At 46.7% G+C, this 72,089-nt stretch overlaps 3 protein-coding genes across 4 annotated transcripts in view; 2 read left to right on the top strand and 1 right to left on the bottom strand.

Annotated features, from left to right (window-relative positions):
- Positions 1-14,152, bottom strand: part of LOC106741013 (retinal homeobox protein Rx1-like) — a 47,690-nt gene extending 33,538 nt beyond the window's left edge. Inside the window, exon 1 of the mRNA XM_014612570.1 lies at positions 13,781-14,152. Within this exon, the coding sequence (XP_014468056.1) occupies positions 13,781-13,955 (175 nt within the window). The 5' untranslated portion in view covers positions 13,956-14,152. The remainder of the gene's footprint in view (positions 1-13,780) is intronic.
- Positions 14,153-38,820: 24,668 nt separating this feature from the next.
- Positions 38,821-45,461, top strand: LOC106741108 (kynurenine/alpha-aminoadipate aminotransferase, mitochondrial-like). Of its 2 annotated transcripts, none has more exons than XM_014612769.1 (8): positions 38,821-39,277; positions 39,819-40,006; positions 40,441-40,611; positions 41,130-41,390; positions 42,561-42,740; positions 43,325-43,451; positions 43,952-44,160; positions 44,561-45,461. In XM_014612769.1, exons 1-8 carry the CDS (start codon positions 39,211-39,213, stop codon positions 44,636-44,638), a joined length of 1,281 nt encoding a protein of 426 aa, XP_014468255.1. In that variant the 5' UTR covers positions 38,821-39,210; the 3' UTR covers positions 44,639-45,461. The 2 variants fall into 2 exon arrangements, with proteins under 2 accessions (XP_014468255.1, XP_014468256.1); XM_014612770.1 differs by lacking the exon at positions 38,821-39,277 and adding an exon at positions 39,284-39,560 and having other exon boundaries at positions 44,561-44,648.
- A 25,535-nt stretch (positions 45,462-70,996) lies between these two features.
- The window catches only part of LOC106741023 (homeobox protein orthopedia-like), a 34,904-nt gene continuing 33,811 nt past the window's right edge, over positions 70,997-72,089 (top strand). Inside the window, exon 1 of the mRNA XM_014612580.1 lies at positions 70,997-71,042. Within this exon, the coding sequence (XP_014468066.1) occupies positions 70,997-71,042 (46 nt within the window). The remainder of the gene's footprint in view (positions 71,043-72,089) is intronic.

Genomic DNA, 72,089 nt, shown 5'->3' with positions numbered 1-72,089 from the left:
GATATCAAATTTCCGTTGTTGACAAGTTTTATCCTTCAGAAGAACATTTGTCGAACGTAGGCTTACTATCACTCGTATTCCCAATTCATTCGCGATCTCCATTTATTTCCAAACCTGAAAAAGTGGCTCGGCAAAAAGAAATCTTGGCCGTTGCAACAGTCAAAGTGCGAGCTCATCACTGACAATGTCTACGCTTCGGCGAGCTGTCGTACAAGCACTACGAGTGAGCCTATATTTGGCACATATTGTTCTGAAGAACCAAACCCGTCAACAATAGCAATTTGATACTATCGTCGCCATCTGCGCGTCACTTCGGATGCTTCACAATCGACCCACCTAAATATAAAGAGAGTTATTCACAACATTCCGAGAGACAAGAACAACTTCCAAGTATTTCTGCTGCATCCCAGTTTTTTACGCGTCGATATAATGAAAAATATTTTAATACTCGACGTACGAATTTATGCTCGTTATAGCTGCATCGCCGCGGCGTTCAATCCGTGGAGTACTAATTTATTTTTTTCGTCACGTCGATTGGTACACGCGATAGCATGCTCTACTCTGGTTAACACGATCCAGCTTCCAGGCAAAATCTGCTAACACATCCTTCCCGCGAGATATTATCGCGGCGCGCAAATAGAAACGTTTTCCCGATGAAAAATTTTATGACACACACACACTCACCGGGACACGGAGGGGGACGAACGGGAGACGACGCGGTCACGCGTTGCAGCGGTATTTCGCGTTCACGAGAGCGACGGAGGAGATGGTATCGCGCGGATGCAAAGCGGTCCTAGTCGCTTCTAGCTACTTAAGAGATTGACACGACGAGATAGTATAATGGACGGCGCGGTCGGAGGGAGAAAGAGAGAGAAAGAGAGAGAGGATTCGTGGCTGCTCTCGCCGAACCGGCCACTGACTCTAATGGGCCAACACTGATCGCTGATAAATTTCAAAACGCCGTGGGGGCCTTTTGATTCTTCGCGGCGGCGGCTTAATCGAGTTAAGGAGTCGATTAAGGAGCGCGTTAATGCGCTCTTCGAGAATGACGCGCGCGCGCGCGCCGCTCGGCGCGATTGTGGGACGAGCGATATATGTTAGGTGAGCGAATCGGAGATCACCCGAAGGCCCGTTCGAATGCAAATTCGGCCTATTCTGAGCGCGACTCTGCGCCGTACACACAAGTCACGTGCAAGACGTTGCTCTAATTTGAGAATCGAGCTCGGTTGCTCCTTTAACGACGAATGCGCGCGGTCGGAATAACGGAGCAATTTACTGTATTTATTACTCGCCTTACCCGAAATAGCGATTCGTAATTTAGCGAAGCGTTATTTTCAGAGTTCGCACGAGCGCATTGTAAACATATCTTTCGGTCGTGCGAACGATTGTAGTTGTAATTTAAAATCGAAGAACGATGGATCTGGAGGATTTCTCATTTTGAATGCTACAACTACTTTATTCTATTCTCGACCAAATACTTGTCTTTCCGCGACAATGACAATGAACAAGGAAGGGTTTTAGAATTTCATTAGATGACTGTAGAATAAGCGAACGCGGTCCTGAAATTCGAAAATTGCAAGTATCGTACGTATGCCCATCCTGAACCAGGTTAATATCACTGCATGATCATCGTAGACACAATTAACCACGTCGGATGCATCGCTTCTCGTACACCATTTTTCCCCGCGGATTTCTCACTCCGCGCGTTGACGGAACGAAAGTACGACAAAGATGAATTATCAGACGCGCGTAGCAAGGTGTCCTAACACACCGACGGAGACGATTCTTCGCGGGAATCCTCGCGGGAGCCATATATTATATCGTTGTTGCCATCGATGTATCGAAGATCGATGGCTGACCGTGTCCACGGGTCGTCACGTTAATAGCCGCGCGGCGAGAATTAAAATTTCTCGCGTTTAGCGACGACGACGGGTGGAGAAGCCGGCCGGGGGGGGTTGAAAATTTAAAAGAAATCGCGTCCAGCCGCGTCAAAAGTTGTGCGCATTGTTGTGAGCGCTTGAAAACGTGGCCTGCCAGTCGAGTTCGTTTCCCTGTTTGTAATGTAAACCGCATATATCCCAAAGCGCGCGCTTAATATATTTGTGAGCAAATGTCGCGAATGCGGTGAATTAGAGGTAAACGAATTGATTCCAACAAATATACGCGGCTCGCGTAACAGCGGACGGACGATGATATCCGACAGCCGGTCAAATTAATTAACGTCCCGTTTGGCGCGTTTGCGTTTGAGAGAAAGAAAGAGTCGTTCTCGGCCCCTCATAAAAAAACGGGAAGCCGGTCAACCGTCAGTCAAGTGTTAAGATGGCTGCGCGAAAAAAAAACCGATGAACCTTCGTGCATTTTTAGACATCTGTGATCCGACGTGATTTCGCAATGACGAACATTTCGAGAGAGCGCGCTCTCGCGGAATCGCGCGTTCCGGCAGCTCGCGAGGGCTGGCGGGAAAGGGGGAAGGATGATTTTGCGGCAGCTCGAGATTCTTCCCCGATGCCATTTACCGTTTTCTCCTCGTTACGCCGGTGAAACGCGTTTCGACGCCGGTCGTTTCCATCGCGCGTCATTAGTGTCGTCGCGCGGAACCGCAATTTGCCCGGCGTAATCGTGGAAGAACAGGCTGATAATTCGGGCTGATAATGCGGAGCGAAGAAATGAAAATTGATAGATCGCGATATCGGGGATATGAAGAAAGACGGGGCGCGATCCGCGCTTCTCGCGGATTTTCGGCGTTGCGCGCGCGGGACGTGGCATATTGAAATCACGTGTTAATTGAATTTCCTGTCCGATATTGACGCACCCGACCGGTATCCGTGATCGAGATCTGAGCTAACTGCGACGTGATCGGTATACAATATCACGATCCGCGCATAATTCCGCCGCCTATTCTCCCGGATGAACGGACGACGCGGTCGCAAAATCGCGTTAAACGAGCGCCACCTCGTTCTTTCCTCGCGCGGATCGCGACCATTTCTCGTCGCCGTGAGAGTGTGTCCCCTTCGGTCATTGAAAGCATCGATGAGCACGCGAAATCTCTCCACCACGAGAAAAAACAGCTATTTCATCGCGCGGATACTCGCTCGATATTCGATGCAGGATATACACCGTGCCGCGTCGTTTGTACTTAAGCACGGCTGTCGATTCGGAATCTAATTTCCTTGATCGGCGTGGGAGGAGGCGGGAGAAGGTGAAACAAGGAGAGGGAAAGAGAAAGAGAGAGGGGGGGGGGTGCAACGGGAGAGGAAATAAGAGAAAGAGGACCGACCGGTATGCCGTCACACAGAGGGCTTAGCTCGCCGACCAAAGAGGATTACAGAATTTGTCTTCTCGTGGACCGTCATCGGTGTCGTTCCTTCTCCCCCTCTCTCTCTCTCCCTCTCCTCGCTTCTGTCCTCTCTTCCTCCCTCTCTTTTCGTCTTCAATCCTCCTCCTCCCCTTCGCCTTGCCGTTCTCTCGTCCCGACTCTTTTCGTTTTTATCTCCGGAACGAAACGCAATGGCCACTTTGCGCGGCACAAAGTTTCGACGGAAATTTCTTCGTAAAAGCCACTGTCACCTGTCGCGCTCTTTAATCCGATGCACGTATCGATCCTCGAGATGCGTCTCCACCCGCGAGAGACGACTCTCTCTCTCTTTCTCTCCCTCTCTCTCGCTCGCTCGCTTCGTTCCCTTTCATTCTCTCGTTTCATTTCCCTCCTTCTTCTGTCTCTTTCTCTCTCTTTCTCTTTTTTCTCTCTCGCCCGGTCGTGAAACAGTGGACAAATGTTTTTATTACTGCGTTAGAATGGTAGTATATAATGCTGCGGTCAATATATGTACATATATATATATATATATATATATATATACTTGATCCAGCAAATTTAATTTATTTAAAGTATACGGATCATCGGGAGCTGTTAGTCAAGTTAAATGACGGGGGATTAATAAAGCGCGCGAGAGGAAGAATGGGGGAAGGGGAGTGAGATGGTAAATTAGCGAACTGGTTTCCACCCAGATCTCCCCACGACTGGGTTTTTCTTCATCGAGCGAACAGAATAAACGTGGTTATCTCTGCTCCTCTTCGAGAAAGAGAGAGAGAGAGAGAGAGCGCAGCGTTGAATTCACCGGTTCACAACGAATTAAATTTCCAGACGCAAGACTGATACCGCCGATCTAGCGCGGCGTGTTTGGAGATACCTGCGAATTAATCGATAAGACAGAATTAATAAAATGGTGTACGAGCAAATTAGCTTCCGTAAGTGGCGCGAGAGTGACCGCCGTGCTGTAAACTTTTCCTCTCTTCTTTAAAATAACGCGCACAATAGGCTTCTCGTCGCGACGGAAGGAAGATCGGCAAAACGTGGGCGCGTTTAATCTCTCGCTCGGTGAAGATGAATATTATATCGATTATTCGCGTATCGGTATCGAATTATTAAACCGTCAGGGGGAACGATGAGCCGGTACGCACACTGTGTGTGTGTGTATGTACGTGTGTGCGCGCGCGTCCGCGTCTCAACAACGCCCGACAGGTAAGGTTCTTAAACTGTCATCGGGTTCTCGTCGTCGGGGATAGAGTTTCCATCTCGACCGGTCAATGTACGCGGCGTGTCGCAGTCTAGAGCCCCTCAAGTTAGACTCTGCACATGTAAAGCAGGGCTTGCAATGAGAATTTAAGGCGTTAAGATTGAAGAAATTTTAACAAGGACCGATTTTCACGCAGGTGGAAAATATGTTTTACCGTGTAGGAAGGATGTCTACTGAATAACGATTTGTTCTCTCACTCCAGATTGTGTCCTTTCACGTGATAATCCTCAGTTCCGCTATCAAAAAGTCTGATCAAAAAAGGAACTAGACCGATCAGTAAAAGAACCGAGATGTTCCAGACTCCAGCTTGAGGGACTCTGCTCGCGCCCGTTAATTGGACACTCGTCACTCGTCCGCCGGCTTCGGGACGTAGTAGAAAAATGTCGCAAAATGTCGTTGCGAAACCGGATGCACGATTAACGTAGCCGTTTTGCGAAGGAGGAAAAATTCCCGACGAACGAAAATGAGAATCGAAGACTCGCCGATTTCGACTTGCTTCGTTCCCTCCTCCTGCATCCCCCCGCGCCGACGAGGGATTATTCCGAAGACACACTCGGCGCGTATCCGCGAACTTCGTTCGCTCCAATGAATTTCCTCGCGTACATCCTCGCATGCTTCCTAAATCCGCCGGCCGGATTAATAATCCTCAATTCCGGACAATCTCACCGCGTCGACGTTCGCCTGATCGAGCGGCCGCGACGTCGCTGACCACCTAACTGCTTGCTCGTCCACTCGCCCCTGCCTAACGGACTAAGCGCTGGTTTTTCGATATTTCACGGCATGCACGTCGGCTGCCCGCCCGCCCGGAGTAATTCCCGGCGGAGCTGAAATTTCGCAATTACGCGTGCACGGCGGCGCGCGCAATTTTCCCCGTGTGGAATTACCGCGCGGGTGAAATTCGTGCGGCCGCGTCTGACTTTCGGGCGGACACACGTCCTCCCTCGCCTCCCGAATGCATGTGCATGCGCCACGAAAGGGGAGGCGGGCGAAGAGACCGTGTCGCAAAGGGGCCGCGGGGGGAATGGTTTATTTTGTTTACGTTCCTTTCGCGTGGTTTATGGCTCGCGACGGCGCGCCGGGCCTTCGTTATAATAGTAATCAACCGGGCGGGCGCCCCCCCTCTCGTTATCGTTACTAGTTAATAATTTAATTGTTCGGTGGCGTGCGGGCTTTATTGGGATATCTCTGCCGACATCGCGCGCGTGTTGCCGCGTAGGTGCGCCGCTTATACGTGTGCGTGTGCCCGCCTGCGTGCCGCTTTCCCAGCCGGCCGAAAGGCCGCGTGGCTCGCGAGAGAGCGGCTGGTTCCGTTCGCCGTGTTGTTGCCGCGACGTACGCGCACGTGCACGAGCGAGCGAGCGGCCGAGTGAGTGACGGCGCGCACACACGCGCATCCTGAATTATCCAGGCGTCAATATTAATCGTGGTAATGACGTACCGATTGCTAATCGCTGCACAAATTACGCCAATACTGCACCGCGCGAGCACCGTCTCTACTTCCTCTCTATATCCAGCCGTGTATCTGCCTGCGTCCCTCCTCTATTTCCGTCTCTCTTTCTCCCTCCCTCCCCCGACCTCTCTCGCTCTATGTCTCTCTCTTTCTCTCTCTCTCTGTCTGCCTATATCCATCTCTCTCCCTGTCTCTCACAGAGCACGCGGCACAGGTCATATCTATACCTATATATGCAGACTTCCGTCTCGACGTAGTCGACTATCGATCACGAGGCGTTTTGGTATCCGAGCGCAGTAAAATAGGTTCCGCGATGCCCGGTGTACGATTGATCGGCGACACCTGCGCGCCAATTACCACTCGCAAGCTTTGATCCAGCGGTAATCCGGTTAAATCGACGCGCAGCGCGGCACGACGCGCGACGGTAGTTTTCCACGCGCACGCTTTCGTCGGGTGCTCGAAAAGGAGGAAAGAATTTGACGTTGTCCAGGGTGTCGTCGTCGACACCATTCGATGTTTTCACCGGTTCAATCGAATTGTCTCGCGACAATCATCATCTCGCTGTGGTAATTGTCGAATGGAAATTACGTAAACGATGAAAGTGTTCGCTCTGAGAAGACGAGTAGGATATTTTGCGAAAACATGCATTGGTAGATATGAAGCGATATCTCCTATCGCATGATAAAACTTTAAGACTCCCAGTCCCTCGTTGCGACCGTCCTTGTTTGTTTAATGATGTCAGAAGTGAGAAAATACTTGCTAAGGATTCTTGCGTTATAATGAAAAAATTTACTTGCAAAATGACATCTGTGATCGATTCAGCTTGTGAATACACGCTTGTAAAATTGTCCAAATGCTTTTCCTTTACTCAAACAATCAGTAAATAGTCACAAAATTAATTTAATATAGAATCTGCTCTTTTATCTTCTTTCTTTTCTCATTCCGTCAAAATTAATTTTACAATTTATCGATTATTCGAGTAAAAATGTTACAACTGTAAAATGTAACAGACCATTTACAAATGTGTTAAAGCGATCGGGAGTGTCATTTTGTGAGAATATCACTTTATTTGAACGTATCACACAAGAATTTTTGGTATGCATTTTCTCGCTTCTAACGTCATCATATAAGTTTCAGCGGGAGACCTGAGTCTTAACAATAAGAAAAAAAGAAAATTGTTCAAAACACCGATAGGCCTCGTTTGGCATCTCTCACCGTCATTTCTGTGCCTTATCGTATTAATAGTACGCGCTGATTCCTGTTGATTCGCGTCTTCGTTCGCGATCGAGCCATAAGTGCGAAAAGTTCGCCGCCAAAAAGCAACGAGGTTCCAGCAATAAACGGGTATGAAATTACACGTAATCGCCGATGCCCCTCTAGCGCGGTAGTGCAGCCGCGTGTTGTCACGCGATCGAAAATGCTCCCCCTAACAAAGCGCTTTTACGTGCGGCGCTCCGGGTCGACGCGATGCGCGCAACGTTCTTACGTTACGCCCGTAGGGCCCGCGATACTCTTTTGTAATATAGACATTACCAATGACTCGCATTGAGGTATTTAGAGATTTTACACGTAAGAATGCTCTTTTTCATGTGGTCGTTTACTCGAAGAGCGCTACTAACAATTCCAAATGGAAGATATCTCCGAAAATGTAAAACGTCTGTGAGCACGGGAACAAAGTCAAATAGGACAAATATTTATATGAACTTTTTGTGTTATTTTTGTGTAGTGAATTCATTTCTGAAATTATGCTCACATGTTATGAAACACCTCGTGTAGAGCGTCCTAAGTTTTTTTCAAGTAATAGATACCTTGTATATTTAATATTTCTTAAGAACAATTCATAAACGGACAGAAACACAGCCGAATCGCATCGAGGAAAAGAGGAATATGTAGAATTGAAAGAAGTAAAAAGGTAAATGAAAACGCGTTAACGTGTAACCTCGCGCAAGTGAATATAGATATCGATTCGTATTCCGCTTAACGCGAAATATAGATGTTGCATTTTAAGTTGCAATTGTAGGTTGATAAGTGTGGTTGGGTTAGGTCGTATATCAGCGTCCGCGATCAGATTAGCGTCAATTTAGCGGTAAAAGCCAGGTCGTAAATATTTCCTACAAGCTCGAAATCAGATGAAGCGGTGTAACACACACACACACGAATACACACACCATCACGCAATCAGTAATGAAATTGCGATAACGTGAGTCTCATGTCAGCGGGCGAAAATACAAATTTTTTTCGCGGAGGAACGTGAACTGAAACAATGCAGTATTCATTCGCGGCGGCAGATAATCTCACTTTAGCAAAGTATTTCGGGTAGGCGTTGCGTTACAACTTGTCCACGTCTTCATTCGACAAAAACACGTCAACGACATATCATGTGAAACAACGGCTTTCACTTATCGAGGAACATCCACTGTTTCGTGTATTACCGTACGGACATTCTTTATTGACGCTTGATCTCGAAGTATTATCATTCCGCCACTTACAATTCAAGAAGCGTTACTTTGCTGTGCACGTTGGCTTCGCTCGATCGGAAACTCGGTCGGATCGCCGATTGGGTTTTGTCCCTGACTGGTCACGGACCGTTTCTGGGATCGATTATTTACCAAGAATAACTGTTAGGCGCTCCCTCGAGTGATCGGTCGCGGACAATTAATCCTGGCAATTTATCGTAATTAACGCGAATACATTATCAGTCGCGCGCTCATACCCGCGCGCGATTAATTAGGGGCTCCGTTTTACTCGGGAAGATGACTTCGTATCGGGAATGAAATTAGACAGAATAATTGCGAAACTTACGAGGCGGATGATGAGATTATGAAGCGTGAAGTTAACGACGTTAAGCAACGGCGTTAAAAGGAATTAGACAGAGTCGAGTTGGGAGACACTCGTAACTCGCACGACGAGGAATTAATTCCAAGTGTGTTAATGTCGCCCGTCGTTCGCGCATACGTCGCGGAATTGATTTCGCGCGCCGAACCGCGCGGTTTCGCATTTGCTCGAGCTAATATGTCGCTTAATTGGCTTATCCTACTATTATTTATCTTACACTCTCCGTCCTTCCTCATCCGCACGCGGGGGACGTTGGGTCGCGCAATATTTCTCTCCGATATTGCTCGCGATATTAATCGCGATTACGACGAAATTGCACGTAAAAGGCGAGAATTATTTGCGAACGGTGAGCGCTTTGATTTAAATAAAAGGAAGAGGGGGCTCGCGCACGCGCGCCCTGCTGCAATGATATCCACAATTAACGGTACGCGCGTATCGAGAGCTGGCTGTAAAAATAGTTCGTTATACATTTATCTTTACTTTAAGGACAGTAACCGCGCGGGGGAAATGGTGTCTTATTACCTTCAAATCAGACGTGAAGAATCGGGTGTAAAGAGCGCGAGCGGCGGGATAATAAGAGGCGATAAAAGAAAGAAAAAGAAGCAATGCAACGGAAAGAAATAAAAAGACGAACGCGTGCGGCCGGATCGCGGCCGAATTCTCCACGCGATGCTGACCGGCGAGAATCGACGAGAGATCTTCTCGCGGGATCGGTTTCGTCGGCCCAATTTTTTGAGGCCTGTTCGCCCGAGAATGCGACCGTGTTTTAAGGCCGGCGAGCCGAAACGAGAAGGACAGCGATAAACACACCGGAGTCACAATGTGGCACGGTGACACGTATACAAATAATCGCGTATATCGCGTTCTCGCGCACAACGTCTCGTGACAACGGTCATCGGTTATTCCAGCGAGTTAATTTCGATCAATCGCGGCCGCGCACGGTAGACGGCCGATTCTCACCGCGGATAACAGACCCTGTTAGCCCCTCGCTGTTAAGGCCGCGAGTGAGTGCGGCGGTAGTGGACGAGGAGAGGAGACGAAGGAAAAAAGGCGAAGGCGTGAGTGAGAGAGGAAGAAAGGAGATGTGGCAGGCGCGATCCATTAGTAGGCACGTCAATTCACCTCTTAAGAAGCGACTTAAAGCCGCTTCCACCTATCTCCCTTTTTCTATTTTCTTTCTTTCTCTCTTCTTTCGCTTCCCCCCTCTCCCCCCCCCCCATCTCTCTATCTTTCTCTCACTCTTTCATTTTTTCCCTCCTTCTCTCGCTGCTCGTCGTTCCTCCGCTCTGCTTCATACTTATTAGCGGCGGCTGGTCCTCGCTCTTTTTACCTCCTTCTTCTCCTCCTCGCGCGCGCACGGTATCATAATTAATGATAATTCGATTAGCGGGACAAGATTGGGTCTCGACTAAGCAGCCTCTCCGTCTCTCTCTCTTTCTCATTGCTAGTGTACCTCTCTCGCACCCTTCCCCTCCCCCGGGGTCTTTCGCTCCTCGCGGTGTTCCCTTCGAGAACGATCAACGTGAATCCCCGGGAATAAACGCTGACAATTAATCCCACGTCGAACATATTAAGCTTGACGGGTCTCCACCGCAGGCTTGTACAGTCCGGAATAAGATAAGGACGTCTCGCGATGATTTCATTCGCGTTCACTTCGCTCCAAACGAGATCGCGCGTCGTTCGATTTTCGCGGACAAGTGTGGAGGAGAGGGGGATGGTATCCGACGCGGTAACGGACCGAATTAAAGTAATTGCAGGCTACTTTTGCACGGAGTCCAGGACGACCGGTAACCGGTCGATCCACCGATAACGTCGAAATGCGCTTTGCACACGTGTACACGCGCGGTTTCGTTGGAAATTTATACCGCGCTATTATTACAATCACGTAAGTGCCGACGAGAATTAGTTGTGTATTCAAAAATTTTGTACACGTACGTGGGTGAATGGCTACAATCAATCTGGCGAGAGAGAAAGAGAGAGAGAGAGAGAGAAATCGAGAGAAGAATACCTTTCTAACGCGGTCGATGGTCGCGCGCGGAAGACACAAATTGCGGCATTGCATCGGACAAATCGCGACACAACCACTCGCGCGCACAACCGCTCACGTTACTCAGGACAAGCCTGAGAATAAAGAGATAACGAGAGAGAGAGAGAGAGAGAGAGAGACTCCCCGAAATAATACATTCCGACATGTATAATATCCGCTCGTGCACCTCGTGTACCACGCGAATGATTCGTGCGAGCAATTGACGCGCGCCGAACACGCCACGAGCCGGCGCGAAGGTGTCGGTGCCGTCGCAGGTCGATTACTTACGGAAGCCGGTATTATTAACGTGACGTATAACAAGACGATATTTCGGAATCTGACGGAATCGTTTCACGACGACGACGGCGAGTATCGAAACACACCCCCGGCTTCTCCGGCGCGGACACGCGACTTGACGAAGGACGCGAGAGTCTACGCCGACAGCCGATAGTTGATCGGCCATTTTTTCTGCTCGCAGCGGCCGCGCTAATAGCGGCAGCGCCGGTACAAAATTGTTTTGTCGATTCTGACCCTTCCGCCGAAAGTGTTGCGTCGATAACTCGCGCTCTCGCCCGGGTGTGCGCGCACTTCCAGAATGACACGAACGACAGTTCGCGGGCAGCGTAGGCGAGCCGAGACACGGAAGTGTCTCGAAACAGGAATTATCGGATATACGTTACATTGGCCCGCCGCCGCCGCCGTATAACAGTCGGCGTACGACAGCGGCCGTTGCACGACAGCGGCTCGATTTCGATCGCTCGATACGGTCCGACGACAGATTAGCGGCGTGTACACGTGTGTACCTCGCAGAACGCGAGATACCCGCGATAACTAACGATTTTCTAATTATACCGCCAACGTTACCGACGAGCTTCCCACTATCTCTCTCTCTCTCTCTCTCTCTTCCTCTCTCCCCTCTCTCTCTTTCTCAGTGCGGCGCGCACGCGGAATTTACACGTGCGTCGGTGGCCATGCGATCGGTTCCGCGCGGGAAATTGATGTCAGAACGTATATCCTTAGAGAACAGTCAGAGGCCGCAGAGACGACGCACAGTTCAAGGGAGGAGTTGGTCGCGTATCAACGCGGGCGAAATTAACGCTATAATCCGAATGACGATTGACAATGGTGATTACGGTCGGGATGGAGCGATTGCGATCTATAAATGATTTAAATGATCACGCTGGGCGAATGAGGCGTTAACGAGAGAATCCGTGGGATTTCGTGAATGCGCTCTCGCGCATAGATCGTGTTTCAACGATTAATCATTGATCGCGTTGATTAGCAGTCTTCTAGCGGTCAGCGGATTTCGAAAACGCTCGGTCCATTAATCATCGACATGGATAACACCGGCTGGGGGCATCAAGGTGAATTATTTCGGGGTGTAATAAAAATAAACTAATACGACTGTGTGTGTGTGTGTGTGTGTGTGTGAGGAGGGAGGGGGGACGTGCGCGTGGTCGGAGGGAATTTCCATCGGTCGCGAGGAGGTGTGCCGCGCGTTGAGCGTTAGAACGCATAAATGTCTTGCGGAAGTGAGAAGAAGAAAAAAAGTGGAATAGGTAGCATGCGGCAAATTGATCTCATCAGTAAAGTGGAAAATCACGCAACGAACACGGCCATTATGTGGAGCAACGGGTGTATTCGTAGGTAATGCGCCATTAGCGTGTTATTATTAGACAAGATTTACACGTTTCAACGACTACCGACACATATGGGAGCCAGCGTGTATATATTACAGCGTTTTCCGTTTTCGCCGGCGCGAATCGTCCGCGCGAATTTGCGCGTGCGATTCATTAGTCCTTCATCCCTACGGTCGTGACGCGAATCTCCGACGACGTGCGCCGGCAGATTCTGCCTCGTTCTTCTTAAATTTTGTTTCCGGTATCGACCAAGCGCGACCCCGGCGATAATTAATCGAAACTCGATCAAGTGGCATTACTGGCCGTAACGCAACAGCCAGACAGAGGCGAGAGGCTAATCGCGTCTGTCGCGGCGGGATGCAAGATTCAACGTCACAGCGCGGGACGGGCAGGTCTGCTGATTGAATTAATCCGTAAATGCGAAAAAAATGATCGGAGCCCGCGCGGGAAAACGCGGCCGTCGGCCGGAATTCGTTCGGATTTACCCGAATTAAGCGGCTATTAGCGGGCCATTGATTTCTCGTTTCGGGGCAGTGATACCATTGAAATTTATATTAAACGGCGTCCGGATTGCCAGTTACTTCGCAACCCGGTACCTTGGTGAACGCGCGTCGGAAAATCGAACGACCGGCCGCAAGCAACGCGGCCCGGGAAATCTGGGATGAAATCTTATTAAACGACTGACAAATGAGTTGTAAAACGCGGCGATAAATATCCGATCGGACGAGGGTCCGCGCGATATCTGCAGGGTGATTGATGATGCGACAGCGATCAACAAACCGCGGACGGAGGGGGCGGTCACACAAAGGAGCGAGTGGATGGATCGGATGATCGAGATTACTTCGTTAATGGGTCTCGAGGGGCAGCGCCACGAGTCGTCGTCCTGTGATTGGAAAATTGACGTGCTTCGCACGTAACACGGAGGACTTTCGGAAACGGGGTTCACCTCTCGCGCGGATCCGTCCGACGGGTCGCAGCGACTTTTGAGATTTGCCTTTGCGTCGCGTTTAGTTGAGATATTTGCGTAACGACTCGTTGGTCTCAAGTCGGACCGTGAAAGCATCGGAACGTTCGCACGTGCGGACGTGTCGTCCGATAATCCGGCTTTCTAATTGTCTTGCGAAGGATTTCATTCGGAGGGTGGACAGAGCGGTGTTTCTCGTTGAAGGTAAAGTGTGTGAGTGTGCGAGAATCATGAGGGACGTGAAACGTTGATGATAGCTTGGTGATGAAATTGGTGTGAAATTAGTACCAGTGTTCTCTTGCGTGTCGCGGCTGGTGTCCTCCATCTCTTGATGAGTCCTTTTATGGCTGGCCAATCCGAGAATCGCGTCGATGCTGTGCCTTGGGGTGCTGCTGGCCGGTTTTGGTAAAACGATGTCCTGACTATTTTGAGAGGCCGAGTCGACAAGCTGCTGAGAATCCATTGTCGGGGACCCGGTCGGAGGACTTCTCGCAGGAGATCGCTTCCAGCTGGAGTGACACCGCCCTCCCGATGACTCGAGGTCCTCCTCGCGAGTGATTCCGCCGTGCAGACCTCGCTACAGCTCAGTGATCGCGCGACGAAACCGTGTGGCACACGTGTCCTTCACCGTAAAGTGCATCTCGAACAACAGCACGCACCGTTCGAGGCGTCGGGATTGGCTCCGGCAATGTTTACATCAGACCGGAACACCGTCGGAGAAGTTAGTGCTTATCCGAAAAGGATCCACCGAAAAATTCGTCCTGCAGATAGTTTTAGAGATAGGTCACCATGGTTTTAGCGTTTCTTCTTATTCTTCAGATCCTACTTCGTGGCTTTTATCGCGGGATCGTTGAAGTGTTCGATGATCACGTCATCGGCACGAATGCGACGGGATCAAATTGGTCCTTACACGTACAATCAATTCGGGCGCAGCCCAATTGAATTTCGAATTATCGCAAAGACGGATGGAACTCGATATTACGAAGTCTCCGGATGAATCTCCCCATATCTAGTCACTTGTCACCTCTTCACAAATCATGATGCAGGTCGTCATCCTCATCCGGACCTCGTCCTTATCTCGCCCAGCGCTCGTCCAGCGACGATTTCATTCTGACACTAAACCGACCTCTGGTATCTCTGACATCGGCCGACAATAACGTACGAGTGTACTCTCATCCCAAAACCACCCGTTCACCAGTAGGCCTCCAGCCAATTTCCAAAGATACGTCCTCCGCTGCTGTCTTCGCTTCGACACCCGATCACCGGTTTCAGAATCCGAAACCTCCCAGCGACTCTGGGCTACGAGCCGCTGCGTAATCACTTACGTGGATCAGGAAAAGTGAAATCGACTGAGGTATAGCGTAACCCCCGATCTCTTAACGGGACACCCGATCTGGTCCTCGGCTCATTCACTTTCGTCCAGGCGCCAGATGGCCCAGGAACCTTCCCGTTAAGGTCGAAGCTCTTGAGCGTGCGTCGTGTCAACGAGGACTAGCCGGCCGTCGTCTACCGGGGTGGCCTTTGTTGCAGCTGCACACAACTACTCCCGGAGACTGCTCACAAGTGAGAGAGGAGGTCCGGGCGCGAGGCGTGGCCTGAACGGGCGAATCGGCAGAGCCGTTTGTCGCTTAGTCTACCAATCCTGATGGAGATCCTGGAACATGGCGAGGCAGTGGTGCTCAATCCGGGGCTTTCGACGTAACCCTCTCTCCTGCACGGGGTTGCCGCAGGGGTTGAGGAGGGCGGACGGGCTCCCATGACGCCGTCTCGGCCCCACCAAGATGTACGTACGAGCCTCACGAGGGTAGTGTAGCCTACGTCTGCCTGTGTGCGTGTGCGGGTGGTGTGTGTGTGCGCGCGCTCGATTGCTACGTGGCTACGTGTATGCGAGATGAGTGTGTGAGGGACGAACACAGAGAGAGAGAGAGAGAGGGCGAGAGCGAGTCCGTGCGCGCACACGCGCACCGCGAAGGGGTGGTTCACCTAAACAGAGGCGGATGGTACACACACGCGGCCGGAGTGGGTTGATTCTTGCGGCGGATTCTGGCATCCCCTGTAATTGCCAGAAATGAGGTAAAGCTTACCGCTTACGCCAAGCCTCCTACGCTTCTGGATGCCCCGCAGATTCGCGCGACCTTACGCGCCGCTTTTGCGTCTCCGCGCCTATCCATCACCGCCGAGGGCTCGCGTTCGGCAAGAAGTTGAAGTGGCGACGACTCTTTCTTTTTTTCTTCACCCGCCGAAAATCGCTGATATCGATCAACAAGCGAATTGGACGGGTGTTCGGCTGTCGATGCTGCAGGTGTAAATCGACAAGGACGTTTGTAACAAGATAGCGGACGGACCCGGCGATTGACGTGAAATTATTTCTCGCCGTGTGTCCGCGGTAATGAAAATATATCCGGGAACATACACCGGGGTTTTAGAAGAGAATGGAGGATGGATTCGTCGCATTCGAGATGTCTTTTCCCGACGGTGACGAGATATTTATCTCGCGATTGTGTATTGCCGCGCCGGATTGACCAACGAAAATATTATTCCCGCTCGTGATTTGGAAAATTCGACGCGATAAAGTGATTTCATTGAACTGTAGCTGAAGTGTCGGTATATTTACGTAATATCAATTTGATGATCGGGCACGTGTGTAACATGACATCATGCGTACACAGGCACGACCTCAACGCCGTTCGGGCAAACGTCATAAATGAAATAAATTGTCTGATTCCACAATACGTGCGTACAGCGCATACGCACATAGTGCGGGCGAACGAATATAAAATTCGCCGTAACGATCGAAGCGCGACGATACTCTCGTCAAGCGTCTGGATTTTCATCGTACATTAAGTCTACTTGGTTCTATATTGAGTCTTTAAGTGAAGAAATTAGAAATAACTTCCCGTTTGTAACGACAAAGGAGCACAATAGAAGACCATTGAAGACTTAATGCAGAATTAAATAGATCTCTGCGAGATCTAACTTCATGTCGATTATAAATCATCGATAAATCGCCGAGCTTCTCGGCACGATTTGCGAACGCGCACGCGTGTTGTTGAAAAATCATCAGTGCGATAAGGCGAAAGTTCATCGCGGTGAAAACAGTTTCATAGAGAGCGTTTCGAAGTTTTTTTCCTCTCTCTCTCTCTCCCTCTCTACCATTATTTCCTTTCGCAAACCCCGAAAATTAGCTTCGCGACAAAGAGACGAGAAGTGGACGTTTTCCGGTTACCAGAATGGCGGATCCGGGTTGGAAATTGTTTCTTTTTTCGCCGGCGCGCCGGCCGAAAACCGTGCGCACAAAACGAATCCCCGTTTCCCATTCCACGTTCGATTCCGCGTATCGTCGTTACCATTTGGCGTTTTAGCCCGGGGGGAAGTGTACGCCCACAAAACCGCGCCACAAAAGATATCCGCCTGTAGCGAAACAGTAGCTACTCAAAATCGATCGGACTAAATCCAGGCAAATTATATGTTGCGGACGGGAGCCCGCGTTCTTCCGTTCTGAAACAGAAAGGACCCTCTCTCGGCGCACCCACTCGTGCCCGCTCGCGCCGCGTCGCCGAAAATGCGTCACCGACGTGTAATCGGATTGCGCGACGGATTGCGTTACACCTCGCGAAAAAAACACTGCGCGTTCAGCGCGCGCGAAGATAAATCACGAGTCGCGAATGGTAGCCGGGAATTGATATTCAACGTTTATTCGTCATCCGCGCGTCAAGGATCGCGCATGACTTTCGTGACTCAGCTTACCCTCGTGTCACGGGAGATTTCGGGACAAATCTCTGCGTCTCGTGACAACCCCGAGTAGAAATTTTATATCTATTTTCGACCCGAATTTTCTCTAACATCTGCACCCGAGCCAAGATTTTCATCGTACATTGAGTCTACTTGGTTCTATATTGAGTCTTTAAGTGAAGAAATTAGAAATAACTTTCCATTTGTAACGTCAAAGGAGCACAATAGAAGACCATTGAAGACTTAATGCAGAATTAAATAGACTCAATGTGGAACTAAAATTTCGACTGGGTAGGTTTTGGAGGATCAATGTAGGTTTAATTTATAACTTTAGTCCTACTTAGCGCCTCTAAATATACTTAATGTAAGACCAAAGTTCGACTCGGGTACCCGAGTCGAAATTTCAATTTACATTAAATCTATTTAGTTCTACGTTAAATCTTCAAAGATTTTCTATCTTCAAAGACCTGCTCACTTTGATGGGAAATTATTTCCGTTTTCTCTTGAAGACTTAATGCAGAACCAAGTAAACTTAATGTAAGACTAAATTTCGACACGGGTTGAGCTATAATTTCAGCTCGGGAGGTTAAACAGAATCAAACGAGATTCATATAGGCTTCAGAGCATCAAAGTAGGCGTTAAATATAATTTTCAGGTCGAAATTAGGATGCATCAGAATGTTATTCGACGTTACGTGAGTAAAAAATTTCGACTCGGGAAGAGTCGCACCAAATACTTTCGCGGATTTTCATTCAGTGAACGAGCGAGAGGTCGAAAGATCTCTTGTTTTCGGGACTGTCAATGTAATTAAGTGACTTCCGTCGGAGAAAACGATTCGATTAATTGTCTGACGACATGTCTGTATTCGCTTCGCACCTTGAAGGTCCCTCGGAGGTCCCTCGATATTCCCGTGTGTTTGATCGGGTGCGTATTATACTCGTCGCACACACGTTCGCGCGTGTGTGCGGGATAGTCCGCGAACAATTTCGGCAACGCCGATTTCATCGTCGTTCAATCTCCGCTACGAATCTGGCCCGCGGCCCCGGTGCGGGGCAGGCGGGCGGGGCGAGCTTTTAGATCCCGCAGGAATCAGATCACGAGTTGCATTTAACCGGATCCCACTTTAACGCGATAAATATCTGACGGAGGAGCGAGGGTTCGGACCGAGTTAGATGGTTCGGAGCGTTCGTGCGTCGTGCTGCGCTGGCTCCGCTTTCCCGAGCCACTTAGCTCCAGTTTTAGCTAATTTCCCAGACAGCGATCTTCCAACGAACTCTTAAGGGGTCCCGTGGAAAAGCCAGGTAGCCGCGCGCCGTCCGTTAAACGTCCCGACGTAACCGAAGGTCCCGGCGGCTGACTGACGAGGATCTTTCTTCGTTTTCAGAGGGAACGAGAATTACGAGGGAGAGTTGCGAGCCTTGTAATTTCATGTTACAATGTGATATGATTGACTCGCGGCTACTGTATGCCGAGAGGCAAAGTGTGCACCTTCCACGGTAGGTGCGACGTGAGAAAACCGGTTCTGCCTACTCGAGCGATCCGCCGGATGCATCAGAATATTATCCGACGTTACCTGAGTAAAACTGAGTCGAACTGACTAGCTTTCCAAACGCAAATCTAACGAACGAATCGAACAATCGCTCGATATTTCCGAGCACCATCGGACGAAATCTTATCCCGAGCATCTACACGAACGCGCTGTTCGCATTCGTCGGAAGAGGGAATTCGATGCCACTTGAAAGCGACGTTTCAAACTGTATAAACTCGCCATTCTCCTCCTATCATGCACGCTCCATCGGGAGCGGATCGGCCCGAAATTACCGTAAATTCGGCTTCTGTGCCCTCGAATCCCTCCCCCCATTCGAGTCTCCTCGAGTGTGTCATTGTGGCGTGTTCTTAGATCGGCTCTCTCGAATCGGCCGGTCACAATGGCGCGTGTCCGGCCGTCGAAAGGAGCAACGCCGCGGTCTCTCTCTCGAATGCGCGCTTCCTTTCGACGGGCTATTTGCAAATCTGACGCGAGAGTACCGAGACGAGCGACAAAGGGAGGAGGAGGAGGAGGACCGCGCGTCCTTCATTCAACGGTCCATCGTGAGTCCTCGCGCAGCTGCCGGCGCACCGCCGGTCCGCGATGAGTCCGAGATAAGTCTAATTTCGTTCCGGCGGTCTCCGAAATCCTCTTCGATTTTCTCCCCCGTGTCCTCCCCCCGGCCTCCTCGGCAACCTCTCTCGCCGAGGTGCGAATCAAGACAGAATGCGGTATGAAAGGCGAGACACCTCGGGGGTCTTGCGGCTCCGTTACTGGAGCGAGCGAGTCCCGCCGGTGGGATTCACGGATTTCCGCTGATTCGCCGCGGAATGGAAAAGCTTGTTTGGCACACCGTGGTGGCTGCTCCTGTTTTTCCGCTGCCATTGTAAAGCGACCGGACGACGGATCTCGCGACAGGTTTTGGGAAAACTCGCAGCGGGTGGCGCTCTTTGAGGTCGGATCCGGGGGTTTTCTATCGTCTAATCCGTTGTGTACAACGACAGAGAGAAAGAGAGAGAGAGAGAGAGAGAGAGAGCGCACAAGTGAGCCCTGCACACACCGTGAAAAGGATCCGCATTGGTTCGTGTAACGCTCGCGTGCGAGAGCGGAGAAACGAGACTGGAGCGCGAAGGAAGCTCGAGTGAGTTGTCCCGAAAAGAATTATTCTCCGGTGGATCCGATTATTAACGCGCGCGCTCTCGCCTTGACGACGTATCAGCGTTCATCGGACGTCCATTCGCTAGTTGAAGTTGAAAGTATCAGCGTAGCGAGGTAGAACCACGTCGCATAAACGCACGACGATTACCGAAATTTCCGCGGGCGAAAAATTGTCCGTCCGGTTCCGAGTCCTCGACACGGAAGAGTCGCACAGTTTTCGTGTGACGCGACGGACGGCGTCGAGTTCCCACTCGCGATGAGAACCGCTGGGACTGCATATCCAGAGAGCAAATTACGTTTGCAGCCCACAGGACAGAGTAGCGCATCCCTCTGTCCCTCTCTCCTTGCAGCGCGCATTTGCTTCGTCCGACCTTTCCTCTTTCTCTCTCTCTCTCTCTCTCCCTCTCTTTCATCCTCTGTCTCCACCTTTCTCTATTTCCCTCTCTGTCCGGCTCGGGCTGCTCCGCTTTCCTCCCGTCGCTTTTCATCCGAGCAGCTCTTTCACCTTCTTCGTCACTCCTCTCGCCATCTCTCATCGGCCGTCTCCCTCTGGCTAGGTGTCCTCCCGTTCCTCCTCTGGCGGCTCCGCCGTGGTACTCCAGCTTAATTAACTGTGTATACACTGCAGTCAACTCCTACCGTTGTCTTGCTCCCGCCAATTGGAGCTCGGGCCCGAGTCCTCTCGTGCTTCCACACGCCCGCAACGCCGACACACGCCGGGGGTATCCTCCGTTTAATTCTCGCGGCATGATTTCATCAAGTCAACCATCTCTGTGCCGTCTCGCTCGCTCCTTTTCTCTCTGCCGCTCATCCCCCTTCGCCCCGTCTTCCTCGTTTTCGTTCTCTCCACCTCTTTCTCTCTCTCTCTCTCTCTCTCCCTTCTCCCTCTCTCTTTCTCTATCCCTCTCTCTCTCTCTCTCTCTCATCTATCTCTTTCTGCCCCCCTCCCTTTGTATCTCTCGCGTTCGCGCCCTGACTTTTCATTTTAGGAGTACCACGGACTCTTCGCAGAGTGACGAAGATTATCGTTACCGTAACGAGATAATCCAATGTGCAATTTAACGTCGATTATTGTACGTTTTATCGGCTCGCACGTGGATTAATATCCACGAAGCGTCGAGGCGAAACGTAAGGGCGTACTCTCTTTCTCTCCGCGCTCTCCGGGAATTGGAAGTTTCATTAAACTCTTATATAAATGATATACACAGTTTTTTCCCTCTCCTTCTTTCTCTCTCTCTCTCTCTCTCTATCATCGGTTAGTTCGACACGGTGATCTTCGCGACATCGGATTAACGGAATCAGAAGCGAAGCGGGGGTGTTTTTGAACTCCCAGCGAGCTCGCGAGGGACGCGGATTGCGCGAAATTTATCGAATAAGGACGCTCCATTAGTTTCCGCGCGATATCGACGCGATGGATAATTAGAGCAGCCCATTAACACGATTCAACGCGACTTTGAGGACATTACTTGAGCGGGAATTGTTTTTTCCTCGACGAACTCGCTGCTCGATCCTACGTTACACCACGGTCTTGATTTCCGTGAATTCTTCACATTACATAACCGCTAAATGAAAAACGTTCTCGGAAGACGCGAAAAAAAAGAAACCCCCGAGAAGCTCACAACAAAGCGCGATCGACGACGCGATCTCGAAACATCACCGCGATTCGCCGAGTCGACTCGCAAAATAAACGTTCGCGTTAAACGACGTGGAAGCCACCACGTTGCTTCTGCGCTATCCTGACGCTCCATGAAAGCGCGCTGAAATCTCTTCGACGCCGGCGTCGTCCGCCCCCCTCCGTCCTGGGTTTCGTCGCGATAAAGACAGGGAGGACGCGCGGAGGTGGCGAACGAGCGAGCGAGCGCGCGCGCGCGCTCGTGCAGGGGGCTGCATAGGAGGGGGGTGGACGATTTGGCGTGTACAAAAAGCACAAAATTAAATTTCGCTCCCCTCGCGCACGCAATATACGAGCCTTGGTTATACGCCGGGCCGGGATGGGGGACGTGAGGTCTCTCTCTCTCTCTCTCACTCTCCCTCCTCTCCAATGGCGTTTAGCGGTACGTTAACTATCATTCGGTCTCGCCCTGAGGCCAATTCGCTAACCCGTGTTTACCGATGCCCAGGGCGCTGTTAAATAAACTACGGGGACGGTGGACCTGGGGTCAGGCAGCCGTACGCGCGATTAAAAGCGTAGTCGTCGAGAGAGATAGACTCGCAAGCCTCGAGGAAAGTAACACCCGGCGGAACGTCGGAATCGAAAGAATCGNGGGGGGGGGGGGGCATCGCGACGGGCGAACCGCTCGTTTTGTGGTCGCCCGGTCCCCACGAGGTCGCAACTACGGGGAACTCGCAGACAGTCCAGTTTCCCAAAAGTTTGTTAATTAAAAAGGAAAAAGAAAAAAGGAAAGGAAAATTTATAAGAAAGAGAGAAAAAAGGAGTGGACCGTGAAGGGAAGGCGCGAATCAGTTAAATTACTCGGTAACGATGAACGAGCACGTATACGATACGTATCTCTCTTTGAAGTCGTAATTATTGTTAAATACTTTTCGCGACGACGCTGCTCTGGCAGCGAACGGTAGAGGAGAGGACGCAATGTGTAACGCCGGTCGCGAGCAAGGGCCGAATGCACACGTGCGTGCACATGGTGCGTACGTGCGTGCGCGCGCTCGCGAGTAAGGCTGTTGAATGTACAGAGAAAGAGAGACGTCTAGACGCGAGTAGACGTTATCAGATTTAAAATCGATTACGACGAGCCTTTATCGCAAAATCGGATCGCTGCAGATGGACCACCCTTGCTTCCTGCTGCGTACATATGTCCCAGGATACACGGCGGAACTAGGTGAGGCGTGCGTTGGAAGTTGCGACGTATTTATCTCTGTTGGATACCTTTGTAGCCGATACGGGAGTACCCTTTCGGGCCATGTGTTCCGTTTACCGAGTTCTCCTATCGTTTTCTCCCCCTCTTCTATCCTCCCTCTTTGGCCTCGAGAGACGTTGTTAATAGCAATACTAATAACCAGCGTAAGAGTAATAATCGGGTGTTCCTCTCGCAACAACGAGAGTACATCGATGAGAGGAGCGTACGTAAAACCGATAATCTTCGTGAAAACCTCTGTACACCAAAGATGACGTGCCCTAATGCTAAACGCTCGAGATGTGAATAACATCAGTAACATAAAAAAAATTAGAAAGAAGAGCAATATTTTTTTTTTCTTGAACGTCTCGCGATCGGTGTGCGCATTAAAAGAATCCACGGGCGGTTAGCCGAAATCTGTTGTATCTACATTTAGCGCGTCACCAGAGAAATAATAAAACACAATCCAATATATAGAGTATCGGATGTTTAATATTATTATACCGTTATACATGTGATACCCATCCTTCCCGTGTATTATGTATTACATCCGATATATGTATACGGTGTGTATCAATCTACAGGGAACAAAAATTTCGTTCTCTCTCGTTTGAGTGAGTTATTATTCCACGCAGATATTTTTATCCTCCCTCACCGACGATCCCACAATATCTAGCCAATGATTCCGAGTTACCACAATCAAGCGCCGACGTTCCTTTTTTGAACGACTTCCCCCTCTCAATCAAGTGTGAAAACTTTATACCGGTAGTCGTTTCTCCCCGTCTTTTACCTCCTTTTCTTCTTCTTCTCCTCTCTCTCTCTCTCTTTCCCGACCCCGTCGTCGCCGAGAACTCCCACCTTGAAACCCCTTATCCAGGATATGTGGTACATGGCTGACTCAAATCCCGGCGCCGTTGTGTATCGGGATTCGCGGAAGGTGCGGTAAGACGAGGCGAGACGAGCGAGCGAGCGCCCTGCGCCAGCCATGTTTGCGGGTTTATAAATTGGGTTCGGCGCTGGGGATTTTTCTATTAGGACAAAATTGGTTCTTTCAACCGCCACCAGAGCGGTCGGCCCTCCCCCGATCCCTCCCTTCCATCGATCCACGCTCTTCCACACTCGCCGCGACTCGTCGATCCACCCTCTCTTTCGCCCCCCCCCCATCCCCCCTCTCTCTTTCTCTCTCATTCCCTCTTCCTCTCTTCCTGCCTCCTTCCCTTTTCTTCCCTCTTTCCGATCCTGCACGTTTCCATCTTCGTCCGGCCTGTCACGTCCTCTTCGTCTCTTTCGCGCGACCGAGAGAGCTTGGGGGGATGATGGGTGATTTGCCAGGGGCTGGTGCACCGTGCCGGGAAGAGGGGAGGACTCGCGGGAGGGCAGGACGCGCTTCGGGGGAGGGATGCTCGTGGCAGCTCTCAAAAGTCGATATTTCCGTCACCGGTGTTATCGGTGTTTCCTACATTCTGTGTCCAGCGTCACCATAAACGAGGTTACCGATCAAAGTGGCGCCGACGTCGTCGCCGTGTGGCATCGTCTCTCTCTCTCTCTCTCTCTCTCTCTCCTCTCTTAGGTGTGCACGCGGATGTTGCCACGGCGGCGATTTCGTTCGCTGGAATTGGGATAATGCGCCACGTGGATTACGTTATCTAGTATTTGCTGAATTTGCTCGTCGGCAGATCGTTCGAAACAAAAAAAAGGAAACTTGATGAAAATGCAAATAATAAATGCGGGCGTTAGACTCATTCAGCCGTAGCTTCGCTCGTTGAACAGCTGAAGTGCGTAAATTCATTTGATATCGAGCGGAATTCGTTACGAGTAGTGAAAGATTTGCATTTTTTATCAGTCGTCCTCGTATGTCGCAGATATCGCAGGATATAAATTACTTCGGCCGTAATCGCCGAATAGAAAATAAAAGAACGAGCGTCAACTATGAAGAGGGAACTATAATAAGACGCACGTGGAAATAGTCTTAACGAGCTGATACGCCAAGTGAAACAAGACGGAACCTGTCGGCGCGAGGTAATTTATATAATCGCAAAGACTCTCGCGACAACGTGTCTCGTTAATTTAGCCGTTTGCGCTTAGCACAAGCACGAGCAAGCGAGAGAGAGAGAGAGAGAGAGGGAGAGCGGAGCTTTCAATAAGAAAATTCAATTAACCACGCACTCCGGGCCCGGGCGAGAATTAAGTAGATCTCGCCGTGCGATTAATGGGACGCGATTGTTCGCGATACTCGAGCTTAAGTGACGCCTGCCACTATCTTCCTCCGTCCCTCTCGCTCCCGTCCCCGGCAACTCTAATTAGCCATCGCCATTTTTCCATCGGGGGCGGCCCATTATCGGCCATTGAGGCAAGAGAGAGAGAAAGAGAGAGAGAGAGAGAGAGAGAGCGCGAGGCAAGCCGGAATAGAAGTTTAATGAAGTTTACCGCGGCAACGAGATGATTTCACGAATACCCCCCGAAATGGGAACACACCCATTTCGACGATGTCATAAACCCGATGTGACGTGCAACGACGGCCGAATAGACCGCATTTATCTCCGTAATCGGTAAAACGATTGGCGGGTCTCCGCGTAAATCACGCTCGTGTTTTCTCGAAACGATTCTTCCCAGGTAGCATTTTGCGAGCGGGATAATAACCGATTCTGGTAATAGCGGTCGCCGCGGTTCCATTTGCTCGTCCTCCTCCTCCTCCGTCGCGCGGAATTCGCGTTTGCATTTTATCACACCGCCTGGCCTGGTATATATTTCGCGCTTATCATCGCGCTTTACATAATGCCGCGTCTTCGCATATATGTTAATCCTCGTTCCGAACACCATGTTAACCGTGGATTATTGTTACATTACGCATATCAACAATGCTACTTGCATCCCGTAATAAGATATTATTACACTCCTTCAGATATATATACTTATTAACTTGAATGGAAAATATTTTGCCATTCTGCTCACTTATATGGATATTAAATTGTGCGTCGACATCGAACGACGTCTTACGCTTCGGACAGCATTTTTGTGCACGCATCAGAAATTAAAACCAGCGATTATTATTATTGTTGCATATCGGGCTTTGATGACGATACAAAAGTTTTGCAATTTTATCTCGCAATTTTACGACCCCTGCGAAATTTCACTCGCCGAACTGATTATCGAATCGTTCAACATGTCTCTCGCGCTTTTAGCGTTCCGCCGTGAAACACGCGCCGTGGGCGTGGAGAAGAGAGAGAGAGAGAGAGAGAGAGAGACGATCACGGACGTTCTAACGAGATCGCACGATCAAAAAGGAAGGAAGGAGAAAAAAAGCGAGGTGAAATGAATGAGGATACAATAGACACTCGAGCTCGCGGAGCTCGCAAAGTCGAGCGAGCTGAACGAGCGAAACGCGGTAGTGTAATAAAATCAATTTACAATGAGAGAGAGAGAGAGAGAGAGAGAAGGTGGGAGCGACAGCGGGCGGCGCGGCGAAAGGGAAGCCATTCTACGTCTATTAAGGAACACTTATTAATTCCCTCGGAATTCGATAAGCTTCTGTAATCTCGAAAAGTTAAGAGACCTCGATTTGATTCCTCCGCGCCCTTCGCGATGTTTCGCGTCGCTCTTTGTCCTTCTGCCGGTATGAGCCGTAATGCGCGCGATATGCGACGAGCAGGCAGGCGGGCGGACTAAACGAAAGCGAACGATTGCGAGCTCTCTTCCAGGGTGAAATTATTCGATTTGCCGCGACAGCGCAGCGCGAGATGGTGGAGGACGCGGTAGCAGTGCGCGTCCCGAGCGTTGACGAGCGGGGCATAAGGGCGAGACGCGGTCCGGTCATTTGGCTTGACTTCATAAGTCATTAGAATCAGCCCCGAATCGAGTCGTTTGCAGTAGGAACATCCAGCACGCACGATCCGACGAGAAGCCGCGCACGCTTACAGGGTGTCGCGGAATGAAGCGCGTTTCGACGCCGTGCGCAAATTGCAGTCGATTATTCCTCGTCGGCGTCGTCCGTTCGTCGCGCTATCCTGTTTCCTTTTTCTTTCTCTCGACATTAGACGTCCTCGCAAATAACAAAAATTCTGTCGCCATAGCGATCGTTTACGATCACAGATGAAGAATGAAGGTTACTCGCTCGGAAAGAAGCAATTAGCTATCAATGATACAACTGAAATTTCATCATCAGACCTAGTTTTCAACTGTAGGAGCTAAAATGTAGGTGCAGTGAGAAAACAAAATTAGCTAAATTAACTAAATTTCAGGTGTATTATATGGACAGCGAATTTTTACCTGTGAAAGCTAATTTTTAGGTTTGAGAACTAATTCTTTTTCTCCGTGCGTGTTCCTTCAAGTGGTTTTCATAGATTGCGCGCTCGCGGTTGCTTATAATCTGAAATCGATGCTTTAATCGGCGGAAAATCGGAACAAAATTGGTCGAGGAAACTAAAATGTCTGAAATCTCGTTCGGGGACTCTGGGACACCCTGTATAGCAAGCGGACTTTAGGCGGGAGAGAAACGCGGGGCGCGCCTAACTAAATTACATCAATCCCATTTCACATCGTTTTGACATGGCAATTGAATTGAGTCTCGCGCAACTGTTGTGTTTTTGGTCGCGCGGAGGAGAGGCTCCGAGGATGAAGACTGGGGTCTCGTCGAGACAGCGGAAAGAGGAAGAGGAGGAAGCGGTAGACGTGATGCCGGTTCCGTAACAAGGTGCAACTAATGATCGGATGAAGCTGTCTCTCTTCCTCTCTCTCTCTTTTTTCTTTGATATCGTATATTAAGGAGGCGAAATGAATTTGTTAAGAATTCAGTAAGAAGAAATTATGAAATTTGCACTATGTATACGCTGAAATATATCTAACTGCTCGTGCAATTAGAAAAACATTGACCATTCGAGATATTTGCAACTAAAGTTGACACTTTTTGTACGTGTTCCTCGAAATTAGCTATTTTTAATTTTATTTTTAATATTTTCTACGTTAAAATAAGATTTTAATAAGAAACTATTGCGATAAAAACTACGAATAAGATTTTGATAAAAAACTATTATGATTAAAGAATAGTATACAGACGTTATAAACAAATTTCGGAATTATTGATCTTTTTATTTTGAAAATACAGCAGTGTAAAATTGTACTAATCTCCTTAAGTTACGTGCCAAACTAAGTGACTCGACCGATTGCAGATTACAGTTCAAATCCGAAGATCCATCACTGACAGTGAATTTTAGATTGCAGACGATCGTATCGCGATTGCGTTCAACTTATCAGACATCAGATACCACGACTGAAAGCTCAACAATGACGCGTTTCCTTGTTACCCCGATTTATTTCAGAAGCGTTGTCTGAAAATTCTGCTATTTTATTTTTCGTAATCCCACTCGATCAATCGAACGTGTGATCGAGTGTCAAGAGGCAGGCAGAAATTCGGCAAAACGCATTTCGCTGCGGTGGTCCGTCATTCCTCGCGCTTACAAGTCTGAGCAGCGTGCATCTTTGCTTCCTTCCTTCCTTCCTTCCTTCCTTCCTTCCTTCCGCACCCTCGTGGCAGGGAACGGCGAATAACGGCGTGCGAGGGCGAATAGTATTCGAGTATTCACCCCAAGCTTCCCCGAGAGCGTCGCGGAGGGGCGGCCGGTTCGGTGGATAATGGTGGCGGCGCGAGGCAAGTGCCTTAACTTTTCCTTATCGAAAATAAGTCGTTAGCCGGCCTTTCATCTTTAAACGAGTTTTCGCGGCGCGCTGAGTTTTTACCCGGCCCGAATCCCTCCGCGTCCTCACCGCGCGGCCTGTCCTTCAGTGTGCGACCCTCCTGTCGGCACTTTCGCGCACGTTGCCTCGGTTTAAGGGATTTTTCAATTTCGCCACGGCAAGCTAATTTAATTTCTGGCTGCGGCCTGAGCGCCGTAAAGAGGCGGTTATTATACGCGACGTTTGCTCGAGGCCGGCACGGTCGATTGTTGCTTTTTTTTTCTTTTCTTTACTCCCTTCCTCCCTCCCTCTTTCTCTCTCTCTCTCTCTCTCTCTCTCTCTGTGTCTCTATCTCTGTATCCTTCTCTGTTTTTTTATCGGCTTAATTACCGCGGTAAACCTTCTCGAGCGGGCGGTTGTGTGAATTTTCCGCCCGCGAGGAGAGAATTCAATTTTAATGACGTTGCTTAGCGGCTCGAATAACAGCTCCGATGCCGCGAAATCTCCTCCTCGCTTTCGTGCTCCGAACAGTTTTCCAGTCCGAAGAATAATTACGCACAACATTCGCCATTTGCTGCCGGACACTCGGCAATTTCTGCTGCGTCAGAGCGAGCGTTTGCGAAGGATAACGAGATAGTCGCGGTTGCTATCGGGTAAATTAACACGCGGCTATTAGCGATTCTCTTTTTTTCCTCCTCGCGAAATAGCCGGTCTCATCAATTGTCGTCTCTCAATGAAAGAAAAATACTCTCCTTCCGAGAGAGAGAGAGAGAGAGAGAGAGAAAATCTAGTTCGGGAGACGGGTAGAGACACAGGGTGGTTCGGGCGCGCGTTGCTTCATTGTTACCGTCGGTTACTACACAGGGGAAGCGAGAAGTAACGGTCTCCCTCCCCCTGCCATTCGTTGTTGGTCTCGTGGTGTGGCTTAGAGGAGCACAATGCTGTAAAACCGCCGGCAATCCGCTTACAAAGTGACATCTTTACGCAATTACTAGTAATTGGTCGCTAGTTGCGCTAAATCCTCGTAAACCTAATTAGAATAAAGAATGCAATCGGAGACGAGCTTCAAAGGGGGAAACTTGATTTCATTCTTTCGCGACGGCGAAAGTGTGTTCGTCACATATATATATATATCTCTCTCTCTCTCTCTCTATATATATATATATATATATATATATGTAGAGAGAGAGAGAGAGAGCACGTAAGAATCTGAGAAATTTCCGCCGCGCGAACTTGCCAACGAGTTTCACAAGTGTATGAAATTCTTAACACGTCGCTCGTAAATGTTGATCGAATGTGGCGACGATTCAGATAGCGCCGCATTTGTAAGAGATGTTTATAACATTCAACTATAAATCCTGCTCACTTTTTTTGGAGAAAAAATTAAAAAGAAAATATTACGGTAACTCACACGAATTATGTTTCATTACGGCGAGAATGAGATTCTTCGCGTCGCGATGCTTCGAATGTCGCATTGCATTCGTAATGCCTCACAATCATCTGAGATCGTAATCCAGTAATTCCGAGGAGACGAAAACGCAATCGATTTACGCTGCGAACGTGATAATCGCGTTATCGAAATCGAGTAATAATCAAATGAAAGCATTTCGCCCCGGCCCAGATGAGCGTCTTAACGAAGTTCATCCGAATTATCAGCAATTATCGGGCCTTCGGTATAATTCCGTTAGCGACACTGAAGTTGGAAAAGGCGCCAGCGCTAAAAGCATTCTCCCGAAAGGTCAAATCAGATTGTTGAATAGCTGACAGAAATCATCCCGAACGCGATTACGCAACTTGCTGAAACACCACGCGGTGATTTCTACAGTCGTATGGGGGAATCCCGATTGCGAAATCCCTGATAGAGAGCACTGCTATTGTAAAGAAGACGTAAAGTTTGAATCAAAAGTTTCTTCACACGTATATAATAATAAGAGTCATCTTTAGTTGCGAATACTATAATGCAAATTTCAACGAATTCTTAAAAAAACTCATATTATGCTATTACTACTTTAATAACTAGAATATCTAGAGATACTCGAGAAGATTTCGACAAGGGGTGGCTGATCCGTTGACACGAGAAGTCTCAAATCTCGCGGCCGTGTTTCGCGCTCGTGTCTCCGCGAGCCGGTGACAAAATTGCCCTCCTTCGATTTCCTTTCTTCGAATTCAACGAACGGTGTTACGACAAAATTGTCACTTATACGCCAACCTCGAAAGAGATAAAGAGAAAACGAGGGCGAGGGTAGAGGAGCAGTACGGTCACAGCACGGAGGAGAGGAGAACTGACAAGAAAGAGGGCATGATGTTGAGGGGAGACGCAAAGGGTGAATGAGAAAAAGAGGGAAGAAGAGAGAGAGAGAGAGAGAGAAGAATATAACTCACGAGTACACACGTTGTTACACTCCTGGCGGAGGGTCTTTTTCTGAGGCGGCGGCTTACACGGTGCCGCCAGACCAGGGCCACGGAAAACGTCTTTTACTTTCACGAAACGCGACGTGTGGCGACAATTCCATTGTGCATTTCATTCGGTCGGCCGCTTTGAGATACAAGCACGCATATCCTTTGTCCTGGGGCAGCGCGGGGATAAAGGAGGGGGGAGAAGGTAAGGAGGGAGATCCTGTATGGCAGCCGGGAGGATTACGAGAGGTGAAAAAGTATTTTGACACCCCGTATAATAGGTCGGCCACGGGGCGCACCCAATTAGGTATCGTCGGGGCGTGAACGAGCGGCGGCCTCGAGGGCCCCCGAAAAAGATACAAAACTGTCTTCGAAAGTGCTTTCGCGAGATCAATGGCCGTGAAGTTTCGTCTGGCTTGGCACGCTGTGCGCGCGGATACGATCTCCGTTCGTTCAAGCTCTCGGACGAAGACGCTCGCGGGACGGAGACTCGGGGAGCCTCTTCGCGACTCCTACGGTGTCGCCTTTGAAACTCGGTTTTGTTCCTTCGAGGAGGTAGGGACTCGCGGAGAGACGAGCCTTACAATTCCCACGTGATGGATGGTATTGCGCGAGCGAACATGTCGCGTGGTTTGTCCGACGAATCGACGAGACAAAAAGCGAAGACTCGAGCACCTTGTTCTCATAATCCAAATTTGATCTTTATAACTAGAAATTCCGTTCCCTTCAACGTGCGTGTCGTTCGTTTATTGTCCGATAAATTCCAGCAAATTATTTTTTCTCCGCATAAGATAGATCGGAAATGTCTCATTTCTCTAACTCGTTTTAGAAGGGTTAAACGCGTTACAAAGAGAAAAATACCGCAAGTACATCCGATTCTCGAAGAAGCCACAGCTCGACCTTTCGCTCCCCGGTAATTCCATCCTCCGGAAATTTCCCCGCTTCGTATAAGACGTAAATCTGCCGATCGCGCGGCTACGTCCGCCGTAGCGGGAAAATAATGAAATTTCAGGATAATCGGTAGGCAATTCATAGTCGCTGAGTGGTTTCTATTAACGTTAACGACACAGTCGGAGGCGATCGAAGGCGTCACAAGGGACCGGCGAGAGGAATCGTAGAAAGACAATCTCCCGTGAGGAGATGGGCCTTTTTTCCTCCCGCCGCCTCCCTCCCGCCGACGGAGTCGTTGCTCCACCGCACCGAGAGGAGCGATGATCTATTTCCTATCGGACTCATTCTTTTTTCGCCCCCGACTCGCCTACGACGACGTCTACGATGCCTCGTCCGGCCCGTTAATTCGTCTCCGTCGTTCTCCTCCGTTTCACCTGTGGCGCCCGAGAGGGTTCAGGGCCTACGGTGGCGGGCGGAACTGACGGAGGGGATGATTTTAGGTCGGCTAATGTCGTTTCGCTTTTAATGAACTTCTCCGTTCGTTAAGTACGTTTCTCCATCTCCGACTTGCTGCCGGTCGAGCGGCACCTTCGCCGAAGCGAGGAGTGAGAGAGAGAGAGAGAGAGACATTTTCCACCTACGTTCGACTTTCGATCGGAACTTCGTGTGCCTTTGTATCATGCTAGCGTTCCAGCACACTCGTGGAATAATGCGAGTGTGTGCGCGACGTTCCGATGTGTGCGAAATCGCGGGTGTCATTGGTTCGACTCTATCGAGCGTTATTGATATATTTGATTGGTTTCACAATAATTTCCTCAGCGATCGTTATCATTACACGTCCTAGGAAGATGACCGAGCTTCTCGAGGTAATTAGAAAGCCACGAAAAGCGAAACTCGCAACAGACAGACTTCAAACTATCGTTCTTTCATATGATACTTCATGCTTCTGCGTGAAGATGTCACCAGTATGAAGACTCCACTTTCTTCCGAGATTAATTCAAAATATTCTATCGAATGTGCGAAACACCGAGATTGTTTTACTTATACAAGAATTACGACACACTCGACGTATAATCTAAATGTAATCAGCTAATTGGAATCCTGATTGAATACAATTTTAATTGGATGTAATCTCCCCGTGATTGCAACGGTGTATCGGACGACGCATCCAACGAACTTTCGCTATACGTCTCAATATTACTCTAGCCCGCAATATTATTCTCCGGGTATCGATTAACTATGCCATTAACTATGCCATAACTATATCTATGTCGTTACCTTGCCGTTATAAGTGCACCAGCTTGTCGCTCGTACAAAATGAGCCGCGGATAATGTTCAAGCACCCGCTACATTAACGTAACATCCCTCTTGCGCGCTAATTGTCGTTGTCCTCGAGCGACCGAGTTACTCCGTGCGAATAGACGAGTGAAACAATGCAAACGCAATACGAATGCACTCGAATAAGAAAGAGGAATATTTTCTAAATTTATTTTTCTCCGAATGAAATTCTACATGAAAAGCATAGTGACAAACTGAGTGCCCCTCAAATTCGAGTGAGTTTTCGCTCATGCAAGGTAAACTCTCCATTCCGAATCATCGAGTGAATATTTCCATCCGGAGTTGAAGAGTGAATTTGATGTATTCCACTGTCTCAAAGGAACAAGTTCGCTCCAAGCTATTGAAATATTCGTATGGATTAAGAATTCATTCAAAGTGTGAATTGAACATCCGTTCGTGTGATCCCGAGTGTTGGCAGTTCTTCCATTACGGCTTCGAGTGAACTATCGCTTGTTTCGAGAGAGATTTTATTTCAAGAAATTTAAAGAATTTGTACTGAATGCCGATGATTAAGGATAACGATGATTAACGATAAATAAATTCGCTTAAATTACGCCTAAGATCAATTAGTCGGTGAAACACAACGAGTTTCTCTCAAAGACCCCAAGCAAGTTTATTTTGCACGACAAAGAGAGAGAGAGAGAGAGAGAGAGAGGGATTGAATGAGGTTGTGAATTGACGTTATCGTTCAAATCTACGATTAAATAAAGTGTAGAAGCTGGTATCGGCATTCCGAGCAAAATCTGCCGATAATCAGCCCGATTCGCGCAATCACACGGAAGAGAGTTTTTTCCCTTCAATCGGGCCGCCCCGTTTTCTTGCTTCTTGGATTTATAAAAACAGTCGCTATTGAGTCATGCTCAATAGCAGCGCACGATGGACATGGAAAGCTGGACGGATCTGCGTCATACGTTTAATCAGCCCGTCGATGACCCGTGCCGACCGTAATATATCAATTGAACTTCGCGAAGTTTTCATAGTCGCGAGTTCATTTTAGCCAGGCGGCGAATTCTCGGGGATTGCACGTATTGTAATTTCGGCAAACACGAGATCATATAAACGCTGGCAGATCCGAGAAAGAATTTGACGCGGTCACGAAAAATCCTCGTGACTCGCCGGGTTCACGTAGCCGAAGAGTCGTAATTTTTATGTAATTAGCAGCGCGTATATCGCTGACGCGTGGTGCACGAGTGTATATGCACGGGATTGATGCACGATAAGTGTTTATCGTACCGCGTGCGCCGTGATTTATCGGTATCGAAAGGGGGCGCGGTGTAAACGGTCCGTGACAATATTAATACCAGTATCGGTTCGTGCGTGCACAGATCGCTCCATATTATAAATAAATAACGATGAACAACACGCCTTATTATCAGCGTTTGATAAGCTTCTGAATCTCGCGTTAATGCTGAGCCTTGAGGAAACTAGGAGATAACTCAGACGCTGTACGTCTGTCGCGCTCGCGCGCTTGATGTTTTCGCACGTCCGTATGAGAGGAGAGAAGAAAAATCGTAAACTTTATTATCGCGGCGGCGTCATCATCGACACTGACGTTGCACCGGTTTTCATAACAAAACTAGAAAAATCGGCTTCTCGTCGCTCGAGAAATGTTGCCCTATCATGAAATGAAATTATCATGAAGTGAAATTATCATGAAATATCGCTCGTCGTTTGGTCACAGGCGAGAGTCGCACTTTCACTGTGATAGCAAAGGGCTCGTGTGTCGTAGAAATGCAAAGAAAAGAAAAAATGCGTGTCGAACAAGCGCGTGTCGCGCCGGAATCTCACGCCCGCGGCGATCGTCCCTTTCGTCTTAGTTCATCACCTGAATTGAAATTTTATGTTCTACATTAAGTCTTCAAGTGGAAAAATGGAAATAATTTTCATTTGTAGCATCAAAAAAGCTCTGATCGAGCTTATTTGATGCTCCTTTGATATTACAAAAGGAATTTTTACCTCTTGGAAGAAAATGTTTAATTCTATATTATTTAATTCTATATTAATTCTATAATAAGGACTTCATAATCTGAACGCGTTTACAAAGATTAGCGCGTCAACAAGTCAACTTAGTAATAATTCTAAATAGAAATTTTGCTAGAAATTCGCATAATTATCGATTTCTTTTAACAAAAAATTGCTATCATCACGTTTAGAAGGTAAGCGATAAAAATTTTCATATCTCTTGACTTATCAGCAAATCATTATCATAAGCGCGTTCAAAATACGAGCTTAAGTCTTTACGTAGAGAAAACGAAAATAATTTTCTATTTGTAGCATCAAAGGAGCATAGAATGCATGATAAATATGTATTGCAGAACCAAGTAAACTTAACGTAGAATAAAAATTTCGACTCGGTTTGTTTCTGCTAAAATCCTAGATATAATTAGAGAAGCGCAATTCGAATTGAATTCGATATATTGAAAGATCGCTATTTTCTTTGCATAGTAATACTTGGAGCAAGCGAATGAGGAAGTGAGAGAAAGAAAGTGAGTAAGGAAGAAAGGTCAGGTTGCAAGAAGTTAACCTCAATAATATTAGATTGCAAATCGAAACATTAGGATCATTGCTTAAATCTAGCAAAATGATTTAGGTTAAAGTCGATACGCTGAATTCGAAAGTCAAATCCATTTATTATTGCTATCATGTAAGAAATTTCAACAAAATCACAATAATCATATTATACAATGACATGTAGAACGAAAAATGAAGCGAAACGTGATAGGAAATTTCTACTCTCGATTTTGGATTTAGCGATTTAGATTGATGTCAGTACCCTGAAAATATTAAAATGTTTGACGTTTGAAATGAACGTTAAATACATGACGATGGACAAAGAAAATTGTGCCTAGGCCATTTGATTCAGACAGTCAATTAAAATTCACTCTCCCTGTTACGCTTCTCTATTTATACACAGAATTCCAGTTTCTGTATATTTCTTGTTTCGAGTAACGGTTTCCCATGGCCGCGGCGCAAATTCCGACGCGTCGTTTATCCTCTCTATTAGGATCGACTCATGCATTCGATTTGTAAATTTTTTCACGACAGTCCACCCGCCCGCCAGTCTGCCAAATATTCGACTCCGTTTCGTCATCTGACTGGATACCGCTGGTTCGACGTATTATTGTTATATCGGACTTTTCAACTATTTTGCAATTTTGCCCGATGTCGGTTATTAACGACCGATTACGCGTGCAAACACGTATTGTCAGCGCCCGCGCGTCCGCATACGCACGATGCGAATAAGTTATATCACTCCCGCGATTGATAAACACGCTGCAAGAGAACAATCGCGAATTACGATATCGATGATTCTCCATCACATCGACCAGCTCGAATCTTGTTTCGTAACAGCACGTATTTGATGAATTCTCTCAATTAGAAAATGCAATCTAATTGCACGCGACTCTAATTGACACACTGAAAAGGGGATTTGGTAACAATTACCAAGATTTAGTTAAATAGTTTCGGCTCAGTTGTTTCGTTATACTATATGCTGTATATAATATATGGTGCTGCAATACAGTTGGAATCTGAAGATAATTAGTCCCTTTTGATTTTGTCGAATATCTCAGAAAATGGAAGGAAAATCAAAACGCTCTTATGCTAATATCATAGAAAATTTTAATAATATATCTAACCACATTGGTCAAGTTAAAAACCAATGATTCTTCGATTAATGTACATTTTAATAAAACAATCAAAACGTACCAAGTGCTTTCTATTCTGGAAGATTTTATCCAGGGATAGGGGACACTTGATTCGGAGGATCATGTCGCCCCTATGTTTTAATTTGCGTAATAAAAGATATTGAATAATCATAATCAATTTGGTAACGACGTTACATTTTTTTCATTAGTAATAGTAACGATAACGCGTTACATTTTTACGGATAACGGAATTTAATTATAACGACTCGTTACTTTTTAAGTAACGATAACGAGTTACTCTTTTTCAATGAGTAACGAGTAACGGTAACGAGTAACGGCAACGAGTAACTTTTCAAAAGTAACTTTCCCAACTCTGATTATTACCAAATCCCTTTTTAAGCGTAACGCTGTGAAAACGCTTTCGCGTGATATTTGACAGAGAGAGAGAGAGAGAGACAGAGAGAGAGAGAGAGAGAGAGAGACTGAAAGACATTTAATTCGACGTAATATCAAAAATTACGCGATCTCTGTTATTAATTAATTAAATATTTACTTCTCTCTACAAACGCGCGACGCATTACGTCGCGGCTTGTCATACGATCTTCTAATGACGCATAACGGAAGAACATGTAAACATGACTGCCGGTGTTACGAGCGAATTTTGCAACCGGGAAAGCGTAGCGGCGCGCGGTAGCGTGACGCCGGCCGCAATTGCGAGGAAAAACATTTCGTTTTCATCATCCTTTCTTTCGAGTCAGCTTTATGCGTCGCGGCGAAGCGCGCGCTGAAGTTAAATCCCGGCCGACTACATTGCGTCAGAATGCGAGGCTCGAGAAATTTTTAACTGTTATATAAATAACCCTATCACACGAGATGAGAAACGTGTTGGAGAAAGAGGAAAAGGTGAGAGGATCGATGATTTCTTCGCGTTAAATAGCCGGTACTGTCCCTCTAATCGTGACGATTGCCGGTGAACTCTCGAATATATCCTATGCGCGCTGGCCTCCGCACTTCATTATTCCCGATACATATTTATAAGGCGCGAGGAAAAATTTCATCTCTCACCGGTAAACACAGTTGAAGGCCAACGCAGAAAGTCCGTTGGCCTCTTTCGCAACCTTCAATATCGTTTTCGGTATTGAATGATCGTTCGTCGCGCGATATGTGATGTATTTCTTTCCATGGCGTGTATAACAGATGCGATATCGTGCGCGCTCGTATGCGATACTCCTGAAAGACACTTTCATCATTCATTCACCCATGTAATCGTACATTCGATTACATCATGAGAGCAGTACATCTTGGGAAAAAATAGCTCGGAAAACCTGTTTAAGAATATCTTATCGCTTTCATTGAAACGCGTAACGTAAGAATTACGTGTTATCTCTCATACATGGTATCTCATTTATTTTTTAAACAGTTTTCTTTTTTAAATATTGTAGATAAATTACCCGTTAAATATCTTGGAAGATTTGTTATTTTTTCAGCAACCTTTATTTAGCGTCTTCGAAATTATGGTTGATAGTTTAGGTGGTATATCTATTAATATAATTTAGAAAATTACGAAAAATCGATAAAATAGGAAAACAGTTATCGGTGATTACCGAAAATTTTTTTTAATTGGCTTACCACACAAACGAAAAAGCAAATAAAGCAAGTAGAAAATTAGTATCTCATCGTTATCATATTTTTCCGAAGTAATACGAAGTTTTGCGAGCGAAGTAATTCTTCAGTTTGCTACTGTCTGTCGTGAGCCGGAGTTTCTGAGAGAAAACTTCCCATTTCTCAAATTTATGAACCCGACGTTTCTCGAGATTCTTTCAGTTTCCATTACCTCTCTTCTATCTGTAACGAAGTTGCATTCAGCACGCGACGATGCAACGTTTTCTTATCGCAACGTGACGATCGCCTAACGACAACGACAATCCGCAAGGGTCAATGTCTATAATCTTTACTAAAGAGATAGCACGGCTGAAGCAGACGCATCGTGGAAAATGTGAATGGGGGAACCTCTTCCTACGCGGACGTGATCTTTTTTCAAATATGTTAATGTTATCTGACGCAACCAATGTTATCACGAAATATAAAGGCAGGCTCAACCGGGCACGTCGTCAGTGTTGAAAAGAGTAGTGGAGGCGTACGAACACATGAGGAAGAGTGCGTTTTTAACCAGTTCATTCGTGTCAAGACAGAGACAGAAAGAGAGAGATAGAGAAAAAGGAAGTAGGGAGAGAGAGACATACAACGATAATATTGATACATATGTAAAGTGCGAGCGCTTCGGGTATTCAACTGTTATATTCTGTAAAGTTGTCCAGCTGTTGTTTTCTATCGGATTTAAGTTTGGCTTGATTAATTACGGCCGGTTGTGTCAAGTGCCGAGGAAAATAATTCCTAAGCAGCGACTATATGTAAGAACACCTGTGCGTGGTAATCAATCGATCGATTCGAAAAGTGCAACCACGATTGTCAAATAGCTACACGGCGATCGAGAAAAATCTAAGAATGGATTATTCACACTTCATGACGGAGGTGTCCAAACGCAGGCGACCTGCCACGACGCGGGAGCTGAGTAAGAATGCAACATTTATTTTCACTGTAACTTAACGCTTCTTACGCATTGTTAATCCGACATTTCGCGGTATTAATGAGAAACACGTTGGCGAGTGATCCTAGCGGTTTATTTTTAATCAGCGAGAATTTGTTAACATTTATATCCCGATGTATCGGTTGTATGTATTGCGATAATTACGCGTATGGTGACCCGGCAGAATTTCGAGATTTTCAGAGTTTTCGTTAAAATGGAATCGAAAAATTAGTCGTAACAAAACGGCAAAACTGAACATTCGGACATGGTGAGTATATTTAAACTCAGCGTTAAACTTGAATGTGTGTTTTTGCTTTTTACCTCGAAATTTGGAGTTACGAGTGCGCAATTAAATTTAAGAGATGACTTCTTTTATCGTGAAATTATTACACTGACAAATTTAATGAAAGGTGCACGTGCAATTACTTAAGTATGTAGATACACAATGACTGCCTTGCATCGGCAGTCATCGATCGAATCACTATCGACGACGCGCGATGAGGCTCCTCTTTTGTTTCTGTTCCAGCGAAAATAGCATATTCCGCGCCGAAAAGCACCGTCTCCTTGGCGGAGGGTATGCCCAACGAGAAAACGTTTCCGTTCACGGAAATCTCGGTTAAGCTCTACGATGGCACGTCCTTCATTCTCGACGAGAAAGAATTAGCTGCCGCTCTGCAGTACATACCTACGCAAGGTTATCCTCCCCTCGTGCAGGTAGGGAAAATGATTTCATCGCATTATCAACTTCGAAGTATCGAACACGATATCCCGTGTCAACGTCTTGTAAAATAACGCGAACGTGAACGCGCTCGACTTTATGTTTTCGATGTCGTTCGAAGTGTGAAAATTTTGAAACGCGGAAACAGCGTAATTGCGGAATAAACGCGAGACAAGGGAGAGAAACGCGTCAATTAAAAATCGAGGGAATTCCGGAAGCGTGGTTCGATTACGATATCGTTTCAATGATATCACGCACGTGTTTGCGGGAAGAGATAAATATATAAATACGCGGACAGATGAATGTGTGTGTGCACCGATATAATAATCGTGCACACCACGTCGGGCGCATCCGGATTCTTTCCTCTTTCGAGATAAAGGACTCTCGTCTACAATGTGTCTAACAACGTCGGACGTCAAATTGATTTCAGGCCCTCCGGGAATACCAGAGAAGGGCACACGCGCCGCCCTTATGGGAGAGCCGTGACATAGTCGTCGTTTCGGGGGCTCAGGACGGCCTGAGCAAGATTCTGGAGGCTGTAATCGGCACTGGTGATCCGATTTTGGTCCCCAATCCTTTGTATCCTGGCGTCGAAGTTGTGGTTAGTAGATATAGAGAGAGAGAGAGAGAAAGAGAGAGAATGTGCGTGTGTAAGAGAAGACAGAGAGAAACTTAACTCAAAATAATTAATATCATGTGTTGGAAGAAAATGTGCTGATATCAATTTATTAACATTAGCAACTTACGAACAAGTAACGTAAAACGAATGAGTTTTTTCGACCTAAATTTAGAGCGAATTTTCTGAGACATGTGAGAAATGTTAAAATTGGTATTTTATTTTTTACCGTGTATAAAGAATCCGTGATCGAATGAAATATTCGGTGCACTTGATACATAAAACCAACGCGCGACAATCAATTATTGTGAGTTTACGATCCTTTTTTTACACTACCATTTTGTGCAACTTCGCCATTATTTTCGATGTTTTCTCTAACGAATCACTTAAATTCATTCTTTCCACGTGGATCGACGATATTGGTAAAACGTGTGAAAACGTACAAATCGATACATTGTTTTAACATCGCTGTGATAATACGCCTGTCATTGATTCTAATCAAGGTGGCGCCCCATCAAGCAGAACTCATAGCTATCTCTCAAGACGACGACGGTCCTGTTCCGAAAGCGCTCAGGGAGACCCTAAGGGACCGGCAGCTGTCCGGCGAGAAAATGCCGAAGATAATGTATATAAATCCCACGGGCACGAACCCGACTGGCATCATTATACCTCTGGAGAGACGAAAGGAGATCTACAGTATAGCCTGCGAGTACAACTTCTTGATTGTCGATGACGACCCTTATCATTTCATGCATTTCGATAAGGTGAGAGAGAGAGAGAGAGAGAGAGAGAGCGGGAACAACCTTTTTATTCGCGTATACGCGCTCGTGCGATATGAAAGATCGATTGTTGCCATCTCGGCCAAATTGATGTTGAATATTTAATCATAATAGAAATTATGATGCAATTAAACCGATAAGGTATACAGGTCGTACGAACGTTATAAAAGTCTGTTATAAAAATGCGAAATGATCGCGAAACCGATAAGAAGGAATAGAGTCGCAAAATGTAGAAATGAATGGATAAAATGCCGTCGACATATCTCTCAAGGAAAAGATGATTACGGTTACAAGTTGAAATTCGAGCGATACGTGAAAGATATTTAACACGTTAACTGCCACGCGCATTTCGGAGGAAATCTCCGTCAGTCCAAATCCATTAAAATTTTTTGATAAGAAATATTTAAGTATATTATTTATACGATCCTGAAATTACTTATTAAACTATGTAATTTTTTAAATTTTATATCGTACTTTATACTGTCAGTCACCGGTGACTAACGCAGTCCGAACGGAAAGTTCAGTGTCAGTCACTGGTGACTGACGTGACAGTTAACATGTTAAAAAATTCGCCACGAAAGATAAGCAACATGTGTCACAATTGTTGCCGAGCCGCTACTTCGCGCGTGCGTCCTCATTTGTCTTCACTCCAAGTTTCCACTCACATTATGCGTTACTAACGATTGAATGTATTGCATATGTGGTGTCAGTCACAGAAAGATTTTAAACACTTTTTTATAAGTTTTGGAATTTATCCCGTGGAGATCAGATTAAGAGAATTTTTATAGAAAAATTTCCTTTAATAATTCTCAAGAGATGCATTTTCCTATGAGATATGCGTTGCGAAAATCATCGAGAAAAAGTGTTTCAACCTTCTCGTGACTAAACACACACACACATACAGTCCCTATCTATGTGTTAGGCGCACCTTGAATTTTTACATTTCATTGATTTCTGAGCTTTATAATACGGCTCATCTATCGATCGAATTATGTTAAGGAATCATTCTATAAAATCCTAATAATGTAACCGCCGCGCCGTCCGTGACCTCCGTTATCGCGACAACGCGTATGAAAGCGTGACAAACGATTTTCGCGGTGAAACGGCGGCGAAAGCGTGTAAATTCTAAAGCAAATCGTATTCTTGATCGCGTAGGAGGAGCCTCGGTCCTTTCTGTCGCTCGACACGGAAGGTCGGGTGATCAGGTTGGACTCGTTCTCGAAGGTGATCAGCAGCGGCATTCGAGTGGGCTTCGTGACCGCCGCAGCTCCGCTGATAGCCAGCGTGGAGCTTCACCTGCAGAGCAGTCACCTCCACGCGCCTACCTTATCGCAGGTTGGTAGGTCAAACTTTACCTTTCGCGATGAAACATACCCCCGCCCCGAAGTTTCCTGCCGCCGATACAACATTGCGTCGCGTCCGTACCGATTTGAAATTTTGAGTACTATTTTAAAAATTAATTATTCTGAATCGTCGATAATTATTAGAAAGTTTCTCTTCAAATCGACGATACACCTCAGAAACGCTTTCGATTGATCTCTCGACGTGAATTGAGAAGAGATTCTCGAACAGCAATAATAATTTGTCTTAAGCAACGTCGAACGTAACGAAACGGAACGACGTTGCACCGACGATTACGTTCGTTCTCGCAAATGCAGAAAGAGACGGCGAGATTATGGCAACAAAAAAGGGGCAACAACTGTAAATATTATTCTATTGTATGATGAAATTCTCTCGCCCGTAACGTTGCATGCATTCACGCACGCCTGCCTCGTACTTTCATCGCAGTTTGTAAAACAAAACAACAGTGGCGCGTGTCGGCTCTTATCGCGACTATAAGCATATTGAACGCGCCGTATCACGCGGCGCGAAGCAAAGAGAGAAAGAATAAATGCAATGCATTCCATGCTCGGCTTTAGGTGATATTTTATAAGCTGCTGAAGATGTGGGGTTACGATGGTATGCTGGCGCATTACATGAGACTGAGATGCTTCTACAAGGAGCGAAGGGACGTTATCGCGGCGTTGGCGCACAAACATTTGAACGGTGGGTGTCGACAACGGTGACAGACCCGACGGTCATCCCCGATGGATTTTTGTATTTCCGAGCCACTTATTTTAAGTCGTATCTTCATTCTATTTTCAAATAATATTCTATTCCAAAAACAATTTATATGTTTTGTTTCTCGAAAAGCAAAACATGTATAATTTAGTTGCTCACGAATTAATTTGAAAAATGAACGTGGGAAATAGACAAAAATAAGAAGATAAACTTATATTTCCACATTGAGAAAACATGCAAGACTGTTTTGGATGTTGATCATCTTGAATTGTTCACGATAATTGTTTAAAAACATAATATGTATCATATTCCGAGAAGCACAAATTGATTGGCCAACATTTGACAATGGTTAGTCAACCAATATCTGCTGCTCGGGATGGCTTTCAAAAACTTGATATCGTGGCGAAGAATCTCTCGTTTTGCTGGCGCAAGTAAGTGGAAGAACGTAAGTCAGGAATTAGAAAAAGTCGCGAATTAATTCACAGGTCTGGTGGACTTTAACGTGCCGAAAGGCGGTTTCTTCTTGTGGATAAAAGTACGTGGAATTGAAAACACGTGGAAGATGATGATGCAGCGTGGCGTCACCGAGGGTGTCATTATGGCACCGGGGGCCGCGTTCATGATGGATACCACGAAACCCTGCAACGCCATCAGGGCGAGTTTCGCTAAGGCTTCTTACGAGGAGATGGATCTGGTAGGCAATCAATTTTTTAAATGTCCTATCACCGCATTGTTTCCACGATTAAACAAACCGCAATTATCGTAAGAAGGCTTGAAGATACGCGTATGTGTTTGCAAGAAAGATAATTTTATTTGATCGATATTTATCAGTAATCATTTGTGAGAAACATTTAAAGTTTAAATATTTCAAAACGACACACAATTTAAATTTTAGCGATTTATAATATTATTTTTTGCTTTCTTTTCCGCCAGTAAACTGTCCCTTTTATTTCTTTTGGTTCACCATAATCGATACGCGGCAACTGTTTCATCGTCGGTGACTAAAGTTTCATCGAATGTTGCAGGATCACCGCCGCTGAACCAGTAAACTAAATAATGACAGATAATATCGTGCGTGGATAATTGTGTTTCAGGCGATGGAGCGATTGGCGCAATTGATCAGAGCAGAGTTAGACAAGAATTACACGATCGAGAATGTAGACGCGCGATAACGCGAGTAATGCCGTCAACAATTGCACGATGCAGTCGATATCGAGACAACCACCGAGTTTCAGTCGGTATTAAATAAGGGGTGGAGGGTTGAAAAGCTATTACTGTACGAGTAAATTGCGTGGAACGATAAAACTAAGGACGTACCATATATTGATAGGATTAGATTAGTTAAGATCAAACAGACAACATGATGCATTTTCGGCTAAGCGACAAGCGGTATTGGAGACAAGAATCGACGTCCGGATAATCATTTGCGAGAACATCCAGCATAATCAATAATGTCTAATATATTTCTCACAATTACTTAGTGTCTAATAAATTATTAGTAATAATATGTATATTAGGCGTCTACGGATAGGATCGCTATTCGATAGAGAAACGAGGCGGCAATCGATTTGATCTTTCGTTATATATTTATTATCTCTAAGACTGAGGATAATTAGCTTAAGCATTTGCGTTATTTTCTACGCAACACTCGCATACTATTTGTCACGCGTGTGTTTGTTACGAATCGCCTAACCTATTTGCATTTGTTACGAATCGCGAAACCTGTCCTATTTGGATTCTCTCTCTCTCTCTTTCTCTCTCCCGTATAATTAAACGGACTTTCATTTCTCAGTAACAGGTACGATGGAAATCTACTCGAACCGTTATTTAAATGTGTTGCCGAAAAATAAGAGGTTTGTTTGACTTGCTGTCAAGTCGAACTATTTGAGAATGAAAGTCCTGATTCCCGTCATTAAGTCGCCTCCTTAAAGATAAAAAGGTTACCTGGTTTCTGCTGTTGGCCGTACAAGTGAAAATAAACGTCCTTGTAGTTTACCAGCCTCTCTCTCTCTCTCTCTCTCTAAGTTGTATTACCCGAGAGTGGAAATATTGTCTGGTCCCCGTTGTCACCACTTGTCGCAACTTAACTGAGAATAGAAGTCGTTCTGATCTGCTGCTTAAGTAGCACTATTTAAAAATAAAATGTTCACTGTTCACCATTACACGAATCAACTTGGAAAAGAAACGGTTCGTCAGTAGAAATGGTGACGGCTCCTAGCGGAGAAACTGGAACTATAGTTTAAGGTAAAAACGCTTATCCGCTGAACAGGGCTTGTGTCGTAGAATTGAAAATTACATCTGTATGGATAATTTATGTATTGTCTACGTAATGTTTATACAGATTTTTTTTCATGTAAATAATATAAATTATGTCAAATATTATAAATTACGTAGCGCAGCGCAAAGAGAAAGGATAATTTATTAGTTTAAATTAGTTTAAACCATAAAATAACTCACGTATCATATTTTGATGTTCATTATGAAGATATTTAATATTAAAAATTACAAAGTTGGTACATAAAATTAACACTGAAATTTTATCATTTGAATTCACCCGTAGGTTATTGAACACTTATTTTCCTTAGTTATCGGTGTGAAATCAAGTTCGCTAAATTTATTATTGATTTCTCGCGGCATCGTAAATGCAAAAAGAAGAGCCATTTTATAACAGCTTTACAGCTTATTTATTGTCTATATAGATGACACACAGTATACGTTGTTTATTAGACTATTATATTTTACGCGTGGATCCATAAACAATCTGCAAACGGCGCGCATAACGTCACCTATCGAGCGAGGAGACTTGTTGTACCGACACGTTTGAGCGTCGGTCGAATGAGGTTTATGTCTTGGCTAGACTATGTTTGAGTCTTGACTACGTTACCTTTTTAGTTCTAAAAAATCCGCTACGAGCCGCCACCATATCTACTGGTAAGCCGGGTTCGCGGTACGTCAAGTCAACGGCAAGTCAGGACAGATCGTTTTCGTCTTCCTATAAATTTGTTAATGATTAGCGGATTCCATAGTATTTTTTTTTAATGCTACGACTCAACAGCAAATCCGTGGACTCTTCATCTTCAAGACTCAATGATGGATCCAGACTCAATGATGGATCCACCTTAAATGACGGTGAACAATTAGGTTATTTTCAACCGATACGCCGCGATGAAGGATTCGGGTAAATTTATATCTCTGGAGCTGGATTCCCTGCTATGTGGTCCTTTGTAAAGCTGTTCAGCAAGGAAAGAAACGTGGAAGCGAAATGAGGCAGAGCGAGGGCGAAAATGAGAGAAAGTGATTTTCCGTGGGTGAGTAAGAATAAACGCAAGTAGGATTAGGCTGTAGAAGTAGAAGCGAGAGTGCGAGAGAGAGAGAGAGAGAGAGAGAGAGATACTAGACTCTCACTTAACGCTAAACATCTTAACTACCAATTAATTTGCCGAAATTAATTTAATCTGCTGCAATATAAGCAGACGAGATCCGTTCTGCGGTCCGCCCGTTTTAACGCTCCGGCTCCTCCTTTCATTTCGTCTCGGATGCACGTTAGAAATCTTTCGAACGCGAAACACCTGCGCGTCCTTCGGGTCCCGGCGGCCTTCTAACTCGAACAATATCTTGCCGCTTATTTAGTTAATTAGGAAAGCAACAGCGCGCAACTTCCGCCGTGTAAGCGTCCCACGTACGGCACGTATATTTCTCGGAAGCGTATAAACCCGAACTTTAATTGAACTAATGAGTGCATGGAATATACGAAGGGATAAAAAGTGATTGTTACGATAAATCAAAGAAAAGCCAAAAAAAAGGCGAGGGCATCCGTTACTTTTCAATTTTCAAAACGAGTGAACAGGATTATAAAACGACGAAATAGAACATAATCTTGAAAATTGAGGATTTTTGCTTTTAACTGAGATTTATTTATCGGGATCGATTTTGTGTGCGCGCGTTCATGAAAAGTCTGGTAATTATACAACTCGATAATTCTACATTTTTAGTAACAAAGTCGTGCATAAAACAATATATTGCGATATATAGCCGAGTGCAAATCCTTTTCTCTTTCTCACGACAGATTCAGGGAAACTAGCTCGTATCAAAATACAAGTCGGTTTCCTCGCACGGCGGTAGACCGTATAAGGATAAACACGCAACCCCTCGAAGATATAGTGTATATTAAAAGACGTTTTGCGCCGCTACTGTGGGGTCTGTACGGATATAGCCGATCATACGAATAGCCCCATTTTCGAGAGTGGGATTTGAGGAAAAAAACCAGTCTTTTCTGCACTTTCGTTTTCCGTACGCGAATCACGGCCTGTGGAATGCCGTAATCTCCGTTGATTAACACAGCTCGAAGCCCACTTGTCCCCTTCGAGAATTTCGCGGAAATGAAATTCTGCAGAAGCGAAGCGTCACTTCATTGTGGACACGATTATTACATACGGCAAAATTTTATTTCTTAGCAATATATGATTAATAATATGAAAATATATAAACTATAATGTAATACGTGGCGATTAAAAATTTCCTCCTATTTTCCTTCCTTCTCCTTTATAGCTCAATCGTGCTTTAGCTCAGGACAATCTGATTCAAATCCGCTTTAAAACAGTAACACACAGCAGCTCGCTCCCGTCGAGACTTCCGATAAACTTGCGTAATATCCGTTCGTGTTAATAATAAAACGGATGTGTGTGTGAAAACTGCTAATCAGAACGCTAACAAAATGACTCCCTAATTTTTCATAATTTAATCACATCCCGAGGTTAAAAGTATCCTCGATTGTGGGTGATGAACGCCGTGGTATTCGCACGTCGCTCGCGATATTATAAGTCGACATCGCCGTTAACAGCTCGATCGAGATGTTATACCGCCTGTGAAAAGATTCGATATTCTAATCGTCCGCACGCTCTGAAGGTAGCCGCGCCGCTTTCTCGCCCTTACGTGTGCACGAAGACCTCGTCGCTCGAAAGTAGTCGCAAAGAAGGCAGGTGGAACTCGCCCTCCTCGGAAGCGAGGAAAGACCTCGGCGGACCGAGACATAGAGAGAGAGAAAGAGAGAGAGAGACGGAGGGGAGGAAGGAGTGAGAGAGAGAGAGAGAGAAGAAGGAAGAGATAGTGAGAATACTCCGAATCCAGCAGCGCGCGCCCTTAGTCGCAGCGAGTGCTCGTGGGAGCCGCTATCGTTTCCGTCTCTCCGAGGCTCGCCGGCGGCGCGGCGCTCACTCGCACCGGGGGCCGCGAGGGGGTTATTCCCCGGGGGTGGGTGAGATCGGTGAGGTGACTCGTGGAGGCGGGAAGAGAAGGCGCACCAGACTCCAGGGACGGAGGGAGGGATCTCGTGGGGAGGAGGAGGAGGAGGACGAGGTGTAGGGGGCGAAGAGGCGAGGGGGACGGGAGAGAAACGGAGGGACGGTGAAAGAACCGGGAGAAACGGACGGGGTGGAGGGTGTGAGAGCAAGACGGGAGCGAGGAGGGGTCGGCAAGGGTGCGCGAGGGGTAGTGCAGTTTCGTGTTGGCATTACTCTTGATTTCCGTGGTGNCCCCATACCACCCCCCCGTCCCTTCGCTTCCTCCGTATCTTGTGTTTTGCCATTTCAGCGCGAAGGCCACCCACCCCTCGTACTACAGGGAAAGAGCACCCGCACCCAGACACTATCTGGGAGAGATAGATCCTTCCGCGCGCGCTCTATATACCAACGAACATATCGCGCGCGTCGGATGATATTCTTCCTTTCTCTTTCTCGCCTTCGGCCCGCCCGCGCGTAGCCGTCGACCGACCGACCGACCGCTCGCTCGTCCGCCGACCGGTCTCTCACGGGTCTCGAAAAGGGCTGCAACGCGGGCATTATATCACACCGAACATTCCCTTCTTCTCCGACGCCCGTCGCCGACCACATTTATCGAGAGCGACGAAAAATCGAGCTAGCGCACGCTCTCAGAATGCGAGGAGCGGGAAAAACGCTGACGTGGGGTCGGCGATGCATTCAGACGCGATCTCTCAGTTTCTGCGGTAAAAAAATAATTCCTTTCTCAACGTCCACACGGGGGGAGAAAGGTGAAGACCGATCGGCCGTTACCGAGGTACACACACGCCTCTTCGCAAGGATCCTTTTCCCGCTTTTCCGGGAGGTCCGAGGAGAAACGATCGACGAAAGATTATTCCTTGAACGCTCCTCCGAGTCGGAGATGCGTTTCCCGCTCGCAGCTGAGGGAAACGAACGGCTATTTTAACTCCATAAAAAGAGCGCCGATATCTCACGAAAGCGCGCGCGCGCGGCTTTTATTGTTCTCGGCCGGTAGAGGCAGCCGTCGTCGACGTTGTCGGCCACCGAGAGAAAGAGAGAGAGAGAGAGAGTGAGAAAGAAGCGCGGCCATTATATCACGCGTAAAAATTCCTACTTTACGAACGCGGGAAAGGGATAACCCATCCCCCGGGTCGCCACCGGTCCCGAGAAACAACCGAGGGTAGTAGGTACGTACCCTCTCTCCCTAGCCAGCTACCTACGAGCCCCTATCTCTTGTCCGCCTCAGTCGTTCGTTTTCCTAACGTCGGGCGGAGGAGGCGGATGCGTGCTGCGAAGCTCGCTTGTTTGTCTCGCGGTTTTATGTACAGGCTCCTGGCTTTTTAAATCGCGGCCGATGGTATGTACACACGGCGACGACAACGACGAGGTGCGGCGGCGATGTCAGTGTCTACGTTCGATCTTTACGCGCCTCGCTACCTCCCATCTACTTTGATCGAAATGTCCCAAGATCGACGAGCCTAGCGAGTTTTCAAATTCGCACAGCACGACGGGCTTGGCCAGGGTACATATAAGAAAACGGGTGTTCGCAGTCGCTATGTTGGACTGTTTTATTTTTGACGACCGTTTAAATAACGCAAATGTCATCCTAAGTGTTTAACCACCCCAATTCCAGTTAATCCTACCGACCGATTAACTCAACGGAATTGGCCAATCACATAAATCAGTTAGCTAATTGGACAATGCGATTGGTTCGGTTGAGTTAATCGATCGGTTAGATTAACCGAAGTTGATGGAATCAAAAGGTAAATATTTTAACACATTATATATTTTGGCAGAGGAAAGATGCCCACCTCCCTTCCTCCCAAATTATGGTCCCCCCATTTACATTTTGTCAAATAACTTTGTCAATAATCAATATTTTTAGTTGGAAATTTAACAATTATATTTGTCAGTGTCTGGTTATTCAATCGATTTTATACTTAAAGTTATGAGATATTTATTACTTAGGACGTTAATTATGTGACGACACTGCATCAGAAATCGAAGAGAAACAAGAGGTAGTAATATGCCCTCCTCTCAACTAAAATACATTTAAAAAATTGATTTTTTTTTAGCACAGTGTTTTGTTATAAATGTATATATTTGATAAAAAATAAACTCTTAATAACAATGAATATAACCATGAATATTTAATGTAGATATTGGCATATTTGTCAAAAAATAGATACCAGACTGTCAGAAGAACAGTTTATGCAAGATAAATAAACTTTTAAATTTAACTTGAATTATTGTCTACTGAATAATTACTCCGATACAAATACCTTGAAAAAGAGGTCGTGCTAGATTTATTTTCGTGGGGGGGGGGGGGGGAAGGAGACCAAATTAGCAAAAATGTTATACTGTTGTTTAACTTTATATAACTTAAGATATATATATATATATATACAGACAAATAAAATGTTAAGTAATGAATAAAACATTTAAGTGTACATAATATATTCATGTGATAATATGCCCAAATTTAAGAAGAATGAAGAAGTGTAACTAAATGCAAAAACTTAAGAATATGCATTTTTTAAATCAAAATTGTTACCTAAATATTAATTTTTATATCATTAAAATATATATTTTGCTGAAACAGAGAAGAGATAGAAGTTAAGATGATGTACAATCAATAATAATAAGTATAAATATATATACAAATAAGAATCTAACGCCGATGTAACAGCGAATATATTAAATTAAAATGATTATAATACAAATACTAATTAAAACAATTCGATATTACGTTTTAATTATAATATATTTATATTATAGTATAATTTTAATTGAATACATTCGTTCATATATTACATCAGTTTTATATATACAGACTTTTGTCTACTTACGTATTCATACTTGTTATTATTGATTGAAGTGAAGAAATAATTTAATTCAGAAATGACATATCTCAGCGGAAGATGAAACATTTAATGCGCACTTTTTAAGAAACTATGACACTTAAAGCACCCAGTAACTTATAAATTAACTTATTATTTATTCATTTTATTTTAGTATTTGTTTAACAATAAAAAGCCGCAATTATTTGATTTTTTCTATAATTTATATTATGAGGAGAATTAAAAATACATAACATAACATGTTAACACATTTAAACACTTAGGATGACATTTGCATTGTTCGAATGGTCGCCAAAATTGAACAGTTTAATATGGCGACTGCAAATACCTGTTCTTTCATATATACCCTGGGCTTGTCAGTCTCGTCGCGATCTCGGATAAATAAACGGCGGTAAATCGTATTAACAGGTCGGGAATCGTGGTGTCTCGGATGTAGACGAACGGACGGACGGACGCATGGAATTATCGACGTGTATATCTTGCGCGACAATAACGCGTGAGAGCTCGATCGATCGAGTTTCGATTCTCCTCTCAGGCTTCTATTCTTCGGTCGTTCTTGATCGATTTGTCGGTTTGAAGATAAATCGAGATCTAACGAATTACGAATCGCGATTGCGATTCACGATGAGATGTCAATGATCTTGAAGAGCTCTCGGTCGTGTCTTACGGTGTCGGTTTTATTTTATGGCTGTCGATAAACTTTACAAAAGAGAGAGAGAGAGAGAGAGAGAGAGAACTCGCGAGCACTAATATTAGTTACGTTAACCCGAGTCGAAATTTTGGTCCTATGTTAAATTCATTTTCATTTTATTGAATCCAAACATAAATTTCATTACCGGCATGCTCCAAAGAAACTAATGTTTCGACTAATAAGTACGGTTGTTAGACTTTTCAATAAATATATATATATATATATATATATATATATATATATATCTTTATCTTAAATAAAAAATTTATTCGAAACGGAAGACAATTTTCTTATACAGAAATTATTTGTTTTATTTTACATATTTATTGTGACCAAATAATATTTTATTTGATTGAAAGATATTATCTCAAATAATAGCGTTCTTTCTGTTAAATAATAGGGTTCTCTTGAATGAGACAATAAAATTTTTACTCAAACAAATAATATTTCGTATATATTGTTTCTATGAAACGAATTTTAAGCAAATAGATAGAAATACTAAATCTAAAGAAACCTTTTCCCCTGTGTAGAATTAAAGGTTCAAAAGAGAAGTTAAAAAGTATCAATAACAAAGTAGATTTTTAGTAGTTTATAGGGCCATCTAAGTAGGCGCAAACTATCATTAAGAGCGTGAGAGTAGCGTCAAAATTTCGAATGTCGTACATATGTGGCACGTATTTTATTGAACCACCTCGTTGATACCGATAACATATCGTCGTGCGACGTAATGAAAAGCGTCGAAACACGAATATCGCGATAAATCCGGGCTTTGAATTGCCTAATGAAGGATGCGGGAATAATGACACACGTAATTTTACTCATTTTGAGAAACACAAAGAGAGGCTCGCGTCGAACGAGTGTGTTGCGCTTATAAGCACGTGAAGCAATCCGACTTTTCTCCCTTTTTTTTCTTTTTTCATCGTGGTCTCTCTCAGACAGCAATACGTCACAGCTCGAGCCCAGGATATCCTGTACACGTTCGGAATTTTACATCGGAGCGGAATCTAAAATCGCGCGCGCGCCTGTTATAGTCGCTTCGTGGATCCGATCCGTGGGATCCACGTGAGAACTGGCGATTCGGGAAACGTGTTCGAAACGTTATTTTCGTTGCCGGATCGCGCAACATATTCACCGAGAACATTTAATTAAGCATGTGTGTGTTGCGCGAGCGTCATATGCGCGCTGCCTCATTCTTTCTCGCGTATGACACTTTAATGCGGGTCGACAAGTTTATATCCTCGCGCGGCCGAAAAAAGAGCCGGGGCTCCGCGCGCGGGCGCGGGCGAAGCCGCGAGGCGAAGTCACGGCCCTTCACTTATTCACCAGGTCGGTAAATAAAAAAAGGTCTGCAGCGCGCAGCGAGTGCATAAAACATTGAAAACGCTTAAAATCGATTGCGTTTCATTACACCGGCAACAGCGGCAACGGCGAAGCCGCGCGAGCGCGCACGTCACTCCGGGGATTTTTTTACTTTCGCGAAGATACCGTTTTAGGTCGCGGACTCTCGCGCGGGTTCGTCGACCCGCGCGCGCGAAAGAGAGAGAGAGAGAGAGAAAGAGAGAATTCAGTCGTCATCGGAGGTCCTGCGAGAGATAACGTAAAATGCGACGCCGCTTTTCATTGTTATAAATAAAACGATTGGGAACGATTAATATATATTTAAAGCGAACGAGCGAGCGAGCGAGCACGCGCGCGATACCAGCCGGTGATGGGCGCGATATCGCGCGGTCCTTTTGGGCAACGACCCTGGAAAACAAATAACACGGGTCGTCGCGGAAAATGTATAAGTCGAAAAAGCGAACGACGGACGCCGCTGCGCGCAGAGAGAGTTATCAATTTCATCGCGGAAAAGTGGCGGATATATTTGCCACCGATCGGCCGCCGAGTCGGTTCCTTCGCCGTGCGACGGATCGCGTCTCCTCTATTGGAAACGCACAAGCGAGGCCCGGATTGAGATTTTTATACCTTCCACACGTGAGTGTTCGAGTAATCGCTGAAAGATGCGGATAAAAGATTTTTATCACGTCGGCACGCGAGGCGCGATCGAGCCGGCTATAACGAGTTCGATGAATTCTTCAAGCCGAAAGTCGAATCAACCGCATCTAATTCCGCCGTCATCGCGAAATCGTGTACGATCCTCCTCCGTTGGCGGATTTAATTTGTCCGGGGGAAGCACCTGTACCTTCGAAGAGGCTGATATGAGAAAAGTTAAAAGCGGCCGATCCATTCGAACAGAGAATCACACGAATCCAGCCGTCGTAAAATCTCGCGAAAAATCCGATACGCGTCGGCAGGTGTCGCAATCACGAACGAGCCTACCGGATCAGCTCCATTTCCTCGTCGGAGTTTCGAGGGTGCCGAAGCGTACGAGCACCGATCGAGAGAACCGATCGGGAGGACCGAACTCGGGCCTCCACCACCTAGGGAAGGAGGATCACGACGACAACGAGCAGCGGGGGGAGAGGGTGCAATATAGCGCCGCGATTGCCCAGTAAATATCGGGGCGAGGTTATAGCCGGCTCCGCGGCCCGTAAACCAAGACATTAAATTTTATAATATTGCGTCCCGTCTCTCGCATCCCGTCCCTCTCCTCGACGTCCCCTTCGTTTCGTTTTCCCCCATACCCTCCCCTTCGGCCTCGTCCTACTACGGCAGTCGCCCCCTCCCTCCGGTCCTCTTCTCGACCCATCCTTCTCTCGATGTTGCGTGAGCGCGGCGCACGGCGTGCTTTTATTGGCTATTTACAGAGGAAATGGCCTCTAAATTAACTGCAGACTGCCGGATTGCTACCTATATCGAGCGGCCTCGTGTATAACGCCTCGCCACCGCTCCGCCAGCTCGCTCGGTCGCGCTTCGTTAAGATCAGAATCGAAATGACGGCGCATCGGGGAACGATTAATCTCGCGCGCCGAAAAATCCGGAGTGGTCGCGCGCGACTCCGCGGAGTGCTCGCGCCGGCGAATTCGTCGCGAGCGATTCCTCAGCAAAGAGCGAGGGCCGATTTCGGAGGAGGACCGGAACATTGGGCGGACGGCGCCGGTCGATGTCAGTTTTCTTATCTGATAATTCGATTGCTCGTCCCAAGGAGTCCGACCGAGATGTTTTCGCGCCACTGGATGATCGTACATCACGACGCTTCCGAGAATAAAACGCGCGGTGTTCGCGATCGCGGTGAGAAATCGCTAAGTAGAGAGAATAGCGCGCTCGTTCATTTATTTATACCGCTTAGCGGAGCGACGAAGATACGCGAGAGCGCCGAATCAACCAAATCGCGGTGGTTTGCAACATTTTTGGCGGGTGATATGCGTTCGGTATCGATATCGGAAAGAGCATAAACGACTGTTAATTTCATTATCGGAAAATACCTCGAAACGTCATATTTACGCGGACTGATTCCCATCTCAATTTGTACCGTAAGTCCAAAATATCCGGTACCCCGGAGAACTGAGTCTCACCTTCTGTGATCTAAACCGCGATGACCTGACTCCGCTAACATCCATCACCTCTCGCGCAAAACGATGTTAAAGTTTGACGACAAGGGGACACATGAAGGTACTGTGTTAGTTGACAGAGAGAGAGAGAGAGAGAGAGACAGAGAAAAGTAGATGCATCGAAGTTACATTATTTTATGATTGAACGTGCAAATAAAATTCTTGAGGTTGAATGCGTAAACGACAATCATCTCCCGCGTTATTATTTCGGATATACGAAACCGCCAGCGAGAAACGGTTTCTGAGCTACTCTCAGGGAGGATGTCGACCGACCGGTATGAGATCTTCATCGTAGACGCTGATCGGTTCCGACTTGCGAGCTCCAAATAAATTTCACGTCTCAATTAATTTTTCAGCCACGTGTCGCCACGTGGCCGCCGTCGGTCATCCTCTCCTTTCTTCTCCTACACTCGCCTGGCCCACCGCCGCCGTCCTGTCGGGGGGCGTAATTCACAAACGCAAATATATTAAGTGTTGTCCGCGCCACGAACGCGTCCCCCCTCGCGTAGTAACGCGTCGTTTCAATTATCCGGGCGATACGCATCTTTCATATGCGCCGTACCTGTCAACGGGATCGTAACCGACAGGACCCTGTCGCCGATATCGCGATGTTCCGATGAACACGTTGTTCCTTACGTTTAATGCGAAACGTTGCCGTTGCTGCTCTAACAACGTAGCGAAACGAGAGCCGGCGAATGATGTTATAGTTGACTAATGGGATAATTAAATTAGCATGGTTAATCGTGAAAACATGATAGCGGAGAATTTATAAACCGTGCAACAAGTACAGGGGAGGCAACGAGTACACGTTCGAGAGATTCGTCTGTTGCACTAAACGTGTAAACTATCCATTGTGATTAATTTGCGCGAATGTCGGTTTATTTTAATTATAGTTCCATCGATTAACATCCCGTCGTGCAACTTGAGGCAGCGGTTGTTCGCTGCATAAGTTGATGACGTTTATGGCGGTCTGAGCGAACAATTGCAATTACATGATGTTAGGAATGATTCATGTTTTCGAGATAAATATTATGAACAGACGGAAACGTATCAACATAGATATCGTGAACAAATTTGGAGCTTTACAGAGACCGAATATATGAGATGTCTGAAACCTTTCTTGGGATCCCTAGTGTACAGGTAGAATGGTAGAGCAGGTAGAACAAGTAGAAACTGAACAGAAAAGTCATATATTGTTTTGCAAAATTCACAATAGTTAATGAGGTAATCCTGTATGTACTCCTAATAAGTTGTATACCGATCAACGTTTATACTGAAGAGATAGAAGTGCAAGATTCATTGACTAAATCAATCAAACCTATTATAATTTGTGCAAAATCAGGTTGCAAATCATCAAACGCGAATTATTCCTTTTATTCGAACCGGCGCCGTTCTTACGGAGGTTTTCGATTAAATCTTGCTCGTCGATTCGTTCGAGACTGATATTCCACTCGCGATATTCGAAGATGAAAAAATAATTCGAAAATATCTTGCTCGAAAATGACACCGAATATAATTTTTTTCCGCAAACCGCGCAAAATTTGTGGAAATTTGTGAAAATTTATTCATGTCCGTTCGTATGAGCGTAGCCGTGAAAACTGCCCCCGTTAAAGCTCCTGGATATTCGCTATGGTTATCCTCATTTGATGACGTCAGAAGCGAGAAAAATCATGTCAATTTATGTGTATGTATACGATATATATGGAAATAAAAGAATATACGCGGAAGATAACACTCGTGATCGATTCAGCACATTTGTACAAACAAATAATATTTCGTATAAGTATATGTTGTTTCGATGAAACGAATTTTGGTCAAGTAAGTAGAAATACTAAATCTAAAGTGACCTTTTTCTCTGTGTACCATCACTTTAATTGCCATGATTTTTCTCCTTATCAAAAACGGACAAGCAGCGAGTATCCAGAAGCCTTTAATGGAAAGTCGAAGGCCGCCGAGCACTTTAAATCAAATAAGATCTGACTTACCCGCAAGAACCATCCTCCGCATCAACACGATCACGAGGGACATATGTTTGAGAGAACGGCCGTGGTAATATATACATAGTTCCACCTCGGACACATCCTCGTACAACATATTAACAGCTTAGCCGGTAAGCCTTTTATATTACATTTTTCCCTCTATGGGGTCACCTAATCCAATGGGGTAGCTCGCCTCCCTGTAATACCAAGGGGTGCACGTAGAGCGAATTCGACCTTACCCAATGCTTGAACCTCGCACACGTTGAAACCGAACGCGACCAAACGACGACGACGACGACGACGACCCTCTCTATACTGTTCGTTTCGAAGAAAGATCTCCACTGAGAGAGAGAGAGAGAGAGAGAGAGAAAGACGATCCTATTTCGCGAACGTAGAAACGACTCTTCACCGGGACTCGAAATTAGCAGCGCGGCACACTTTCGCGTCTGAATCTTCGGGACGGATCCCGTGTCGGGAATATTTTCGCGAACTCATCCGCGGTTTTTCACGCTTTCAGGAACGGTATGTTTATCCGGTTATCGCCGTTTCCCTGAATAACGCGACTAATAACCTCGGGAATAGCGCCGGCTTCGGGTGGACAGCCTCGCGGACAGCGGGGTTGGAATTCTCACAAGTGGGACGCGGTCGCCTAGTTCGCCCGCGGCGATGGATACCCCCCGCACGGTGACGTTTCGCTTTCTCATATGCGCGAGCCGAGAACGCACCTCGGCGATCCGGCAAATCGTTCTCCGACCGATAACCGCTTCCTCTGACTTGACTTTGTGAGCATTTCACGCCCGCGGCTCCAATTAACTAGAATGACTGACCGCGCGCGCCGTCGTAAATCTGTTGGCCCAGCGGAGCGCGCCGGGAGCGCATTAACGGGACGGACATAAGTTTAGCGGTGCAGGCCTGTGTTTGCCAGGGGCGCACCCTGCCCTGGGGTCGGCCCATTGTTTGCCCCGAAACGCGCACGCAACACGGAATCATCCCTTGACGCGTGACTTACGTGCCCGTAAAGCCCAAACACTGCGGGATCGTGTACGCGCGCGCACGGACGATGCGAACAATGTTTTATTTTGCCGATCTGCTGGATTTTCCCAGCGAGCCATCCTTCTGAATTCCGTTCGATGAGACTTTCTCTCTCTCTCTCTCTCTCTTTCTCTCTCTTTCGATGAAAATTCCTCGGATCGTTCGATTCCGTAACGCGATATCGCGCTCGATATTCGCGGAAACAGTTTAGAAACGGCGCACGGAACGCGAAGGTGCGCGCGGCAATCACCGATCGAGAACGACCGATTGATTCGTGAACTCGTGGGAACTCGCGACATCCGCCTCATGTAAACCAGTTTTCTTTGTGTAGGACCATCCTACCAAAATGTCAATGTACAGAAATTTTGTTTTCGTCCACGTGTCAAAAAAGTCATCTTTAACTGCGAATATTTCAACTCCTGAACGAACAATCTACTTCTAACAATTAAGTCAAACAATTAGGTGGTATTTTTTTTAATCTATCTATAATGCAAGTTTCTATAAATTCTTAAAAAAACTAATTTTATTCTACTGCTGTTTTAACACAACAGTCGTAAACGTCGCGATAAGATTTCCGATTTAATATCGACTGCGGGGTATTTCGTCGAGTGTTTTATTTTCGAGCGCGATTCGTGCAACACGATCAGCGAACAAAAATTCAACAAGTCTCGAATCTTGACACGATAATTGACGATGTTTTCGCCGCGACGAAAGAGAGAGAGAGAGAGAGAGAGGAGGAAACGTTTACCGGCGCGCGAAAACCAAAGTACATCAGAATGCAGAACATTACATCGACGCGCCGGGATAGCGCGGAGAGTTTGAAGATATGAAAGGCGGTAATAAATCTTTAGCCGGGACTTAAGTTCCGGAGTAAATCTTGCCACGTTTTAGCACTAAGTCCAGAGCTCACTGCGAAAAAGGATCAAGCATACCGACTTGCCGGATAACGTCCTGCATGGCGTCCTCACCGCCCGCCACCGGCGGCTGCGTAGTCCACGAAAGGTGCTAAATCCACTTGCGACAAGTTTAAAATCGACTCCTCCAACCCATACTGATGTGTTTCGAGTAGGATATATAATGTTATTTCTAGACCATATCAAGTGGAGCGAGCATTTTCAACCAAAAGGGAATTTTTCAGAAATTTAAAAAATTTGGAATTATTTGCTGTTCTTTTGGTTGAAAATGCTCGCCTCACTTGATATGGTCTAGAAGTAACGTTATGTACCCTACTGTTTCGCTTTAATCCCGCGAAAAAGAGAGAGAGAGAGAGGGAGAGAACCGAGCCTAGTAAGTATCTCGGCCGGAGATTATTGCAAATTCCAATGATCTACTTGAACGCTCGTTCTCGCGACACCATTGTTTCGTCGAGATCCCAATTGCTTCGCGATACATCTCTGTCTCTCTTCACACACTTTTTCGGAAATAGATCCATCGCAATTTGTAAAAAAGAGCCTTGAAACGACATGTGTCGTACGATATATTTCCCGTGACAAGTATCAAATTTATTTAAAGTGTTTTCATTTTATCCCACTCGAAAATCGCAAGGTTTTATTTATCACCACGCTGTTTATATATACAGCAGCATGCCCCGCTTATGATGTATTCAAGAATTCGCACAGAGTAAGCTTGGCACCTGTCTCACCTTATTACCGCGGGAAACAGTCGGCGGCAAAAAAGATGTGTAAAAATATACTCAGTAAGAAGTTGGACGAGGGAGTTTCTGGTGGACGGAGGGAGAGAAACTTCGGCCGGACTAGGAGAGAGAGAACGGCATGATTTAGATATCGCCTTCTTACGGTAATCAATTTCCATTAACAAAGTCTCGGCACAGTTAGAGAGAAAGAGGACCTGCAGGTGAGGGGGATACGAGAAAAGCGGTTGGGCGGGGAAGCGGAAGAGGAGGGAGAGGGGGGCCCGAGAGAGGCGAAGGGGAAGAAGGCATGAAAATAAAAGGCGGACCTTAGGGTGAGGGGCGCGGTGTAATGAGGTCTTGTAAATTTTTATCTTAAGGAATCATTGCCGCCGGTGAGAGACGCGGGAATTCTTTTCTTTAAATGCCCTGTCAGTTTCAGTAATTGCGAGAGGTAACGAAGCAATCGCGCAACTACGCTCCATAAACCAACGACGAGAGAGAGAATGAGGGCGGATGGGTGAGCTGGAGGGGGGGAGAGAGAGAGAGAGAGAGAGAGAAATGGAGCGAGGCGCGGATGCTGCAATTTTTAAACACGCGAACGAATGGAAATAATAATACGCGATCATCGGAGCATGTGAAATACATTTTCGCATCTGGAAACGAATCTTCGTCGCGCAACAAAGAATACCCATGATTTTACGGGCGATATGCACAGTGGTAGCCACGGATTTATTTACCATTTTGTGGCGCCCACGTTGTTGCCGCCGGTTTGCCGGTTCGCGGCCAAAAGTCACGCGCGAAGATCTCGACGCACGCTTTTAACTTTTCGCGCGATCGTTTCCGCTTGCCCCGGGCTAAGCAATAAACAAATCTCGAACGAGGAGGAAAGTGTCGGCGCGTCCCCGGGCTTCCCAGATAAGTTCGTGAGCCGAGAAAATTGAAAAACTTCCCGGCAAAATTGTCCCGCCACTACGACTTGCACTAAACTTAACCACCTCGTGCTCAATACATTCTAAAAACTAATTAAACTTTGGACGTACACACAAAAAGAGTACCCGGCGTAAGTTTCTCCCTGTCTCCAATTCCACGACGTGGATTAAGTGGCAGCGACGGCCTTTCGAGACTTAAACGCGTATGAAAAAGGCACGTGTAAGGAGCGTCGGGGAAAAGAAAACTGGCGCGCGCGCGCGCGCGTATCAATTTTCAGATTTCATATGAATAATCCAACTTGCGTTAGAGAGAGAGAAAGAGAGAGGGTGTGCGCGATACCTTTTCGCTCTGCGTGTGTTTTAAATATTTACGATACAAAATTAATCGCTTTTCCATTTTACTCCGGGCGCGGGATAACGGCGGCGCGAGCGCGATAAATAACATATGTGTATAAATATCGGCTAATTTAGAAAAATCAAGTCGACTCATTGCCGTCGTAACGGACCTATTAATCACCGTGGTCGAAAACGCTCCATCAGTCCCGTTAAGCGCTCGTTACACGGATTCTGATTAATATTAATAATCGCGCTCGTCTTGCATCGACACGACGCCCACATATATACGCACGTACGTATTCCGCGCGAATCGCGCGAAGCGAGAGACGGGGGCTCGAAACAACACGATGAAATACATCCTGCTCCTGTACGGACGGAGAAGAAGCGGCGAGGCAGACGCGATAAATCGAGGCTGAAATTCGGGAATCGCTTCGTATCGTCGGTCCGGCAATTAGGCGAAAGCCGACGCGGTATCGAGTGGCAAAATATTTGCAGAAATGTGGCATCGCCGATAACGGCCGGTAACTCGTTGGTAGCCGTACTAGGAATGTGAGATATGGGTGGAACTCGATCGACGTCCAAATGAAGCATGCTACAGAGTCGGCAAGTGCCTGGCTAGATATTATAGACCTGTGAACGAGGCTGAGGGGTGGTTTCGCGCTAAATTGAAACGCTCGAAGGTAACGTCTAATGAAAGCACATTCTGTGCGCGGGAGCTAATATCTACCCCACTAGAATGTAATAATTTCAGAATGGTACTTCAGGGAGAGAGAGAGAGAGAGAGAGCTGTACCCTCTGTGCAACAAAGGTTAACCACGCGAACAGCAATTCGCGATCGCGCAACGAGAAATCGTCCGGCGCGGAAAAGTACGGCGGGGGTGCGCCGGAGGTGCGCGGATTTATTACCGAGCTACCGAGCCGGATGATCCGCATACGCGTTACGCCGGCTACGCTACCCGGATGATAAGGATCATTGAGACCGTGCGCCAGAAGATGAACTCGCGTGACCCTTGATATTAGGCGGAGGAAGAGAAGCGGGATCGAGAACGAGGTATCGTCGGCGCGCGAGTTGAAAAGTCGAAAGCGTTTCGGAACTCGTCGGAAAGCCCACGACTCCTCTCTCTTCTCCTCTGTCTTTCGCAAACGGTTACAACACTGTCGAAATGTTTATCAGCAGATTAACGAGCGAAACCTATTGTATCGCTTATTCGAGAGAAACTGAGGCGTTCTTCGAAACATCGAGTTCCGCTGGTTCGGAAGAATAAGCGGATTACACGCGGATGCGACTCGATGAAACTTTCAAGGAGGTGCTCCTTTAAATCAGAGATGCGTTGAAACATGAAGATATATTTTCGAGATACATCCCGCCGCACCTTCGACATTATTCTAGGTGCGAGCGATCCGTCGGACGTCAAGACGTCACGGGAAATAAAGTGACCACCGTGCGCGCAGCCGGTGCGCTCGCCGATGCAAAGCAGACTTAAATACGAGCTCGAAAAAGTATGTCTCGTCGCAGCGCGACTCGTCTTGTCTCGTTTCGTTCACACAATGGCGGGCTTAAAAATAAAAATTAACTTATTTAGTCGCGAAAACGACAAATATATTATATCGACGAGGTCTAGACGGGTCTCTTTAGTCGTGTCAATTAACCGGCTATAAAAGTTCTTACTTGTGTATCAGCTGCGAGCACAAAATAACCGGCATTAGTTACAGTGATTACACGGCACAATCAAATGAAGCTTATGCTTTTTTCCACGCGACGTATAATATCACTCGCTACAGTCGGCAAGTTTCGCGAGTAGTCGACCGGATAAACCTTGATAACTGACAGTAATCCACTCTAGACGGGTCGATAGTTACGAAAGCCCGGTGTAAAAATAATATCGAGGAGTCCGGCGAGCGTAAGTGCATCCGTAAAATGAATTTTGTTGGAGGACCATCTCTCTCTGTAAACGTAAGCGCGCGCGCGCGTGCGTGCGCGCCGACGGGACGGAGGGGACGTGAGAGCATGTAGGTGCTGTAAGCACAAATTGCCGCAAATTGGAGAAAATTGAATGAAGCTTACGGCTTAACGAAGGCACTAAACCCTCGTGGAACGACCTATCTCAACATGCAGCCCATTTTCGTGATAAGTGAGGAGATGTCGCGCGTTTAAAACGCTCCGCAACCGGCGTGGCGTCGTCGCGATCGGCGGACACCGATCCGTGCCGAGCATTCCTGCCGAGGAAGGGATGGAGAAAGATCCTTCGTATCCTCACCGCTTGTGTGCGTAACGACGAGACGCGTCGCTCCGTTTCGAGCTGCCGACGTCCTCGAATCATATCTCCCGCATTTCGGCGGGAGCCACTTTATCGCGGTGCTTCTTTGTGACGTATGTTGCAGATAAAAACTCAGCAAAATTTCACGTCGCGGCGGAATACACAATTGCGCGCGCGCGCGCGCGCGATGTCACGGGTGAAGCGAATTTTATTCCCCATTCATTTTTACTCATTACCCGGCATCACTTTTCCAGCCAGCCGGCTCATTTACGGCACTTTGGTGTTTGAGGTTTCATTTGCGGCGGAAATTTGTTAATAGGAGTGGAAGGGTGGAAGAGGCCTGTTCGAGGACTTGTTCGCGTTTCATCGCCGATAGATACGCGGAATAGTGCACGAGCGATCATCAGAGCTGCGAGAGAGTTTTCCGAATCGGACTTCTTTTTTTTTCTTCGCGTATTTCAATCTTCCCCCGTTTTCATATCCCCTGAATTTCGGTTCTGACGGATCTGTATCGTCGATCGTTAAACAACCGGCCAACAATTTGTTTCCCGTTGCCGCGACACTTTCAACTTTTTCTATGTGATTTTATTTATCGAAGTGTACATGTCGATATCGCGAGAGAGCGGGCAACAAATCTCGAGTCGCTTTTCTGCGACGGGATTCGACGTACAGCTCGGCGTATTATGAGGAGTCTTGTCCGGACGGATCGAAAAACGCGAGCACTTGCCGGGAACGGCAAAAAAAGTTTTGATTTTCCGATAGAAAAGGGTCGTTATTGAAGTACTTTGCCGCCGCTGAAGAACTCCGAAACGACCGTAACCGGTGGAAACTGAGAGAGAGAGAGAGAGAGAGGGTTTGGTCGCGTCTGACGAAGAGAGGGAGAAAGGGAGAGAAAGGGCGGAGAGGCGAAGGGTGGGCGAGAGGCAAGGGCGGCGGCGGCGGGGTGAAGGGGGAAGAGAAGGACGGAAGAGGGCGAGGTTGAAGGAAAAAGAGAGGAAAAGGAGAAGAGCGGCATGGCGGTTTGCAGCAAACGGGAGACACTGTGACTGGAGCGAGAGGCGTGCGTGCGAGTCGCGGAATATGTCTGGCGTATGTGGAGAACCTTGTACACTCCCCCGGGATCGTTATGGGGGCATTCCGGCTTCTGGTATGTAATATCAGAAATTCCTGTCTACCTGTGTGTCGCCTGTTGCCGGTGCGCAATGTTCCAATTGGAGCGGGCGAGGCGCGCACCGTGCGACTCGAAAGTGGTATTACTTGCGTCGGCAGAGTTGGAGGGCACAGGATGAAGGGTCGACGACGACGACGGCATCGGTGGCGTCGTTTCGACGTGAACGAACGAACGAACGTACGATCGACGCGCCACGGAATTATTACTCGGCGCTGCAAAAATCACCTCGGCGGATCGACACGCGTTGCTTCGGTCGAAAGAAACGTAGCGCGCGATCTTTCCGGTCTCTCCGACGACCTCCCTTTCCTCCTCCCGCGCTGGAAAGTAAAATTATGACCGTGATTCGTTAATTAATATATTTTTAAAACTGCGCGTACGTCTAATTAAACTAAATTAAAATAAATAAATGAATAAATAATAATAAAATAAAATAAAAATAAATATATATAAAATGAACGAAATGATTTCACTCTCTATTGCCTCGTTTAAGCATCGAGTGAATTATATCCTTCGACGATCATTTTGCCGCTTACAAAGACGTGTTTCTATCAAGTCGATCGACAACCGATCGGCATACCATGAACGTGGCTTTACATCCATTATTGGCTTGTATATGCAATATACAATACCAAACTGATAATGTCAAGCCACATGGACAGCACGTTGATCCCTTGACGATAACGTCATCCATCCGCCTTATTTAATGAGACACCGAATAATTATTTATCAAGATAGTGCGCTATATGATGTAAATGTCAATTAATATCGTTTTTTGTCCTTATTATTTATATTAATTTTGTGATCTAGTTGAATCGTTGGGAGCCTAGAGTAGCATCTTCGAGGATGCGCTGTAACTTTTCAAGATACAAACGCGGCGAGCGCACGATCACGTTTGCAGAAAGGACCTCGGTTTCGTCGCGCGGTAGGGTAGTTTTAGCCAGAGGCATTGGTTGTCTGCATTCGACACATTGTCAATTTGCCGCTGCTCGTCTCGTCTGTTTAAAATCGATCGTGCAGGAGCACATACACATACCTGCCTACCGAATACATTTTCGGTTTACGAGTGCTGTAGACGTCATTCTCCCGTTCCCTAACAATGCGCCAAAAAATAGTCGCTTTGTTCAATTTCTGTCGAACCACGCCAGCGGGTATCAGACCGCTCATATTATCGTCACCAACGACTTTCGATAATTTCACACAACGCTTTTTCAATCGAGGCTATTCTTATCGGCATTAAATTTATTTTATACACAGTAATTTTATTTTACGTAGTACATACCTAGGTACGAATGAGAGAGTAATTTCTCTTACTCGGTTCTATCAACGATTCAACGTTTCCATCCATTTGTTTTCCCAAAGTTTACATCGGGTAAACTCATTTATTTTTACAGTTATTCTTTACAGAGTTACTTTACGTGTTATTTTGTAGAGAATAAGAGAGACAGAGGGACAAATAGATATATGAGAGAGAGAGAGAGAGAGAGAGAAAGAGAGAAAGAGAGAGGGAGAAAGAGATGTGTATAATTAAGTATATGCCTATTATATTCGTTAACTAGACGAGAGGACTGATTATGGTAATAACGCTTAACGTTAATATTTATCTTATGTAAAACGGTTTATTACAGGAAGAGAATGATACACCCGAACGTTTTCTCCATATCTCGTAAAATACTCTCGAAAAATTTTCCGGAATCCCAACAAATACGTCCGAATTATTTTTCGCGATTTAAAAAAGAGACTATTCTCCCGGAAAATCGCGAAGTCACGAAATAAAAAATCGCGGTATGCCAATACGACATGTGGAAAGTGTTGGATTAACTTCCGGGAATATAGTGTTCGCACAGTTAATAGTGGCTCGATGCCGATCGACAGCAATCTTGCCGTAGAAACTATGACCGAGATGATCGAAAATGAGAACCGCAAACGGTGGTGCACATTTGAAGTATGCCGTGGCTGAGAATTCCGTACGAGCGACCGGCACATACCGCATGATATCTATTTCATTATGGCAGAGATTCCACAGTATTTTTGTAATTACACGCAACGATCATCGCCACTGGTAACACAGGTTACATCGCTCATATTGTGTTAGCGAATATTGTCGAAATTTCTCGGGGACGGCCTGTGATCGAATACTCGGTCCAGCGACGTTAATTATCTTTAATCCAATTAGCCGTGTATTTGCATACGCCGACTACGATGTTTTCGAGCGCGTTCGTGTCTGCGCTCATTAGTGCGCTGAATATGATGCAAATGAATGAAAAATAAGTCTGCAGTTGCGACGCGTTAGTTCCGGAAAGTATAATTAAAAATCGCGCCCCTGCCATTCGCGGTTTTCCTTCCGAGCTATCGCGTAACATTACGTAAATGCGTTATTGCGAGCCGTTCATACGTTCGTACCGTCGCGTTACTTTCAATCACGATACCACATATAGATCTTTCCATTCGTGTGTTAATAACAACGATCGAACAATAAGCTCCGTCAATTCGAGAATGTTGCTCGCGGGTGTCATTGAAAAAGTTGACGGCCAAAGTGCCATTCGCTTCGGCTTACGACGCACGGAGCGTTTCTCGGACCTGCCGGAAGATATTTTAAGCACGAATTCACGGAGAGAGAGAGAGAGAGGGAGGGATAAAAAATTGAACGTTCATTACCGTCAGATAAGCGGGTTGTGTCTCCTACAAGCGAGCAGTTTCGTTGCTAATTAAAAGACACGAGGCGCATACACGTGGAAAATATTAACCCATCGTCGTCAATTATTCCCGAATTAAGGAAGGAATGTGTAAGACCGGAACGGCTCAGCTATTTCATCGTGTTTATTAAATTTCTTCGACATCCGCCTCCCCCCTTCGCGCGAGATGCAATTTGGCTACGCACGGGACGTTCGTCCCGAACTTACAGCGCGCATTTCGTACGCGGAACGCAAGAACTTATTATCGTCTTGAGCAACTCCGCCAAGTGTTACCGAGCACGTGGAAAGGATCTCGCGATGTCTCTGATCAGATGTATCTCTCATTGGCAGCTTTTAGCGTCATTCTGCTATATTTACAGCAGAGTCGTTGAATAAATTAGTCTATATCGATCTTGTTAAAAAAAAAAGAAGAGACAAAAGAAGTTAAATGCTGCATCTTGATACTTCACACACACTTTACATATCGCGTTTCAGCTTTCGGCTATTTTTGCAAGGACTGCGAGGATGAAGAAGCGAGCCACGACGTGGCCCTCGCAGCTTCGATATTATTCTAAGAGTTTGGCCACGCGTTGCGATGATAATACAATCGGAAGGCAGGCGTGTAATTCAAAGTTCTGTTGCGTTTCAAAGATTAACAGCCGTCACGTCAGATCGCAGCGAATTGTAAGCGCGGTATTAATTTAACGTTGACAAGGTTGCTATTTACAAATTGTTAATGTAAAAGTTGCTTGGCAATTGTTGCGAACTAACGGTTGCAAACATCGACGACTTCGAAATTCGTCAAAGAATCCGTCGTCAAAACGTTGGATACGGCGCGAGTGGTATATTCTGTACATATACATCAATTCGTGTGATGTTAATAATTAAGTGCACTAAAAGCAGCGTGGTAGTGCGCGTTCGTTTCGTGAATAGCGACAACTGCGATGGAACTGCAGCAAATATTTACGATCTAGTGCATATTGCACAGAAGGAATCAATTATGGAATTTTATAATTATTAAAATTGACTACTGTCGTAGGAGGACCGAAGCGCGATTCTAGACGATATAGTTATACGGCGATGTGAATCATTCCTTCGGTGATCCTCAAAATTCGAAGATCAATAAATATGGTACAGTCCGCGTGTTATATACAGGTGTGATCGGTATACAGTCGTACACATATCATCGCTCGAATTAATGATAAGCTTCACTACGATGAGATATCACAATATTAGATTGCGACGGTGCGAGGATTAAAAAAAAAAAATTTTATATACAGAGAAAAAGCGGTTGGATCCACAAAATCAGCGATTATCCTCGTTCGAGGAAAAAATGATGTCTGCCAAACAAATAGACGATATTCCGCGATTATAAGAGGACTGTATCGGATCCCTCTTATGCCTGTCGCAAATGGAATAGAATCGTGTCGGCGATTTCGCATCACGCTGGGCTAGCGCGGGTCAGTCGGTGCGTCAGGTGCTATCGCGATTTCCGTTCCCGCTGCACGGGCTGCCGCGTTATAAAAAGGGGTGGCTATTGAATTAAAAGGACGTAGCGAATAAGGCGGGCCGCAATGAGAAAGCGAGATCGCGCGAGCAAGCGAGATCCCCGGGAGCGAGGGAGCGAGCGAGCGAGCATGCGAGGGTGAAAGAGAGTGGAGGAGAGAGCGCATCGGCGAGAGGACGAGGAGGAGGGTAGCAAAGCGGCAAGGACGACAGGGACAGAGTGACGGGACCGGGACGAGAGGAGGTAGGGTGAGGGCAGAAGGGCATGAAGAGCGGGGGTGGAAGAAAGGCGGAGGAAATGAGAAGAAGAGGGCTCTCTCTTCGCCTTCGGCCGGCCGTCTGCTCGCACACCCCCCTCTCTCTCTCTCTCTCACCCCCGCGAGCGAGCGCACCAGCGCGCGCTTGCCGGCCATAAAAATAAAATTTCAATAAATCTCCGCCGTGCGAAAACTAGTGGGGCATCCCGAGGGCGGGCAGCTCGCTCATTGGAGCTGCGTTGGCGGCGGTTACCGCCTACCACAAAGCGGAGACGGCGAGGGAGAGAACAGGAGAAAGAGAGAGAGAGACGACGGTAACCTGGATAGAGTTTACCTCGGGATATGGGCAACCCTCGTACCAGCTGCCAACCACTGCGGCCCGGCGACTGAAAATCCGACGATAGTACGCGCTGGGCCTGAGGTGCTTTTTCCTCTCTCTCTCTCTCCCTTTCTCTCTCGTCGTTTCCTTCTCGTTCATCTCCACCTGCCACCTTAACGCGCCCGGCGGTCTCCTCTTTTCATCCCCGATTCTTTCGCCGTTTTCGCGCCCGAGGTCCCGGCTTACCGCGTCGCTCTTGTCCTCCTCGAGCCTGCACTCGCGTAACCCTACTGACGCGTGTTCGCGCGCGGTTACGCGTATCGTGCGTCGCAGGCACAGTAGTCGCAGGAGATGGTGGTGGTGGTCGAGAGCGATTTTTTGGGGAGAGCTCTTCGTTGAAGAAGAAAAAAATAGAGGAAAATTATCCAAATACAAAGTAATGATTTTTGTTTGTTCGAAAGTCGATTCTCGTCATGAAAGCTCCGTTCAGGATGTGGATTACGTATCATCGCGATCTCGATGACGATCCATCGTCAACGGCGCGTACAAGCGACGTTCTCGGTTTCGCGTGAAATTTGCAGCTAATTAGTCGGCTCCGGCCGCCCCCACCGGTGGGGAAAAAAAGAAAGAAAAGGGAATTTCGATTCCGGAGGATTTCGGAGGTAGGCACCGCGAACGGCTAGCTACCTTCCTGAATCCAGGATCTCTGCCTGAAGGATAGGAGCGATTTAATATCACGCCCACAACGGAGAACGCGAGGGGAGTGGGGACCTTCGCGAGCCGCGGGTGCGAAGGAGAGGTCGCGTTGTCGGAGCGTTCGTGCGAGCGAGACGCCGTTACTCCCGCTGAAGCAGCCGCGAGTGGGGGTGTTCGGATATGGCAGTCGGCCAGTCGGCTGTTTGCCTTCCTGGGGCACGGGCCGTTCCTCAGGCTCGCCTGTAGAACTCTGATATACTCTACATCTCCACCGGAGATCACCGTGCGTTTCTCGCGTCCGTCGCCGCCTAGTTTCCTTATTTCCGTGGTTCCTCGGGCTGACGAGGGTGAGGTGCTCGCGGCGGTGTCGCGCGGATTTCCGCTTCCGCGTGCTGTACCGGAGCTACGCTCCTCGAGAGCGGCATGCTCAACAATATCACCGGCGGCAATTCCGTACACGGTATCTCCGGTAAGTACCGTATATACTGCCATCTTATCAGTGCGCGTCTGAAAAAAGAAAGAATCGGCCGAAAAAGCGCGACCGAAGCGACTCGCTGCGCGTTGTCGCGGGGGTTGATTGTCCAGCTCGGGGCTGGAAAGACGAAAGACACCCGTCGATTTCCGTCGCAGCCTCGCTCGTTTCACGCGACGGTCCCACGGTTTGAACGTTCACACGCGGGGAAAAGTCGCCTCGCATTCCTCGGATCGCCGACGAAATATGACAAACCGCGACCGTCGCTTCGAACGGTTCGTATTCACCCTCAGCCATGACACACGTACATACTTCGGGCTAACAGGTATCATCGTGCGAATGTACTCAGTGATCCTTAGATCGTTGTCCCGACAAAAGTTGAGGCATAAGTATATACTTCCGCATATTCTTTGGAGGGTGGTTCAATTTCTCGGGTGGCCGCCGATGTCTTGCCGTCGGTATCGCTCACGTCGCTTTCACGACGGTGCACCGGTGGATTTCGTCCACCCTGTCGCCCAGATTTACAATTGATTCTCCCAGAGAATCGATTGCGAAGCAAAGTGTCGGGCGATTTGACGGGATCAAGGGCAATATTCTCGAAGTTGACGACGGCACCGGTCGCACACGGTCACCTTTAACGCGAGTTCCAACGGGATTGATGAGACTTGAAGTTCGGAATTTCGTTAACATTCAGCGGTGGAACGTTGTATCGAGTAATGCGCTCTTCACATTTACATAAGCTATGAAAAGTTAGTTAGGTCGTACGATATCAATATTAATATCGCTTAATCATGACCGATGCCGCTGTAACGAGGACATCGAAAGCCAGTCGTCCGTTGATGCGCATCGTTACGTAATCGCGCCGACATTTCCGTAAAAAAACCTCAAAGTAACCATCCAAACCGGCCACTTTCGCGAATTCAGTTTGATTTCTTGCGCGGTCGGACTCGATCAGGCGCGTGACGGGGCGAAAAGCGCGACGGCACGATATCAATGCGATGTTCAGCGATTCTTTCGCCGTTTGATCGCCTTCAATCTCGGATT

The sequence above is a fragment of the Dinoponera quadriceps genome, unplaced genomic scaffold, assembly GCF_001313825.1.
Source record: "Dinoponera quadriceps isolate SergipeBrazil2010 unplaced genomic scaffold, ASM131382v1 scaffold367, whole genome shotgun sequence".
Lineage (NCBI taxonomy): Eukaryota > Metazoa > Arthropoda > Insecta > Hymenoptera > Formicidae > Dinoponera > Dinoponera quadriceps.
This window is presented reverse-complemented; position numbering and strand designations above follow the sequence as displayed.

Bases quoted from the DNA above. Each gene is read 5' to 3' on its own strand.
- LOC106741108 (XM_014612769.1), top strand. From the start codon at position 39,211: ATGGATTATTCACACTTCATGACGGAGGTGTCCAAACGCAGGCGACCT. The intron at 39,278-39,818 runs GTAAGAATGCAA...TTTCTGTTCCAG, and splicing joins TGCCACGACGCGGGAGCTGA to CGAAAATAGCATATTCCGCG. The intron at 40,612-41,129 runs GTTAGTAGATAT...ATTCTAATCAAG, and splicing joins ATCCTGGCGTCGAAGTTGTG to GTGGCGCCCCATCAAGCAGA.